The 55530-nt window shown below is 43.4% G+C and overlaps 2 protein-coding genes across 2 annotated transcripts; both read right to left on the bottom strand.

Annotated features, from left to right (window-relative positions):
- Nucleotides 1-11358: 11358 nt before the first annotated feature.
- On the bottom strand, nucleotides 11359-39481 carry NIPSNAP2 (nipsnap homolog 2). Its single transcript, XM_056137658.1, has 10 exons — nucleotides 39344-39481; nucleotides 29416-29555; nucleotides 29290-29335; nucleotides 26097-26191; nucleotides 25743-25813; nucleotides 24666-24806; nucleotides 22542-22573; nucleotides 15997-16091; nucleotides 14726-14809; nucleotides 11359-12492 (listed from the first exon to the last, which is right to left on the bottom strand). The coding sequence occupies exons 1-10, from the start codon at nucleotides 39427-39429 to the stop codon at nucleotides 12428-12430; spliced, it is 855 nt and encodes a 284-aa protein (XP_055993633.1). The 5' UTR covers nucleotides 39430-39481; the 3' UTR covers nucleotides 11359-12427.
- Nucleotides 39482-44518: 5037 nt separating this feature from the next.
- On the bottom strand, nucleotides 44519-49316 carry MRPS17 (mitochondrial ribosomal protein S17). The gene is made up of 3 exons (XM_056137664.1): nucleotides 49220-49316; nucleotides 47584-47723; nucleotides 44519-44907 (listed from the first exon to the last, which is right to left on the bottom strand). Exons 2-3 carry the CDS (start codon nucleotides 47704-47706, stop codon nucleotides 44644-44646), a joined length of 387 nt encoding a protein of 128 aa, XP_055993639.1. The 5' UTR covers nucleotides 47707-47723; nucleotides 49220-49316; the 3' UTR covers nucleotides 44519-44643.
- Between the last annotated feature and the right edge of the window lie 6214 nt (nucleotides 49317-55530).

A 55530-nucleotide genomic window follows, 5' to 3' on the forward strand; every position in this document is an offset into this window, starting at 1 on the left:
GTATCATTCTCTAGCCAAATGAAATGAATCGAATTTCCTTCAAAATCAGAGTTTCTATAGGAGAGACATGAAATAAATTTGGCAACACTTAAATGAGATCCCAGACAACGAAACGGTTGTTTCCTAACTGAGTGCTCACTGGCAGCGCTCCCAGAAGTCTTCTGTGGCATTTGCACTTTCAGCAGCGTCATGCTCTGAGCAGGACCAGGCATGCCAGCTCAGTGAAGCAAGCTGCAAACTGCTACCACCCCTTGTGGGTGAACCAGATCCAGTCTCGGATGGGGTTTCTAGAAGCTGCTTTAGCTTATGCCAGACACTGCCATCCGCAGGGCGATTGCCTGAACAGAAGATGCACACTGAATTTGACCCAGAAATTCTGTCCCATTGAGAGACTGAGTACTAACACAGAAACTTTTTTTTAAAAAAAAAGCAAAAAAAACCAAACCAATTACACAAACCCTCCTTTGGCCCGCGGGCTCCTCAGTGAGCTGCATAAAAGCTGCATCTACAATCCGTTCTTTGTTATGTCGGAGGGTGGGTTTGAAATGGTGCAAAAATTGTACCAACTCTTTTCATCCCTTTTCTAATTCTGGACTCATTGGGGGAAAAACTACAGATCTCCTCTCCCAGGAGTTATGCACCTGGTAATAATAGAATGGGATTTAGAAATCATGGCGGTGTTATGTGACTTCCTAACCTTGTAACATTATTTTCCACTTTGATTATGTGCACTGTGCTTACAGAAAAAGAAAAAGTGCAGAATTGTGGTCATAAAATTGAAGTTTTATCAGTGGAAATGGTATTCAGTGGAAACAATAGAAATTGGTCAGAGTTGGATTGCTGCTTTTCTCTCCTGCCGGAGACAAGTGATTTTTCCAGGACACTAACTCCAGTTCAGCTGCCGCTTCCAAGAACAGGGCCAGCATTACAGATTCAGAAATCTAGAAGAGTGAACTGATCACAGGTCACAGTAGTTATTTTCCACATTTGTGAAAGGTGGTTTCACATATTCTTTCAAGTGATTCTCACAGTTCTGCAGTCAGCAGAATAGCTATGACTCTCCTCTTTTTTTTTTTTTGTTCTTTTTGGGTCGCACCCGGTGATGCACAGGGGTTACTCCTGGCTCTACACTCAGGAGTTACTCCTGGCGGTGCTCAGGGGACCATATGGGATGCTGGGAATCAAACTTGGGTTGGCCGCATGCAAGGCAAACGCCCTACCCGCTGTGCTATCTCTCCAGCCTGACTCTCCTCTTTTAACAGATGGAAAATCTTTCATTTCACAAAAGTCAAAGACTGCTGCAAGATCAACATGGAACCCAGGCCAATAATCTCCTAGCATGTGCTATCTTACGCAGTATTAATCACTTAATCACTTAACTTCCCGTTAGTCGTCGATTTGCTTGAGTAGGCGCCAGTAACGTCTCCATTTGTCCCTGTCGCGTGCTAGTGTAGCCCAATGGCATCTGTTCGCTCCGGGAACATGAAGGGCCTCAAACCGATCGTTCATGATCTTCACGAAGAAGTCTGACCATCTGGTAGGCGGGCGGCCACGCGGTCTTTTGACATCCCGTGGAATCCAGTCGGTAACAGCTCTAGTCCAGCGGTCGTCTTTAAATCTCATTACGTGACCAGCCCATCTGATTTTTGACACCTTGGCAAACGAGACAGCGTCCCTGACTCTTGATCGTCGACGGATGTCAGAACTCCGGATTCTTTCTCTCATTTGAGTGAAACGTGATATTCCAAGCATAGCTCTTTCTATTCTTCTTTGGGAGACCTGAATAGCGTTCTCATCTTGTTTGCGTAGGGCCCAGGTCTCTGAGGCATATGTTAATGCAGGAAGAACAGTGGAATCAAAGAGATGTGCCCAGAGTCGGAGGTTCTTCGTCCTCTTAGCTATTTCTTCGACGTTCTTGAAGGCGTTCCAAGCCGCTCTCTTCCTCCTGCGCAGCTCGGGTGCCAGGTCATTTGTCGTGTTGACCTCTCGACCTAGGTACACATAGCTGTTGCATTCGGAGATGGTCGTTCCATTGAGAGCAAATGGGGCGTCAGGAACGAGGCTGTTTCTCATAAACATTGTCTTCGTAAGATTCAGCTGTAGTCCTAACTTTCCACACTCACGGTCAAAGTCGGCCAGCATTTGTGCCACTTGGCTGATGTTTGGTGTTATTAAAACAATGTCATCAGCAAAGCGGAGGTGTTGTAGTTGCCGACCATCTATCTTCACTCCCATTCCTTCCCATTCCAGTCGTCGCATGATGTTCTCGAGGGTGGCACTGAAGAGTTTCGGTGAAATGGTATCACCCTGCCGCACCCCTCTCTTGACATCAACGATCACTTCTTTGTAGAATGGTGAGATCCTGGTAGTGAATCCGCAATACAGCTCACGGAGGATCCTGATGTATTGGGCTTGAATACCCTGATTGGCTAGGGCTTCAATGACCGCTTCCGTCTCAACAGAATCAAAGGCCTTCTTTAAATCAATGAACGTTAAACAGAGCGGCATCTTGAACTCCCGAGAAACCTCAATGAGCTTGGTTATCGTGTGGATATGGTCGATGGTGCTGAATCCTTTGCGGAACCCGGCTTGCTCGCATGGTTGTCCTTCACCTAGTGTTCTGCCAATCCTATTTAGGATGACTCAAGTGAACAACTTGTAGATGACAGACAATAGGCAGATCGGGCGATAGTTGCCAATGTCATGGATGTCTCCCTTCTTGAACAGTAGTACGGTCCTGCTGGTTTTCCATTGGGACGGAACCTTGCATTCAGACAGGTAGCGAGTGAAGAGCCGAGCCAGTGTATTGATGAGTACTGACGGCAGGTTCTTCAGGTGTTCAGGTCTGACCTTGTCTGGGCCGGGTGCTGTTTGTTTCTTTACCGACGAAATGGTGTGTCGGATTTCGGAAGGGAGAACGTTGGGAACGACATATCCATCCTGTGGAATTTGGTATGTCGGCAAGTGGACATGGCTATCGAAGAGATTTGAGTAAAAGTCATGGATAATCTTCTCCATTGCCGTTCTGGAGGATGTGATGGATCCATCAGGACGTCGGAGGGCAGTCATCTTGGTCTTGTAGTTGGCGAAGGACAGGCGGGCGTTACGAATACTTTTCCTGGCTTCTGCTGCATCTACCAGTACTTCTGCTCTTCTCTCTTTGAGGTCTTCCTTGATCGCATCTCTGCACTGCTTTGCGAGCTCGGACGTTAGCTTGCGGTTGCCTGAGGCAACCCCTAATTTACTAGGGGTTGGAAGAATACACCTTGAGCTAATAATACTAATACTGTGACCACAAATGTTCACAAGTGTTGTGATCACAAGTACTGAGGTATTACATCCTAGAATGGAGACCTGTTTTGAAAAGAACTCATGAGTTTGTAGGGCCTGAGAGATAGTTCAGTGGACAAGGCACTTGCCTTGCTTGAGCCACCTATATATGGCCCCCCAAGGACTCAGCAACCAAACCTGAGCACCAGTGGGTGTGACCCAAAAAACCCCTACCCTCTGTGCTATTGCTCCAGCCCTGCATGTTTTATTTGTTTGTCCATTTCTGCCCTTTCCCTTGTGTTGATGCTTTTGTCATAGTCATCTGGTGTCATACACATGCTCGGTTATGGGAGCTTATCACCCCAGCCCCTGAGGGTTTGCGTGTCATGTCTGGTGCTTGCATACTTGCTGGGCTCACATTCTTTTGCTTAGAGTGTTGTGTACGTTGTGGTTGAAGTGCTCACTGTAGGCTGCTTGTGCTTATAGGGAGGTTGGGGAAGTCACACTCCCGGCTGTGATGCTTTCTGGGGGTTGCAACCTTTAGTTAGGTGTTCATACGCACTTGCTGTGGGTGGCTGTGGGAGAAATCCCTTGCAATAGCACAGCGGGTAGGGCTTTCGCCTTGCACGCAGCCGACCCGAGTTTGATTCCTCCGTTCCTCTCGGAAAGCCTGGCAAGCTACTGAGAGTATCCCCCCTCATGGCAGAACCTGGCAAACTCCCCGTGGCATATTCGATATGCCAAAAACAGTAACAACAAGTCTCACGGTGGAGATGGTACTGCTGCCTGCTCAAGCAAATCGATGAACTACAGGAATGCAGTGCTAGAGTGTGAGAATCACAGTAGAGAGGCCAGGCTCAAACAGTGGGAGCTGCCACGAGCTCACTCACTGCATGTGGTACACCAGGAATCAAATTCATGACCTCACTCCCGCAAGGCAGCTGCTTTAGCTGCAGCCATCTTCTGCCCCCACCCTTATTTTCTGATAAGAAATGTCTTCATGGGGGCTGGAGCAATAGCACAGCGGGTAGGGCGTTTGTCTTGCACGTGGCCAACCCAGGTTCGATTCCCAGTATCCCATATGGTCCCCTGAGCACTGCCAGGGGTAATTCCTGAGTGCAAAGCCAGGAGTAAACCCTGTGCATCGCCAGGTGTGACCCAAAAAAAGTAAAAAAAAAAAAAAGAAAGTCAGAATGTGTAACCCCAAGACAATAGTTTCTATAAACTGGCATTTAAACAACACATACCCAGGACAAGAACTTTCTTAATACTTAACTAACACAGGCTCCCAAAAGCAAGTAATGAAACAGAAGAGAGAAATTAAAAAAAAAAATTCCCATTCACAATTGTGCCTTAGAAAGTCAAATACCTAGAAATCAGCTTAACCAAAGAGGTGAAAAACCTATACAAAGAAAACTACAAAACACTATTAGAGAAATAATAGAGGACAGAGGATGTAAGGAAGTGGAAACATATCATGGATTGGGAGGTTTAACATAATCTAAATAGCAATACTACCCAAAGCATTAAACAGATTCATGCAATCCCTATAAGGATACCGTTGACATTTTTCAAAGATCAAACACTTCTCAAATCCATATGGAACAACAGCGCTCACCCCACCCATGATTACTATAAAGCAGTAGTAATTAAAACAGCATGGTACTGGAATAAAGACTTTCTGATCAATGAAATAGAACTGAAAACCCAGAGACAGACCTTCACATGTATGCCTGGTTACTCTTCGATGAAGAAACAAAAAAGTAGGGCAAGGAAAGCCTCTTTAACAAATAGTGCTGAGGAAACTTGTCAGCCACATGCATAAAAATGAACTTGGACCTCTTCCTAATACTATGCACAAAAGTCAAATCAAAATGGAGTAATGACCTTGCTATAAGGGGACCCGAAAACATACAGAACGCAGAGGAAAGCATAGGTAGATCTCTCCATGTCACTGAAACTAGAGGCATCTTTAAAGATGAACAGCCACTGACCATGCAAGTGGAAGCAAGCATAAATAAACGGGATTATATTACATTGAGAAGCTCTGGGCCTCAAAGGAAATGAAGACCAGAATACAAAGGCAACTCACAGACTGGGAGAAATTATTTGCCCACAACTCATTAGATAAAGGGTTAATATCCAAAGAGCATAAAGCACTGGTAGAACTTCACAAGAAAAAAACATCGAACCCCATCAAAACGTAGGGAGAAGAGATGAACAGAAACTGCCTCAAAGAAATACAAATGGGGGGCTGGAGCGATAGCACAGCGGGTAGGGCATTTGCCTTGCACGCGGCCAACCCGGGTTCGATTCCCAGCATCCCGTATGGTCCCCTGAGTACCACTAGGAGTAATTCCTGAGTGCAGAGCCAGGAGTAACCCCTGTGCATCACCAGGTGTGACCCAAAAAAAGCCAAAAAAAAATACAAATGGATATTTCCCTCTAAAAAAAAAAGAAAAAAAAAGAAATACAAATGGTCAAAGGCACATGAAAAAATGCTCTACATCACCAATCACCAGGGAAATGCAAATTAAAACACTGAGATTCTTTCGTCTATATCCCTGGTGGTTTTTAACTCTTCATTCCTGGTTTTCCTTACCATCATGCTCTTACTCCTCATATGCTCATATGATTTTATTTTTCATTTGGAGGAATCACACATGGCAGTACTCAAGATTTACTCTTGGCTCTGTGCTCAGGGACCCTCCTGGCTGTGCCTGGGGGATCATATGGGGTGTTGAGGATCAAACCAGGGTCGGCGTATGTAAGGAAAAAACCCTACCTGCTCATCTATTTCACTAGACTTATCTTCATATAATTTTTTAATAATTTATTTATTTATTGAATCACTGTAGGAAAAGTTACAAAGCTTTCAGGTTTTGGTCTCGGTCATGCAAATATCAATCACATTTCCCTTTACCAATACTTATTTTTCACCACGAAGAACCCCAATAAACCCCCACCCCCACCCCTCCCAATGCCTGTGAGGCTGATGAATTCATTGTTTCGATAAAAGATGCACCATTATTATTTAGAGTTTACCCCCCCAAATCAGGCATGCTGAAAAAGCATTGTGAAATGATTTGTTTTCTACAGCTGGGTTCAAGAATTAAATGATGTCACGCGGCCGTTTTGGATTTCTGCTATTTGACTTATTAGCCCTGGAAGTATTTCTACTGAGAGTCAGATAATTAAGAGATTGGTGTCTGTGCTCTGGAGCCATGGCCGTGCCGGAGAGTCGCTCATGGGGGGCAACTGGTGACCTCGGTAGGGCGTGAAGGACGAGCCCGGAGCGCCCCCCTTCCCATGAGGTTTTAGTCGCCCCTCTTCATATAATTTTAAACTCAGTGCAGATAATTTGCAAATGTCTATCTCCAGATGATATTGCTCTCCTGAATTACAGACATAACCACCTGTCTTACCTGGATATCTACGCATGATTTTTATTCTTCACATCTTCCTTTTAAATAATTTTAATTTTTGGGCCACACTGGTGGTGCTCAGGGCTTACTCCTGGTTCTGTGCTCAGACATCACTCCTGGAGGGGCTTGGGAGACCATATCTGGTACTAGGGTTTGAACCTACGTTGGCTGCTTGCAAGGCAAGTACCTTACCCACTGTACTATCTCTCTGGCCTGTTCTTCACATTTCTAAATCTGTTCCACCTACATCTTCCCTATCTTAATAGCTGCTGAAATGGACAACTTGACGGTTCTCTTTCACACTACACTATCATTCAAAATTGTCATGTTGACTCTGTCATTAAAATACAATCTGACCATTCTACCTCCAGGCTCAGGGCACTCAGGCTCTGTGCGCCAGAGATACCTGGAGAACATGCAGTATTGGGGATCAACCCAGGTGCACCCGAATGCAAAGGAATGTGCTACTTCTCTGCTCCTGAAGATTCCTGATCTCCATTACTGTTCTTCCTTTTTTTACCCTGTAGCCTTTCCATGTAATTTAAATTTTATTTATTTATGTAACTTAAATGTTAATTGCCAGTCCTGTTTCTTCCTAAAAGCAAAAGAGATTACTCCTCCCCCACCCTTGCCCCCTCAAAACTTCCTATTTGGCGAGGGAACAACGACCAAAGCGCAGAGTGCAGGAAGTTCTGTGAAACCCAATTACCCAATTAAAAGAAATTTCTCTTCTGAGTGTAAAATATGTGGCACTTTTTAAAATCTCAGGGCTAGGACGAAAGAGATGTTACTGGGGCCTGCTTGAGGCAATCGATGACCAACAGGATGACAGTGATACAGTGAAGAACTCCATCTTGGGCTAACGAGATAGCAGGTAGGGCACTTGCCTTGCATATGGCCAACCTGGGTTTGATCCCTGGCACCACCTTATTGTCTTTGAGACCCCCCAGGAGTGATCCCTGAATACAGAGCCAGGAGTAAAGTAAGCTACTGGATACAGCCGGGAGTGGTCCAACTCACAAACAAAAAAACCCCTCCATCTTAGCGTCATTTATATGCTTTTCTCAACAGAAAGGTCTTTTCAAGAAAGCAAGAGAAAAAGAAGCAACTATTTCTGAAAGAAAACATCTTACTTTAAGATTCTGTCTAGTACCTGGGTCCACTGGTGGTCAGTAGATACTAAATGGCTCTTCCGTGGGGAGTTTGGAGGATTTGTGGGACCTAGAGCCCAATTGTTACAGCTAATTTTGTATGTCAATGTGACTGGGATGCTCAGACAGCGAGTAAAACCTTAATTCTTGGTATGTCTGTGAACGTGTTTCTATGACAGATCAACCTTTGGCTCAGTAGACTAAGTTTGGGTAACCTTTATCTACCAGGGATTTTGCTAAAGATAAGAAAAGATGAAATATATTCTCTTTGTGGGCCAGGATATTCACCTTCTATTCTGGGAAACTGGGCTGATTCAGTTTTTTTTTTTTTTTAGTTTTTTTTTTATAATTCGAAGTTCAAACCTAGGGTCTCCCATGGAAAATCAAGGGCTATGCTGTTGAGAAACAACCCATAGTCTCCAACTATAGCTCCTGAGTTTTGGCTTTAACCTCACACTGTGACTTAGATTCTCAGACCTTTGGACTTGGACAGAGTTGGTTCTCTAGTTGGTGGTGGCTGATTATGGCACTTTTTGGCTTCTATCACTATGTGAGTAAACTCCTATAAACTCATACCAACTCCTTTTACAGGGTTCATTTCATTTACAAATTCATACAGTGTGTAAGTGAAAATTTCCTCTATTCAAACAATCTTTTTTTTTTACAGAAAACTTTATTTTTTTTATTAAAAATTTTTTTAAGGGGCTGGAGCGATAGCACAGCAAGTAAGGCGTTTGCCTTCCATGCAGCCAACATGGCCGACACAGGTTCGATTCTCAGCATCCCATATGGTTCCCCGAGCACCGCCAGGAGCAATTCCTGAGTGCATGAGCCAGGAGTAACCCCTGAGCATCGCTGGGTGTGACCCAAAAAGCAAAAAAAAAAAAAAATTTTAATAGTGAGACATCATGAGGTACAGTTGCAGACTTACACATTTTTGTGCTTGGGTTTCAATTATACAATGATCAAACACCCATCCCTCCACCAGTGCCCATTTCCCACCACCACGGATCCCAGTATCCCTCCCACCCCCCATCCCCCCATCCCACCCTGTCTCTGTGGCAGGGCATTCCCCTCTGTTCTCTCTCTCCTTTTGGGTGTTGTGGTTTGCAAAAGAAACATTGAGTGGCAATCATGTTTGGTCTATAGTCTACTTTCAGCATGCTTCTCCCATCCTGGGAGGATCCTCCCAACACCTCCCAACACCTCCCGACACTCCCCTCTTTATCTGAGCTCCCTTTTCCCCTCGTATGTGTGGTTGGCCTCCAAGCCATGGAGTAAAATTCCTGGTACTAATCTCGGCCATTCTTGGGTGTTAGTTTCTTATTTTGTTACTTTATGTTCCCCAGATGAATGCAGTCTTTCTGTGTCTATCCCTTTCTTTCTGAGTCATTTCGTTTAACATAATACTTTCCATGCAGTGCCACTTGTATGTAAATTTCGTGACTTCGTCTTTTCTAACAGCTACATAGTACTCCATTGTGTAAATGTACCTGTACCAAAGTTTCTTTAATCAGACATCTGTTCTCGGGCACTCAGGTTTTTTCCAGATTCTGGCTATTGTAAAGAGTGCTGCAATGAACAGACAATTGCAGATGTCACTTTGACTATACTTTTTTGCCTCTCTGGGATATATTCCCAGGAGTGGTATTGCTGGATCAAATGGGAGCTCAATTTCTAATTTTTTGAGAATCATCCATACTGTTTTCCAAAAGGGCTGAACCAGTCAGCATTCCCACCAACAGTGAAGGAGTGTCCCTTTCTCACCACATCCGTGCCAGCACCGGTTGCTTTTGTGCTTGTGGATATGGGTCAGTCTTTGTGGTGTGAAGTGATATCTCATTGTGGTTTTGATCTGCATCTCTCTGATGATTAATGATGTGGAACATTTTCTCATGTGCCTTTTAGCCATTCGGATTTCTTCTTTGTGAAAGTTTCTATTCATTTCATCTCCCCATTTTTTGATGGGGTTGACTGTTTTCTTTTTGTGGAGTTGAACCAGTACTTTGTATATCCTTGAAATTAACCCCTTATCAGATGTGTAGTTGGCGAATATCCTTTCCCATTCTGAAGACTGTCTTTGTATTTTGGTCACTGTTTCTTTTGAGGTGTAAAGCTTCTTAGTTTAAGATAGTCCCATTTATCTATCTCTGTTTTCACTTGCTTGACCAGCGGTGTGACATCTTTGAAGACACTATTAGCTTCTATGTCATGAAGGGTTTTGCCAACTTTTTCCTCAATGTACCTTATTGATTCCAGTCTGATGTTGAGGTCTTTAATCCACTTAGATCTTACTTTTGTACATGGAGTTAGGCAGAGATCTGAGCCCATTTTTTTGCATGTAGCCGTCCAGTTTTGCCAGCATAATTTGTTAAAGAGGCTTTCCCTGCTCCACTTCACAATCTTTTTTTAAAATTTTCAGTTAACAGGATTTCCTTTTCTAGTAACAGAAATATATTTTTTTTGCGAGGGAGGCAGTATTCAGGACTTACTCCTGGCTCTGTACTCTGGGATCATTCCTGGAGGTGCTTGTGTGCTGGGGATCAAACCTGGGTTCGGTGTGTAGATGACAGCCGCCTCAAACATTTTAAAAAGCAATTTCATAGAAATTCTATACATATGCATATCCACATATATAATTATTTAAAAAACCCAACCTGCAAACATGTGTTGCTGTTTGAGGAGGCAAAGATGACACAGTTCTTGATTTCAAGATGTTCTAGTGAGAAATTTTTCTCAGAGATAAGGAAAAATGAACAACTGTCACAAAAACTCATCGAGTAAGTCTGAACACGTGTACTTTTCTGTATTTTGTAGCTCAGAATATAGGCACAGAGAAATTAAGAGTTGTTTAAGGTTCCTTGGCAAGTCAATGGCTCTGCTGGTGCCTAAGCACGGGGCTTTTCTAGTGAGTGTCTCTAATTGCCACTGCTTCCCACAGCATCAAGATCCAGTTAAAGAAATGCAGGGCAAAGGGACCTTAAAGCTCAACCTCCACATTTTATAGAATAAGGCACAGAAACCAAAGAGTAAGTACTTTGCTAAGGAGAGAAACGGAACTTAAAAGAACCACTTCAACTAGCAGCCTCGATCCCCAAAGCCAGCGTACTGTGCACAGTCACCCTGCGAATGTCAGAGCAGAGGCCTATGGGCTGATTTAATTTTTCCAAACACCTACCTTATTTTTATTTCAGAAAGATAAAACCTGTTTTTTAATTAAAAAAAATTTTTTTTTTGTTTTTTGGGTCATACCTGGCAATGCACAGGGGTTACTCCTGACTCTGCACTCAAGAATTACTCCTGGCAGTGCTCGGGGGACAATATGGGAGGCTGGGAATCGAACCTGGGTTGTCTGTGTGCAAGGCAAATACCCTACCCACCATGCTATTGCTCCAGCCCCAAGGCCTACATTAATTTTTCAATTGAAAGACTACAGTTTATTTAATATGAACACTATAGACTTTCAAGAGTGTTACATTGATTCAACTTCATAAAAAATCACAAGCATTGAGTATGTGAAAATTAAGATTTTATTGACTTTTATATGTTCTTGGAGAAAACCATTCACATGTAAAAGTTCGACATTTGAAATGAGATTTATTCACACTATTATACACAAAAATTCTTTGTGTATTAGACATAATTTTTCATTTCAATGGGATTTTCACATGATTAAATCACAAACTTGGCATACTAATATTAAAAAAAAATCAAACAGAACTAAACAAAGTACAAAGCTTTAGGCCAATTTAAATCTCAACATGCATCACACATGATCTTGGAAGTATTTGCTGTGAGCTCACTGAAATATTCAATAGAAAATGAAGTCACAAATGATTGTTTACAAAATAAAACCTCTTTTTCTAGTGCGACATTTGTTAGAAAAATATTATAAATAAAAATTAGTGCTATTCAAGATATTCATTTCAAAATCACATATGATATACACTTTCAAGCCATTAATTTCCTCCCCTCTCAAATAGAGACATCACAATATATTATGTGAAAATTGAATTTCTGATTAAATGTATCTTGACAATCATTACTATCTTTAGTAATAACACATTGTTCACTTTGCCTACTGATAAAACATCAATGAGTGAACAAAAGCAATTTCAGGTATTGGTGGACTCTTTACTATTCCTAGTGTGAGATTCAGAAATATTTGAGAACATAACAAAATATGCATTTCTTCCTGGTTTAAGAAATTTGTCTAAAAATCTAATTATAAAACAGATTTTCTTCTTTTAAGTAACAGCTGACTTTTCCCCAGGGTTGGATTTTTGTCTGGAAATGAATCAGGTTTTAATTTGGGCCCTCTTTTCCTGGATGGTGGAAAGGGATGCCTCAATATTATAAGGTGAATTTGACAAACAGATGTTTTAAGGAGCACTACAAAGCACTGCCACAATAAACCTGCAATAGTTTTCTTTCTGGTGATTATGTAAATTTTAAAGAAAAAGAGGTCTTTTGTAAGCTATTTACAGCAGTTTACACTTGTTTTTCACTTGATATACAATTAAAATTAATTTATGAAAAATACTTGTCACATACATGTAGGCCGATCTAAATTCCGATGCTTTACTGGAGGGGGGAGGTCTTCAATGGGATCATGATTCTGGATTCCATTTCCTGAATAAGTGGGACTTAAAACAGGATCAAGATTACTATCTTTGTTCTTTTCCAAACGGATTAGGGTGAATATACAGTCATAAATAGTTTGCCGAACACATTAGTACTCGCTTATAGAAGGGCTTAATATGGCCCCTGGATGAAATACAACAATCTTCACACACTCTCCCCTAAGGAAAGTTTTTTGGAGCAGTTTCAGCGGTCCACTCATAACAAACAATACAAAATAAATGATTTTGGTTCTGCTTCGGGGCAGGAGTTGGGGGTCGGGATGGAAACATCCAAAATATGGTGGTGGGAAGGTATAATGGTGGTGGGATTGGTGTCCGAACATTAAATGTAATCAAATACTGTGAACTACTTTTTTTTTTTTTGCTTTTTGGGTCACACCCAGCAATGTTCAGGGGTTACTCCTGGCTCATGCACTCAGGAATTGCTCCTGGCGGTGCTCAGGGGACCATATGGGATGCTGGGAATCGAACCTGGGTCGGCCATGTTGGCTGCGTGCAAGGCAAACGCCCTACCTGCTGTGCTATCGCTCCAGCCCCACTGTGAACTACTTTATAAAAATAAAATAAAATAAATAAATAGTTTGCTGAGTCAGTTTAGAAGACCTGCAACTTGATACCAGAATAGGGTACTGGAAAATACAGGACTGATATCAGGAGAAGAAATATACAAGGTAATGAAAGATGTGCTAGTATCTTTTGGGTGTGTGTGCTCGTACCTCTAAAAAATAACATATTAGTAAATGAAAACAAATTCTGTTTGGAGATGTGTTTCATTTGTGGAAAATTAAGAAAGTTCCTAATGTGAGACTATGGTAGTTCTGGGGGGGAGGTGACTTTTTTCGGCCACCCTGGCAGTGTTCAGGGGCTATTCCTGGTTCTGTGCTCAAGGGTCATTCCTGCCAGTCAGTTCCCGTCTTCAGGGGAACACATGTGGTATCTGGGACTGAACTGGGGTCAGCCGTAAGCCAGGGAAGCACCTTAACCTCTGTACTAGCTCTCCGGACCTACAGGCCACTTTCTTAAATAGATCTTCATCTGACCTCATTCTGGACAAAGGGAATGGATACACGGCACTAGTGCAATTGTCACTGAGAAGAAAAACATTAAAGTTCCTCTGGGAACTGATGAAAGTATAAAAATACGGGCTGGAGCGATAGTACAGCGGGTAGGGCATTTGCCTTATGCAGTCGGCCTGGGTTCAATCCCCGGCATCCCAAATGGTCTCCTCAGCACTGCCAGGAGTAATTCCTAAGTGCAGAGCCAGGAGTAACCTCTGAGGATTGCTGGGTGTGACCCAAAAAAGAAAAAAAAAAAGCAGCAAAGTCACATAAAATTAAATAACTTAAAACGTGAAAAATGATAGTAACTGGGTTTTGGGTTTTTTGTTTTTTTGCTTGTGGGCCAGACCCAGCAGGGCTCAGGGCTTACTCTGGCTCTAACCTCAGGGCACAATTGGGGCCTGAGTATTGAACAAGGATCAGCTGCTTGCGAGGCAAGTGCCTCACCTTCTGTGCTACCTCTCCTGCCCCAGGTAATACTATTATCTGTATCAGTATTGTGTATTGTGGGGCTGTATTCAGCCCAACTATTATCCTTCTTTTTTTTTTTTTTTGCTTTGCATTACGATGCTCAGATGCTCAGGCGTTACTCCTGGCTCAGCGCTCAGAAAATTACTCCTGGTGGGGATCAGGGGACCATATGGGATGCTGGGAATCAAACCTGGGTCGGCTGCGTGCAAGGCAAATGCCCTACCTGCTGTGCTATTGCTCCAGCCCTTATTATCCTTTTTTAAAAAAATCATTTTTATTGAGGTGCCAGAGATCAAACTGGAGTCAGCTTATATGCAAGGCAAGCACTTTAACACCTTTACTATCTCTCTGGTCCTTAAACTGTAAGAACAGATCTTTTTTTTTTATACCATTTTGTTGTTGCTGTTTTGGGGTCACACCTGATGGTACTTAGGAGTCACGCCTGGTGATAGTTGGGTGACTAGAGCTTGAGCCTGATGCTCCTGATGGGCCTTGATAACTGAAAATTCTAATGAGAAAGGGAAGGCTCAGAAAAAAATATATTTGTTTAATACTTTCAGAGAATAGAGAAGTCTATAATTTACAAGGGCCTAAAATGAGGTTTGTTTTTCTTTTTTAGAATTTTTGTTTATTTTCCCATAAACCTTGTAATTCACCATACTATTAAAAAATGAGAATGAAAATATTTTATGTCTATTAACTATTACCTGTATAATATACTAATTCTTCCCAGCCATGTTTATGCCAAGCTGCATTCCGTATATCTTCCCTGGTCTGAAGATCCTTGTACGCTTAAAAATAAGCACACCGAAGAAGCAAGATTTAAACCAAACATAAACTTAATGACCTATATTTCACCAGTATATAAGTTTTTATACTGATGCTCATATAGTTTTCTCAAAAATTCTATTTGGAGAATTTAGTACTAAATACGACTGCTCAATCTGAACAAAATTATGTTAGAGATATAACTTTGTTCTCAAGTTATACTGTCTACTAGATCCAAGACAAACTCTTACAAACCAAATGAACTTCTTCACATGTTAAAGGCATTCCCAGATTAAAAAAATAAAAATTCAGAAGATATAGAACATTTAATGAAATACCTCCTAAAATAACACCTGTACTATATTTTGTTATTTTCAGATAAGAATGAAATAAATAATCTATGTCTACATGATTTATTTTAATAAATACCATGTTAAATATATTGTTTAACATATATGTAATAAAAATAAATACATTATTCATATCACACACAAAAATAAAAGCATACCCAGGAACTCTCAAACTACAGATGATAAGCATCATTAGAAGCGATTATGCTTGATATTTATAAAGCACTACAATGGTCTGGGTGAGAGACTGGATTCAGTGCAGTAGAGAAGGAAAGTTCAAGTAAAGGCAGGGTCAAACTCTGCTCTACAAGCACACACATTCGTTAATTTTTTTTTTTCTTTTCTTTTTGGGTAATACCCGGGAATGCACAGGGGTTACTTCTGACTCTGCACTCGGGAATCACTCCTGGTGTGCTCGGGGGACCATATAGGATGCTGGGAATCAAACCCAGGTCGGCCGTGTGCAAGGCAAACACCTTACCTGCTGTGCTATCACTCCAGCCCCACATTCATTAATTTTTATAGGTAATTTATAAGTAAGATTCAGCACTGTCACTGAGAAGTCACTCTAGATAGGGAAGCTGGGCAACTCTCTGAAAGGCACTCGTAGTGTTACCAGCTCTGCTTGCCAGTTCTCTATTTCACCAACATGACCTCCATCCCCACAACTCGCTAATTACAAATCTTTACAAAAGCCTTTCACCATTAACCTTGTACATTCTAGACAGACCAATCCTTATCTATGATGTTTGGATTTGTTGCAGTATTTCAGGTATGTGAGAGAAGGTATGCTTCGCTGCCTAGAAAGTCACTTAGTAATTAGTTCTGAAATCCTGGTAACATATCACACAAATACATACCCCAGAGATGATGCACCATATATAACTGTCCAATCTGAGAGAAAAATCCTCCAACCGCTTCATTATTATCCTGTCTGAAGCGAACTGCACGAGCCCTGCAAGAGAAAACAATGTTCAGGTATTAAATTAGGTATGTCAGAAACAGTAAATTTCCTCCATTTTCAGAGCAGGATATTCAGAATGAAAATGAATTTAAAAAAAGTACTATAGTTTAGGTTATGTGTATATGACACTGTTGACATTTATGGCACTTGGGAAAATAATTCATTTAAGTGTTGGATGCAAAAAAAAAAAAAGGAATTTAGGGGCTGGATTGATAGCACAGCGGGTAGGGCATTTATCTTGCATGCGGCTGACCCGGGCTCGATCCCCAGCATCCCATATGGTCCCCCGAGCACCGCCAGGAGTGATTCCTGAGTGCAGAGCCAGGAGTATCCCCTGTGTATTGTCAGGTGTGACCCAAAAAGCAAAGCAAAAAAAAAAAAAAAGAGTTGGAGGCCTGTCAACATGGATCTGAATCTTGCTGGTTCTATACCTACAGTGAAACACAGCTCTTGAAGAACAAGGTATCTGAACAGGCTTGCACCATAGTCCTCCTCCTGGAGGGGAGCTTCAGTGCGTGTGAATTAGAATGTGCGGGAGGGAGCATTGGAATCAGAGGATGGGGGAATCTATGGTGGAAGGGACCAAACCAGTGTCCTTGAGATCAATGCAAGTCTCTGCTCTCATCCTCAGAGTTCAATTCTGTGAAGGTAGGATGTCTCGCCACTGCCCCACTGGTTACCCCAAAGGATACTGAATTTTTTCCTTTTACATTTAGAATTGATTGATCAATATTTTCACAAAAATTACAAATCTGATTGGTAAAATGGTGAAATTACGTCAATCATTTTCATGTGCATGCCAGCTCAATTCAGGATAAAAAGTGTCTCTTATTGACAGTGATAACTATTTGAGATTACTCATTTCTAAATTAAAAAATTTTAGAAAATTAAAAAATTTCATTCTAAATTTACATAGGCAGAGAAAACATACTTGCCTTAGCCTGGTAATACTCAGAAGAATGTACTGTGGAGAAGATCAGCATCTTAAATAGTTACCTACATACCAAAATACAAATTGAATGCTGAACCAGTTTTATGTATAATCTTTAAAGTAACTGAATAACCCTGGAAGTTCACTGCAGATTCCATAGTGGGAAAGTCTTAGCTATTAACATGAAAAAATGTAACTGAGTAATCCTATTCTATGGACACTAAATTACTACATCTAAAAAAAGCACACCCTGGGGCTGGAGCGATAGAACTGCGAGTAGGGCGTCTGCCTTGAACATGGCCCATCCAGGCTTGATTCCCAGCACCCATATGGTCCCCTGAGCATGCCAGGAGTAATTCCTGAGTGCAGAGTCAGGAGTAACCCCTGTGCATTGCCGGATGTGACCCAAAAAGCAAGGAAACAAACAAACAGAAAACCCACCCTAAAATAAAAAAATCCCCTAGTAATTTTGTGCCTATGTAATTTTATAAGGTCCTGGGGATGTGGCTCAAAAGCCTGGGTCTGATCCCCATAACAGTCACACATCACCGAGTGTGATCCCACAACAACCACAAAATAGTATACATGAGGCAGGAGAGGCAGTACCGGGGTAAGGTAAGGTGCTTGCCTTGCATCCCTCCTACTTTGGTTCTAAATCCCAGCCCCGCCAACGGTCCCCCAGCACTGCCAATGTCAGTCACTTCTTAGCAGACAGTAAGAAATAGCCCCCGAGTAACCACCAGCTGCGGACCCAAACCCGAAAGAGAAAAACTAGAAACATACCAATACGTGTTTATTAATTTTCAAGTAAAAAGATATCTTCGTTTGGAGCTGGGGAGATAGTACTGCTAAGCATTGGGCATCGGGCCTTTGCGTTCAACCCGCTTTAGGGTTTTCAGCACAGTTTGCTCCTGGGCCCCTGAACAGTGCTTGTGAGCGGTGCCATATCCCTCCCCACCCCACAAAAACACCCCAAACTGGTATTGAACTTAAGCAGGCACTACACACCTGAGTTAGGCCCATGGCCCGTCCTTCTTTCCTTTTCATCCGTAGGTCCATCCGTCCGTCCGTCCGTCCCTCCCTCCTTTCCCTCCTTCTCTTCCTCCCTCCCTTCCTTCTTTTTTGTTTTGCTTTTTGGGTCACACCCAGCGATGCACAGGGGTTACTCCTGGTCCTGCACTCAGGAATTAATCCTGATGGTACTCAGGGGACCATATGGGATGCTGGGAATCGAACCTGGGTCGGCCGCATGCAAGGCAAACGCCCTACCCGCTGTGCTATCGCTCCAGCCCCCGGATGGCCCTACATTCTGTTATAGGGGGCAGTGAAGTTCCCTTCACATCCCTCTTGTCCCATCAATTACCTTTCTGTAGGCAGTTACCTTTCTTTTAAAGGCAATTTTTACTATTCAAGGTTTAATATTTCTCTCTTTTCTCAGGACCACATCTGGCTGTGCACAGGGATCGAACCTTGGTTGGCTGTGTACAAGGCAAGCACCTTACCCGCTGTACTCTCTCTCTGGCATAGTTCCCAGAGCCTTCTAGTTCTACTTCATATATAGATATATACCTATATATATCTATATAATATACACACATACATATCCATGAATAAGTCCTATACTTTTATATTACATATCTTTTTTTCTTTTCTTTTTGGGTCACACCCAGCAATGCTCAGGGGTTACTCCTGGCTCTGCACTCAGGAATTACTCCTGGCGGTACTTGGGGGACCATATGGGATGCTGGGAATCAAACCTGGGTTGGCTGTGTGCAAGGCAAATACCCTACACGCTATACTATTGCTCCAGCCCCTATATTGTGCATCTTACAAAACTTGTTATAGAATTAATTTGCTATATTTAATAAATTTAAATAAAATTTATTTTATAAAATTTACAGAGGTAAAGGTACTTGCCTTGCAAGCAACCAACCCAGGTTCAATCCCTGGTACTGCACCTGATCCCCTGAGCTGTCAGGGGTGATTCCCGAGTGCAGAGCCAGGGATCAAACCTGGGTTGGTTGCATGCAAGGCAAGTACCTTTACCTCTGTAGCCCTGTTAACTATCTTTTCCCCTTAACTTGGTGTTCTTAAGATGCATCTATGTGCAGATGTTTTACTTTAATCACCATATAAGATTATGTAGACTGATATATGGGTCTATCATATATCATATATATATGATATATTTGCTAAGGCAAATATACTGTAGACTTTTTTCCTAGCCCAGGTTGTCCCTTGAACATGCATATCTCACTCTGGCTCTCCTTTGCTCTTTCAAAGAGAAGCCATGTCTCTTTGTACCTCTCTGTCTTTCTGTCTTGTCTGTCTGTCTGTCTCTCTCCTCGCAGCTCTCTTAATTTCAGTAAAAATTTATTTTGCTTCATAGAAAACAAATTGTCTACTGCTGCCTTTTTGGCAGATCTGAGTGTTGGGGTAAAATCCCAAATAATAATGGTGGGTCTGGTGTTGAAATATTGAATGTAATCAAAGTAGAGAGAGAGTAATGTGGAAATCATCTGCCCCACGGGGCGGGGGGGCACGGGGAGGGTGTGGGATGGGGGTATACTGGGGTTTTTGGTGGTGGAAAATGGGCACTGGTGAAGGGATGGGTGTTTCATCATTGTATGACCGAGACTTAAACCCAAAAGCTTTGTAACTGCTCTCATGGTGATTCAATAAATGAATTTATAAAAAAGAAAAAAATTATTTTGCTTCACTATTGAAAAACCACAACAAAACAAAAACATTGCATTCTACTCCTCTAATCCACGGCATATATGTTACTTACAATTTTGGCAATTATAACTGACTTTTTATGTAACTATTACTTTTGCCATATAACATTTACTGCAACCAGGATATACTAAGACTCAGGAGAGTTGCAGAATGGGAATCTGGAAAGTGTTCTATTAGAGGCATGGTGAGGTACAGAGCTACAGGGCACCTTCAGAAAGCATGTATGCTGGACATCTATTCCAACTTGAATTGTGTTATTTAAACCAATTTCCTCCCAGACTCTGAATTTTGATACTTAGGAGCCAGGAATCAGACCCAGGACTTCATACGATTACCTCCTGATCGTATGAAGGCCTTTTAAAATGATGAACTTCATACGATCTTCAAAATGATGAACTCTGGATGATAAAAACTTAAACATTTTAATTATAATTTATCAATTTCTTTATTTTGTGAATCATGATTCTGGTGTTCTATATATTTAAAAACTGTATAATGCAAAGGTCACAAAGACAACACTTTTTTTTTCTTTTTGGGTCACACCTGGCTCTGCACTGGGGTTACTCCTGGCTCTGGACTCAGGAATTACTCCTGGAGGTGTTCAGGAGACCATCTGGGATGCCAGGAATCGAACCCGGGTCGGCTGTGTGCAAGGCAAATGCCCTTCCCACTGTGCTATTGCTCCAGCCCCAAAGACAACACTTTCTCCTTGTACCTTTACATTTCAGTTCTTATATTTAGGCCAGAAATTCATTTTTAAAGTTTTTATCATTAAAGTGTTTATATTTAATGTGAAGTAAGAGGTTCATTATACTTTATGTGAAATAATTTGACATAGGGGGCTCAATTTAATGAGGCAGGGGTGGATTCTAATTACAGCAGCAAGGAATCCTTCCATTCCAGAGAAATAGCCTTCGTGTATTCATCAAAATGCAACTGCTTGCGTTGGGGGGTGGGAGGGGGCGTGGCATAGCAGAAGAACACTGGCCTTGCCTGCATAAGGCAATGGGTTCAACCCACATACCAGAAGGGGGAAAATCAAATGCTCACATACATGAATTTATTTTTGTACTTCAATTCTGGGCTGGAGCAATAGCACAGCGTGTGGGGTGTTTGCCTTGCACGTGGCTGACCCGGGTTCAATTCCTCTGTCCCTCTCGGAGAGCCCGGCAAGCTACCAAGAGTATCCCGCCTTGCAGTGCCTGGCCAGCTCCCTGTGGCATATTCGATATGCCAAACACAGTAACAAGTCTCACAATGGAGATGTTACTGGTGCCCGCTCGAGCGAATCGATGATGAACCATGGGAGGACAGTGCTACCGAGCAGTGCTGCTTCAATTCTATTCCAAAGGACCAAACGTGATAGCCTCTCAGTATCTGTATTGCAAACCATAATGCCCCCAAATAGAGAGAAAGTTATGGGGGAAACTGCCTGCCATAGAGGCAGGGGGAGGGTTGGGATTTGGGGGTGGGGGGTACTGGGGACATTGGTGGAAAATGTACACTGGTGGAGGGATGGGTGTTCAATCATTGTATGACTGAAACTCAAACATGAAAGCTTTGTAACTGTATCTCACAGTGATTCAATAAAAAAATTATTTTTTTTGGAAAAATTAATGAAAAGAAAAACAAACTGAATGTGTGACTCCTCTAACTTAATTTTTCCTTTTTTAAGGTTATTCTTGTTATTTTGGGCCCTTTGCATTTCCAATGTTTGCTGGAACTTCAATTTGGATTGTGTTTAATCTAGATATCAGTTTGCAGGAAAATTGGTGTTTTGCTAATTAACATGAAGAACAAAATGTACCAGTATCAATGTGCCAAACTAAGAAGAAAGAAAAAGAATGGTACTATTGTGTTCCTCTGATAACGCATTAACAATACCATTTTATTTTTGTTTCTTGTGTCATACCTGGCGGTACCCAGGGCTTATTCCTGGCTCTGTGCTTAGGGATAACTCTTGGCGTTGTTCAGCGGACTGTATTGTGGTGCTGACCATGTGGGATCGAACCTGGGTCAGGTGTGTGCAAGGCAAGCCTGCTTGCTGTACTGTCTCTCTGGCCCTGAACCACAATTCTTCAGAGAAATAATATCTAAGAAATACTGAAATCAACTCATGCAGCACTGAGTGTTTGTTAAAAAACTAAAAGGTTCCTTACTTCTTAGAAATATAGACTAAAATACTTTAAAATGAAGTGCTATTTCCTTCCAAATAATCTGGGTCAGAGGAGATAGATCCAAGAATCTATCCCCTGGTCATGTATTTAAAAATTACTGAAAATAAATAAATAAAAATTACTGAAGCTGGGGCTAGAGTGATAGCACAGCAGGTAGGGCATTTGCCTCGCACATGGCCGACCCAGGTTCGATTCCCAGCATCCCATATGATCCCCTGAGCATTGCCAGGAGTAATTCCTGGTGCAAAAACCCATGTGCATTGCAGGGTGTGACTCAAAAAGAAAAAAATTAATTACTGAAGCTAAGTAATGAATAAAAAAAGCAGGCAAGGGAAGAATCCATAGTATTATTCTTTGTTTTTTGAATCACTGTAAGGTACAGTTAGAGAATCTATGGTTCTATTCTTTCTGTTACATGTGCTTGAAACATATATAACATGAAGGTCCAATAGAAAAAAACGTTTAGTATTAAATCATGGCACTGTTCCCAGACTTTATTCCTAAAGCTAACACTATAGCCTCATATAACCTTTCATCCCCAAACAAAAAATCTATAATAACACTCAAAAGCTTACCATTTGGTAATATACTCACCAGTAATTGCCCCATTCAATCATAGTTCCTGGCTGAAAAAAGGGAGGGATTTTTTTAGTTGTTCTGTGAAGAAATAGGAACTAGCAGTAAAAAAACAAACAAACAAACAATACTACAATAAAAATTAACTTTGGTTTGGAGAGATAGTACAGTGGGTAAGGATTTATTTGCTTTGCAACTGGTCAACCCAGATTCAATCCCTGGCACAGCCTATGTTCCCTTGAACCTGTCAGGAGTAATCACTGAGCACAGAGCCAGGAGGAAGCCCTGAGCACAGCCAATTTCCAAAACTGAAAAAAAAAAAAGAGAAAAGAAGGACAAAGCGATAGTACAGTGGGTAAGGCATTTGTATTGCATGCAGTGGACGTGGGTTGGATCCCTGATATCCCATATGGCTCCCTGTGCACCACCAAGAATAATTCCTGAGTGCAGAGCCAGGAGTAAGCCCCAAGCTCTGCCAGGTGTGGCAAACAAAACAAACACACAAAATGATTCAATATAAACACACTTGTTTTATTCCTTTATCTTTTTGTTTTGGAGACGCCCAGTGGTATTCAGAGACTACTATTGGCTCTGTGTGCAGGGGTTGTTCCTGGCGGAATGCAACAAACTATATGGTGCTGGGGACTGAACCTGGACCTCCTGCATGCAAAACATGTGCCCAGTCTACTGCCCCAGTTTAAGTCAACTTAACAAAGATATCACAATTTTTTTTTACAGTAAAATGAAATGGCATTTAGTTCATCAGGATCCTAGCAAATATCTAGCAACTCTTACAAATTGTTCCCTTTTATCTTAATAAAAAGGTAAAGGCCCTCCCGTTGATTTGCTCGAGCGGGCCCAGTAACGTCTCCACTGGAGACTTTGTTGTTACTGTGTCTGGCATATCGAATACTCTCAGTAGCTTGCCGGGCTCCGAGAGGGGCGGAGGAATCGAACTCGGGTCGGCCATGTTGGCCACGTGTAAGGCGAACGCCCTACCCGCTGTGCTATCGCTGGCATATCGATAGCACAGCGGGTAGGGCGTTCGCCTTACAAGCGGCCAACATGGCCGACCCGAGTTCGATTCCTCCGCCCCTCTCGGAGAGCCCGGCAAGCTACCGAGAGTATTCGATATGCCAGACACAGTAACAACAAAGTCTCCAGTGGAGACGTTACTGGGCCCGCTCGAGCAAATCGACGATCAACGGGAGGGCCTCGAGCAATCTGTAAGAATTTATCTTAATATAAAGTTAAATTTATTCAATAATCATACATGTATTAGTTGAGCTAGTCCAACTGCAACAGATGTTATTTATATGTACATTCTTAGTCCTGAAATATATATATATATGTATTATGCATACATACATATATACACATATATATGTTCATTCATATTCTTAACTGTGGCTGAAAAGAGCTATTCAATGAACTGAGCACACACTTTGCATGCAGGAGACCTGGGTTGGATCCCTGGCACTGCATGGTCCCCTGAACACAACTGGGTATAGGTCAAAACCAAAACCTAAAAATTATAAACACAGAAACCGTGGGAAAGACGATAAAAGATGGAAGAGGGGCTGGACAGTCTAGCAGGTAAGGTTCTTGCTTTGCATGGTTCCAACCCCCTGGCACCCTATTTAGTCGTCTGAGCTCCAGCAGGAATGCTTCATAGGCACAGATCCAAGAGCAAGTCCCAAGCACAATCAGGTGTGGCACAAAGATCCAGTTTTGTTTTTGTTTTTATTTTATTTTTCCTTTTTGGGTCACACCCAGAAATGATCTGGGGTTACTCCTATTTTTGCACTCAGGAATTACTCCTGGCAGTGCTCAGAGACCATATGGGATGCCAGGGATCGAACCCGGGTCTGCCGCGTGAAAGGCAAACGCCCTACCCACTGTGCTATCGCTCCGGCCCCTGTTTTTGTTTTTAAAGGAAGAACTTAGCAGAAGGGAATGAATGAGAAAGAAGAAAAAAATAAGAAGAGGTGGATTGGGCATGGGATAAAACAAGTTAACCAACTGTAACATCAAACACAGCATCACAGAATATACGTTTAATTTTGCTGTCAGTATTTGGGAGGGCTCTCATGCTTCTTCCCAGAAGACTGGGAGGACACGTATTTGTATTTCAGTACTTACTCGGAGTTGGTAAGATCGAAGTTCATAAATATTAGGTCCCGACCGTGGGACAGGCTCATTCCAGAAGCTGAACTCCAGCAGCAGCTGATTCTTCCTGGAGAGAAGCATACTGCTTCTTGCCTTCCGGAATTCCACAAATTCCTTGGAGTGAAAAATTTGCTCATGAAAATTTAAAAATTTTATATACATACCTTTAGTAATATTTTGTTTCTACTACAGGATATTATGTTTCCCTATAACATACGGAGCCCCAATTGGCCCAAGATAATCCCAGTCACATTCTACTGAACCTTAACTTTTAGATCCTTTCATACTTTCAAAAGTGTTTCAGATCATGTTTAGGGCTGGATAGATAGTACAGTGGGTATGGTCCTTGCCCGATGACTGACCTGGGTTTGATTCCCAGCATCACATGTGTTCCCGGAGCATAGCTGACAGTGATCCCTGAACACAGAGCCAATAATAAGCTCTGAACACCTCCAGGGGTGTCCTCAAAACCAAACTCAAAACCAAACCAAAAAAGTGTTCTTATTTCGATGAAAAAACTCTATGGTCATCCAAACTCAGTAACAATGAAAACAAATTTAATTTTGTACATTTATGGGTTCTCCTAACAGTGTCTGACAGCTATTAAGAGAGGTAATGTGGAGACCACAAAACATCGGAAGATCCAAAGCCATTTATATTTAAACTGGGAGTCTAACAGAAAAGGTTTTCATTCTTAATAACGTGCTATTAAAATTCTCTTCATTAACAAGCATAAAGAGGGGAATGAGAAAGTCAGCCAAAGGTAAAGGCTATAAATATGTGGTTGGCAGTTTCTAAAACTATACTAGGTAATTTAGGATTTATTGTGTCCATGGGGCTGACTTGTCAGTTTCAAAGTACCAGTTGACTTTTACAATAAAAACTGCTATTTCAATAATATTACAACAACTTTGTTTTATAACCTCAAATAATAAAATATTGTATATAAAACACTGACAAGAATTTTGACAGAAAATCTACTTAGTTGTACAAATATCTATTATCATTATCATCTAGTCTAAGTAAACAGTTTTCACACACAATCATTACCTGATTTTCTCTGAGTTTATTCATGACCTCTGTGAGAGCCGGATAGCCGCCCTCATACCTCCAGAGGTGAACTGAAATATATTTTAAAAGATAATATATACTTAAGAGTTTCATGATACTTTGAGCTTATCTATACTCTAGGTAGGTATACACGGCAGTGTTTCAGATGCTGGCCTATGGATTATACCACAAAGCTTCGAAAACAGATTAAAATATTACAATTTACAAAAGGAGTTTTTGCAATGAATTACAGGAAAACTTTGATAATAAAAAACAAGCAACAAATCAAATATTAAATTATTACAGAAAAGACTTAGGGAACAAGTGCTCATTCTAAACACTTCTGCTTCCTACCAGCTTGATCCTGTTCGCCATACCACGTGTTCCAGGTCCCCACCAAAGTACAAGGGTAATGTTTATCTTCATGAATCTTTGGCAATATCTCTTGACTTAAAGAGAAGAAATACCAACACTAATTAAACAAAAAAATTGACCAAGTGAAAAAAAAATTTAGCAGGTGGACAGCACATGATCAGTAACAGGAGAAAGGTCATCGTCCTATGTCCTGACAAGTGACAACAGCTTACTTTATGCTAAAACAATGTGAAGAACTAATCTTTGAACTGAATTCTGTTGTATCCTCACATCTCACATAATAGAATCTCATGTTGTCTTAACTCTCTACAACAGTTGTAAGCAGCTCAAGAATAGTCATTAAAAATGGTAAGGATGAGTCAAAGGTCCCAAGATTCCAGGAACTATATGCCAATTTTTCATTTCAGAAAACAAAAAAGAAGTACTTAGAAATGGCAGTGTTTATAAAAGCTAAGTTCTGCTGGTTTCAAATAGAGGACAAATGAAAGAGCTGGGAATAGCAGAGAAAGAATGCAAAGGAAATGAAAAAAAGAGAAGAATGTTTATGATAGGAGAGACAACAGAACTGGCGTGTGTGGGCAGAGATATAACAGGGCAGAAAATAAGTTGACTTCAGGAAGGGGGACGACAGAACACAACAGTTTGGAAACAGCCCAACCCCGACAGTCCCAAAGGGCATCAAAGTGGTAAAAGAAGACAAATTAAAGATACAACATGAAAAATAAATTAGGTTCTACTCAATTCAACCAGTTGAGGAGAAAGGCACCACATAATCCCACAATGAACACATAACCACTCAGTTCATTTCTACTGACTACACATGAGCGGGAGCAAAGCAGTGACCGGTCACAGCAGTGTCAGTTTATCAGAGGGGTCAGTTTCACTCCCTATAAATGTTCCTGTTGTAAAGACTTGAATGTATAGGGAAATGCAAAGGGAACAGGGATGACTATACTACACCAAGAGAATATCTGAAACCCACACAATTTTAAATAGAAAAATAATGATGAAAGAGCATAACAGATTCAGTAATGGGTGCAGAAGTATACAAAATGGGTCAGAGATGAAACCAGTTCCAATTATTTGCTGACAATGAATGATATTTGGCTAACCACCAGATGCTGGGGCATCAGGATGAGTGTATGTGATATGATATTAACAGAGAAAATCTCTGGTCCTCTGTCTGAATGAATACTTAAACATCTTTAAAACCCTGGGGCTGGAGAGACAGCACAGAGGGTAGGGTGTTTGCCTTGCATGCGGCCGACCCGGGTTCGATTCCCAGCATCCCATATGGTCCCCTGAGTACCACCAGGAGTGCAGAGCCAGGAGGAACCCCTGTGCATCGCCAGGTGTAACCCAAAAAGCAGAAAAAAAATAAACATCTTTAAAACCCAGTTACATGACCACACTGTATATATTTTGAAGTGTGACATTTATTTTAAAAATTAAGATGATATTAACTGAATTCTTAGAAATGACATGGGTTTGATAGAAATCAGGGGTGCAGAAAGATGTATTATGTTGAGAAAATGGAAATGAATCTCTCTTTCTCCTTGAATTAGAGTCACATGGAAGGTGGAAGCCTTTAAAGAGAACCCACACTGGTTCCAGAAAGGGGCCGGGGTTGAGCAATGAGGCCTAGGTTTTTCACCAATACAAAAATCAATAAAATCAATCCTTTTTTTTTAGGGCAGGGGGGCCAAATCTGCTCTTCGAAGCCTGGCCTTACCTGAACAGAGGTTGTAATGTAGATAGTACTTGTACCCAGAACTGGATGGGTTGGGAAGAACCTCATTATTTGGGTCCCTAAAAACCAGGCAGGAGTTAAGTCTTTATGTACTGGATACAGGTTGCTGCTGAAAGTTTCAGAGAAAAGAAAAAACATGATGAATGAGAAAATAGAACTCGAGCAGATCAATCTGACAGACTTTTGGGTAATGAATTTCAGGGTGGAGTAAAGATACAGGTACAGTTTCAAAGCAAGAAAGGCAGTTCAGAAAGGAGGCTACTTGGAAATAGGACTTCAACAGGCAAGTGAGATGGAGAGGGGGATGGAGGATGAAAAACAAAGAGAACCAAAACGCTTATCAAATAAAGGATACGTGATCCTTAGTGACTACTTAATAATAAACAACTAAGGGAAGAGTTAAAAAAAAACCATGGTGAGTGACATATATAGGAAGCTGAAAGAGCAAGGTGATTCTATATGCTGAGTTTGAAATGAGAGCAAGATATCCAAACAGAAATATGAATAGACAGAAATCTAAAGACAGGATGAAGTGACAAAAGCAAGACAGAAAAGAAAATCCAGGGAAACATCAGCACTGAGAAAAATTTCATTTTATAAGAAAAGACTTAGAAGCATTTAAAAAAAAAAAGAATAATCTCAGCATTAAAAGAATTGCTAAAAAATCTACACTACAGTTCCCCAAACTGCCTTAAAAAAACCCCAACACAATAAAAGATCTTTGATTCTGCAAATTATGCCAATTCTGGTGATGATTTATTTTATCACAAAAGCAGTTGTTATAGGTGAAAAAAATCACTTGACTTATGTTTGTTCATAATTGATCATTATATACCATTTTTGTTAATAAAGAATTGATGAGCTTAATTCTATTTTTGAGCTTAAAGTTAATTAATGCTCTAAGGATGCATGAATCTAATTGCACGTAATTTTCTAAAGAGACCTGGATCCTGGGGAATGAAAGATTTGAGAAGAAATGGCAACTATATTCAAATATACATAAGACTCCCAAGAGGCATTTTTATTTAGGAGTAAAATTGGGAACAACAGAAGACAGAGATATGAGCTCTAATTCTGACATTCAAAGCTGTCAACAGATGAAATGTCTGAATGTATTTAAGCACAGGCAGTCAGAAAGTCTATAGAAACACTGGATGAGTAGATGGACTAGACAGCTCCTTACATCTTAAGAAACAAGTAACATTCTAAGACCTTATTGTCTTTTCAATAGTTCAAGTAATGACTTAACTAAGTAGTGCTTAAAATCCCAATGCCCTTGATAATCCCACACAGAACTCAATTTAAACATTTGGGTTTAAGAAGAGGAATCAAAGATCTCACTGTGCTATCAAATGTTAGCTAAACCAACAAACATGAAAAGCACTAGCTTTTCCTAAGTAAAAGACAGTTTGGCATACACACCAAATTTTGTTGTAAGCTTCTAGGCATTCTGGTTTAACGTTGTGAACTGAAAAACAAAAAAATTCAAAGATAAATTTATAAACAAAGAAAAAAAACAAATATGCAAATATCAAACCTGTCACTCACACTGTAATTTGTATAAACTGCTTGTTTCCTTTTTGGCTAGGAGATTAGAGTGAGCATCTTTTCTTGGATCAACTTTCCGGACAAATAAGGATTTTAACCAGCTATCTTCTCGGCGTCTATGACTTGAAGATGTCAGTCCCCTATGGAACAATAATTATAAAAATTAGATTAATCAGTGATACAAATACTTCAGTGACCTTTGGCAGTATCACATGATATGTTATCTTATAAATTTATCAATTCATTGAACAAATTGAACATGCCATAAGCACCTAAGGCGTTGCTCTATCCATTCAAACAGCATATACTTTTGTGTGTGTGTGTGTGGGGGGGTGAGGTTTGGGGTCACACCCTATTGCTTGGAGGACCAGATTGCACTGTGAATCAAACCTGGGTCTCCTGAAAACAAAGTCCTTTCACCTGTCTCCCTGGCTCCAAGAAAACACTGGAAGTAGCAGAAGCAGAATCAAGTGCAAAAGGAGAAACTTGTGATTATAAGAATATGAAAAATCAGAATACTATTCATTAAAAGAGGTAGATCAACATGCATGGTTGATATGAGAAAGTCATATGGAAATAGTTATCACAGAATTGTACCATCAATACAAATACAAATCACATAAGCTCCTGAATATCTGAACTATTTCTCTATGCATCTAGTATTTCTTTTAGTGGGCTACTGGGGCCGAGCCCTGTTTCTGTGCTCAAGTGTGCTCTCTGGTGGTGGCATCACAAGATGCAAGACAAATGCCTTACCCTGTATACTATCTTTCTTGTCCCATACATCCATACTTAAACTGTAGCCCTGTAGCACTGTCCTGTTGTTCATCGATTTGCTCTAGCGGGCACCAGTAACGTCGCCATTGTGAGACTTGTTACTGTATTTGTCATATTGAATATGCCACGGGGAGCTTGCCAGGCTCTGCTGTGTGGGCAGGATACTCTTGGTAGCTTGCCTGCTCTCCGAGAGGGACGAAGAAATCTAACCCAAGTCGGCTGCGTGCAAGGCAAACGCCCTATTCGCTGTGCTGTCCTTAAATTAGTTAAAATATTTAAAAGTGGGCCAGGTTCAATCCCTGGCAGTCCATATGGTTGATCAAAGCCACCGGGAGTGATCCCTGAGTACAAAGGTAGGCATAAGCCCTGACCATGGTTGGGTTAGCCCCAAAACATAATAAAAGTGAATGCTAAGAAATCATAAAGGTAAACATGAAATTTAGAATTTTAAAACTTAGGGGGAGCCAAGGCAGTTGGGAAATTTTCTTGCACGCGACCAACCTGGGTTCGATCCTTGGCATCCCATATGGTCCCCCAAACATCACTAGGAGTAATTCCTGAGTGCAGAGCCAGGAGTAACTCCTGAATATTGCTGGGTGTGGCTCAAAAAGCCAAAAAATTTTTTAAAACTTGCTTAGACTCATTCTCTTCTTAACTGCACATCACAATAATCAAATAACAGCCATTTCACCATTTTAAAATGTTGACAGACCATTGGTCTATTCAAATACTCTATCAGTTTCAAGAATATAGCTTTTTTTTTTCATTTTGGGCTACACCCGGCAATGCTCAGGGTTACTCCTGGCTTTGCACTCAGGAATCACTCCTAGCGGTGCTCAGGGGACCATATGGGATGCTGGGAATCGAACCCGAGTCGGCTGCATGCAAGGTAAACACCCTACCTGCTGTGCTATTGCTCCAGTCCAAGAATATAGCTTCTTAACTGTATAGCATATACACTACACCACGCTGCATTCACCACTAAAGTTCTAGTTACCAGACCATCCAACCATTCATACTATTCCCCCTACTCATTTGTTTCATCTGCCTTTATCCTTCTCCTCTGCTAATCACCATTCTGTTGTCAAAGGGCGTATTTTTTTTTCATTTTAATTTAAACTTACATACAGTAAAATTCACTTTGGGGTGGTAGAACATTATCTAGACTAACATAAGATATGGAAGTTCCTTTACTCCCACCCAACTTCTTCCATTCATATTCACTTTTCGAGCAAGGTAGTATAGAGGGTAAAACCTTTGCCTTACATCCAGTCAAACCTGGTTTTCATCCGTGGTACTACATATGTATCCCAAACACGATGTCCTGAGTACCAACAGCTATATGGCCCCGCAGAACCAAAAACTCATAGTCACTCTTCTCCTTACTTCTAATTACCAACAAGCATAAATCTGTTGTATGCAGCTAAAGTTTCGCCCTCCCCAGAATGTCTTACATATGGAACTGCACACAACATAGCCTGCTGCCTGTGCCCAGACCTCTAAGCAATCCCCTTTGCAACTGATAGCTGTCATCTCCATCCAGGATTCTTAGAATGTGCTTTTTATAGATCTGATCTTTGCTCCACACACAAATGACCTTTTCTGACTTTTCCCAAGTAGCCACTATGAATGTGCAGAATCTTTTCAAAATAAGATCAGGATGCTGATATAGGAGGTCCATAGGAAACAGTTCCTGGTTATGGAAACACTGATAATTTTGCATGCTATTTCAAATCTGCTAATTAGGCCGACTCAAACACACGGAGCCAAGGAAAAGAACCACCTCTGGTATGCAAGAAGAGACTTGGAATTTAAATAAGAGGGAAGAAAAAAAGCCTCTCATATGACGCAAATTCCCAACTGTTCCACAAGATAAACATGAACTCTATAATAAAGTCCTAACTTTTTTTTTACTCCTTCCATCCCCCGCCCCCCTTCCTCTTTTTGTTGCTATTGACATGACTGGGTTATTTACACACAAGCAGGTTGAGGTGCTAATATATTTTTAGCTTTGGTGCTCAGTAGTGACTACACTTCATGGCCACAGTGCTCACTGGGATTATTGAGCCCTCCTCGAGGTGCAGTGCTAGCACATGTGACTACTGGAACTCTCCTCCCAGCTGAAACACACTTATGATTGTGGTGCTTGCTTGGAGTCCCTGCGGTAGATACAGAAGTGCTTCTCAGGTGCATTTCCTGGCCGTGTTCCTTATGCATCTGTTTAGTTATTTATGGTGCTCACCTTTTTGTGGTAGTTTCGAACACCTGGCTATGGAAATAGTGTGTGTTACCTCAAGAGTTGCCAGGATTGAGTTCTGTGCATGAGGAACACCAAGGATTTGAACTTGTGATCATTTGCTTACACAGAAGGTGCTCTAAGCCACTGTACTGTTCACAGTTGTCTTGACGAATGGAGAAATCTGGCTCAGCATCATTCCCAATGAATGGACCGTTAAACTCTAAAATCTGCTGAGTGTAAGTCATACGGCCGAAATCGCCTATTGTGCCAGATCCATCTAGCACGGTGATAAGATCCGGGAAGTGATTCTTGACAGATTCTGTTCAAATCATGATCAGACTGTATTTATGTTTTATGATACTTTGCAAAGGATGCATAAAATCACATTCCATTACTTTACAAGAGCAGAAGCATGGTTCCAGGCTCTATGAACATAAAGATGAGCCAGATGTCTAGTCTATTTAGTGTTATGGGAGAAAAAGGAATCAGTAATAAGAGGAGTCACAGATACTATGACATACACACAGTGGGGGATAAAGGGAAAGCCCCACTGGCCTGGCAGAAGGGACAAGACGGATTTCGGTGGGGACATTTTGATTCTGTTTTGGAAGAGAAGCAAGAAAGGTGGACAAGGCAGGTAATAATTCCAGTCAAGGGGTTGGAGCAATAGCACAGTGGGTAGGCAGTTTGTCTTGCATGCGGCTGGCCTGGGTTAGATTCCCAGCATCCCATACGGTCCTCCAAACACTGCCAGGAGTAATTTCTGAGTGCAGAGCCAGGAGTAACCCCTGAGCATCGCTGGGTGTGACCCCCCCCCCCAAAAAAATCCCAGTCAAAAGGAAAATATCCAGGGGCCTGGAGTCATGGAAATACATGGTACATTTCTGGAACAGCAAAGAATCCATTTAGGCAAGAGAACAGGGCACAGGAGAAAGAACAGAGAAGAGAAAACAGAACGCCAAGGGAGGCAGGGCAGTCAGGCTCTTGTGTATCAGGCTATCAGCTGCACTTTATCAGTACAGAGTGAAATGCTAACACATTTGGGGGGGCAGTGGGGGTGGGGCAGAGCGATAGTACGGCAGGTAGGGCACTTACCTTGCACTCAGTCAAGCCAGTGAGAGCCCCACCTGATAAGATTCCTGAAGTGATTCCCAAGTGCAGAGACAGAAGAACCCCTAAGCACCACCAGCTGTCCACCCTCGCACCTCCCAAATGAAAGACCTGAGTATAAAAAGAAGCCTGGCAGGGAGGTGAGTGGAGCACAGCAATAACCATCAGGGAGCACGGCTCTTGTTCCATGGCCAGCAGTAGCAGGCATGCAGAAGGCATTCATTACTCACTGGGTGAGTCTGGATTGTTCTGGGTTAGGAAGATGGCAGTGTGGATGAATTGGGGAAGAGGCATTAAAAAAACACTCCTGGGGCTGGAGTGACAGCACAGCGGGTAGGGCGTTTGTCTTGCACGCGGTCGACCTGGGTTCGATTCCCAGCATCTCATATGGTCCCCTGAGCACCACCAGGAGTAATTCCTGAGTGCAGAGCCAGGACTAACCCCTGTGTATTGCCAGGTGTGACCCAAAAAACAAAACAAAACAAAAAACAAAAACAAAAAAATAAAACACTCCTGAGGTGAAAAGATGACACAGATTCTGCATAGGGATGCAAGATGGTGGGGCTGGAACAGATTAAAGGCAAATGGAATCTACATTTAACCATGAGACCACAAATAGTAGTTGTGTAATAGGGAAAGCTGCATGCAAGGCAAAGTGCCTCAACTCCCGTATCTCTCTCCAGCTCCTGTGTAATGGACTTCATTCATTCTTTCATTCATTTTATTTATTTATTTTTGCTTTTTGGGTCACACCTGGCGACGCACAGGGGTTACTCCTGGCTCATGCACTCAGGAATTACTCCTGGTGGTGCTCGGGGATATGGGATGCTGGGAATCAAACCAGGGTTGGTGCGTGCAAGGCAAACGCCCTACCCACTGTGCTACACTCCAACCCCCATGGACTTCATTCAATCATCAAGGATCTACTAGCTGTGTGTTATGTGGGGCCACACTTCAGGGCTCTGTTTGCTGGTCGAAGGGGAAACACATCTCAGCCTGGAATCACAAGGTGGTGGCTGGGGTAGAGGAAGTGGAACCTAAGTTTGGAGAAGACATGGATCGACACTTTGAGGAAGCAACTGCAGTGCGGAAGACTTGAAAGAGGAGCAACTAACTTGCTAGTAAGTGCCCCTGGAGGAAGGGTACTCTAAGAAGCAGAACTATATTGGACAAGGCAAGGTGCAGGTGAATGTGGCAGAGCTGAGGGGGAGAAAGAAACTAAAAGGCCAGATCCAAAGAAGATTCTTTTGGGGCCAGAGTGATAGTACAGCGGGTAGGGAGTCTGCCCGCACACAGTCAACTTGGGTTTGATCCCGTATCCCATGTGGTCCCCTGAGCACTGCCAGGAATAACCCCTGAGCATTGCTTGTGTGGCCCCCAAACAAAACAAACTCTCCCAAAATGAAGAGTCTTGCATTAAAGTTCTCCCATTTCCTTCCTACTACCAAACGCACTGTTGATCATTATAAATCTGTGTTTCACATAGTTGCTATGGTGAGCTGTTACACAACATTTTATTCTGAAAAATTCCAAACAGATGAAATATATGAAATACAATGAAGTATTCTAATGAATTTTAACTTCATCTTAATTCAATGAATATGATGATCTACTGGCCCAGCAACTGATGAAAAAATTGATTATAATTTTTAATCATCTCTCTATATTGCTTTATTCTTTGATCAAATTATTTTTCTTTAATTGACTTTAAATTCATTTTTGTTTCTTGGGGTCATACCCAGTAGTGCCCAGGGGATCATGGGTGCTGGGGACTGAACCTGGAACTCTTGTATGCCAAATACGTGGCTCAACCATTTGAGTCATCCTTGGGCCTGACCAAACCATTTCTTAATGGAGAAGGACATATGTGGTTGTGCTCAGGGGTCACTCCTGATGGTGCTTGGGGGACCATATGGTGCTGGGGATTGAACTGGGGTTGGCCACATGTGTGGCAAGTACGATAATTCCTATACTATCTCTTTTTTTTTTTCCTATACTATCTCTTTGGCCCCCCAGCCCCCACCAAACCATTTAAAAGTAGAATGCGGACATCATTTACTTCAATAAACAGTTGAGCATGCGTTTCCTAAAAACAAAGACAAAACCATGATACCATTATTACTGCCACTGTCACTGTCCTCCTGTTGTTCATCGATTTGCTAGAGTGAGCCCAGTAACGTCTCCATTGGAGACTTTGTTGTTACTGTGTTTGGCATATCGAATTATTACATCGAAGAAAAATAATTTTACAATATCTAATTGTTACTCCACATTAGAATGTCCCACACTGTAATCAAATTTTATAGGGCCCATGGATAGCTTAGAAGTAGAGTACCTGCCTCACAAGCATATGGTTGAGAGTTCAATCCTTAGTACTGCCTCAATGCTAAAATACAATCCTGTTTGGTATCCAGAGGCTACAGCTAAGCCTGCTACCTCTGGTGTACCATAATGAAGAGTACAAACCTTGGTTATTGCAAAAAACAAAGGTAAGGGGAAAATAAAAAAGAAAAACAAATTTCTTTTGTACATTTTATTTTTCTGAAGAGGGTAGTATCAAAGAAAAGAGACCAGGGCTAGTCACAGAGGATCTTTCTAATACAGAAGCTGGGGCTGGAGAGAGAGTACAGGAATGAAGGCGCTTGCCCTAAGTGTAGCAGATCAGTTATTCCCAGTATCACAGTCCCCCAGCACTGCTGGAAATGCCCTCCTTCCCCAGCAGAGAGCCCAGGAGTGGCCTAAACCCCTCCCACAAAATCACTGTCACTGTCACTGTCCTCCCGTTGTTCATCGATTTACTCGAGCGGGTCCAGTAATGTCTCCATAATTGTAAGACTTGTTGTTACTGTGTTTGACATATTAAATACGTCACAGGTAGCTTGCCAGGCTTTGCCATGCGGGCGAGATACTCTCGGTAGCTTGCCGGGCTCTCTGAGAGGGGCGGAGGAATCGAACTCGGGTCGGTCATGTTGGCTGCTTGCAAGGCAAATGCCCTACCCGCTGTGCTTATCGCTCCAGCTCCCTCCCACAAAATAAATTAAAAATACTGCTCAGAGGTTTTTTTTTGTGTGTTTGTTTGTTGTTTATGTTTTTTTGCTTTCTGGGTCAAGCCGGCGATGCACAGGGGTTACTCCTGGCTCTACACTCAGGAATTACTCCGGGCGGTGCTCAGGACACCATATTGGATGCTGGGAATCGAACCCGGGTCGGCCTCATGCAAGGCAAACGCCCCAGCCGCTGTAGTATCACTCCAGCCCCTCACCAATGAGTTTCAGTCCACTCTCTTCATAGGAATCCCGATGTGATGCCAGTGGCAATGGAGAAGGGAGAGTCAAGACCTGCTAGAGACGGAACTAACAGATCTGGCAACAGACCAGAAGGGAGAAAGCTGGGGGGGGGCGGGCGGGGGGCACTTGGGAAAAGCCCCTGTTTCTGGCTGGTGCCACTGAATGTGAGATGTGTACCGGAGGGAGAGGTGCCAGCAGGAGTAAGCAACTTAAAGGTAAAGGGGAGCTAAATTCTAGATACAGAGTACCTCAAGGACACAGTGCAGCTCAACAACTGTCCCTGGCGCAGAGTGCTAAGGGAGAAATTCTGGTGAGTAGTCTCCCAGGAAGAGTTCCCACTTCTCTGAAAACACTCTTGCAAGGTCACTTGCAAGCCCCCTACTGGCAAGTTCGGGTTTTCCCACCATCTGGCACAGCTGACCAGTCTTTCTCTGCAATACCCACTCCCCCAGGCAGTGACACCGACCTCACGGGCTCGTCCCCAGTCACTGTGCCACCTCTCGGTCCTATACAGTGTGCAAATGTTCACACATCGCAGGTCTGTTTTCCAGCCTCTTCTTTTTCTATAGTCCCTTTTAAGCAATCGCATATATTTCTATAGTTTAAAAAGTTTTATCATGAAAGCTCTCAACCAAATACAATAATTCAAGAAATTTATGTTTCTGCCAACAGTTAACATTTAGCATTCCCATCTGCTGGTATAACTTGCCGTGTTACCTGGAATTCAGATATCTGGTTTAAGGTAGGAAGTAACCGGTCAAGCAGGACAATTGCCTGTTTGGCATTCCTATTTAAATAGTTCATAGCCACCAGATTTTACCAGATTTCACCTAACTTTACCAGATTCATAACAGCTCAGTGGTAGACTGAGATATTGTGCTCTATTCTACAGATTTTCTAAGACATTATTTACATGCAATATTTGACCAAATTAGTGAATACACTAGGTCTGCATCATGCCTTAGAGAATATCTACTGTTTTTTTGGTTTTTTTTTTTTTCTTTTTGGGTCATACCCAGCGATGCTCAGGGGTTGCTCCTGGCTCATGCACTCAGGAATTACTCCTGGCAGTGCTCAGGGAACCATATGGGATGCTGGGAATCGAACCTAGGTTGGCCGTTGCAAGGCAAATGCCCTACCCTCTGTGCTATTGCTCCAGCCCCGAGAATATCTACTGTTAAGGCAGACTAGGGTGCAGGAGGAAGTAGTCAAAAGGTAGAGGGGACTGCATGAGTGAGTTAAGACCCCATAGGTTGAAAAGAGATACAGTCTCCTGTGTCAGGAGTATTTGAGCTCAGCCAGCCCAAACCTCCAATCAACCAGCTTTCCTGACCTTGGGCAATTTAGTTGAACATGTTAGCTCATGTTCATAATCTTCAATTCAGCTTTCTTGGAAAGAAGAAAATATAAATTTGATGAGTTTGTTTTTCATGCCTAGAAAAAATTGACCTGCAGAATTCAACAGAATTTTAAAAAATGAAGATAATTTATTAGTGAACTTGGAAACAGATATGAAATTCGTTAATAACAAAACGTATAGATAGTAGGAAGGGCACTGGGCCTGAAGCCTTCAAACTGGTTGAAAAGTCTGTGTGGCTCCTGTTCCTCTTCAGAAGGTTCCATCTCATCTCTCTGCGGATCCCATTACTTAAGATCCCGTCTGGATTGCATTCAATAAGCCATGTCATAACACAAGGCCTGGGCCATCTTAGTAGTTTCACAAACAGGGAGGTTGCGGGCTGGATCCTTGCACTATTACCACTGCCACTTGACTTCTTTCACTGTCAAGCCCCACCTGCATTTCTTACAGGGCTAATTATTTCACCGAAAATAAGCTAGCATTAAAAAAAAAAAAACATTTCAATGAGTGGCTGGAGCGATAGCACAGCGGGCAGGGCGTTTGCCTTGCACGCGGCAGACCGGGGTTCGATCCCCGGCATCCCATATGGTCCCCGAGCACCGACAGGGAGTGCAGAGCCAGGAGTAACCCCTGAGCATCGCTGCTGTGACCCTCCCCGCCCCCCACAAAAAAGGGGGGAGGGGGAAACCACTGCAATGACCCTCCTGTTAGGAAAACCGCTGTGTATTTGCCAAGTGACAAAATCAGGGAATCGAACCCGGAACCCAAAGCGATCTAAAACACTGCGGCCCCGGACCCGCGCGGAGCCCGACCCACGAGCCCGAGAGTGCGGCGCGCACTCACGCGCCCCCCAACGCCCCCCGCTGCGGCGGCCGGTGGCACCCACCAGACGGAGGAACCGCTCCGTGCGCGCCGGGAGTCCCGGTCCCCGCTCCGGGCCGCGGCGGCTCCGCAAGGTCAAGGTCCGCGGGCCCCGGGGCGCCGTCCTCCCCGCGACCTTGGGCCGCGCCCGCCCGAAGCGCCGCCGCCGCCGCGCCGCCGCCGCCTCAGCGCGGCCCCTCAACCGCCCCGCGGGCCCGGCCTTGACGGGACACAGCCCCGCGCCCCGCGCCCGTCGCCGCCGCCGCCGCGCCCGGGAAGGGCGGCGCTGCTCACCGGAGCCCGGCCGGGGGGCTGCAGGGCCCGGCTCGCTGCAGGAGGCCGCGGGCCGCTCGGCGGCCGCACCGCACCAGCGCCGCCATCTTGCTCCGCCGCCGCCGCTATCGCCGCTGCCGCCGCCGCCGCCGCCGCCGCCGCCGCGCCCCCCTCCCCGACCCGGGCGGCCGCGGGCCTGGGGCGGGGCTCGGGGCCTGCAGACGGGGGCGTCGCCGCCAGGGGGAGCGGGGCGCGCGGCCGCCGCGGGCACCGGGGCCCGGAACCGAGGAGCGGCCTGGCAGCGCGGGGCACTTAGCGGGGAACAGACGCTTCCGAAAAGCGTCGTGCTGGATGGAGCGCGGGGACCCGGGGCCAGCGGGGAAGGCTTCTGGAAGGAGACCCTTGGCATCTGTCATGCAAATGCCATGCAAATGCCATGCTACTGTCTCTATCGCATTGAAGCAGCTGGCAGCAGATAGAGACTTCCAGGGCCATGGGTTCTTAGGAAGAAATGAATGAAACCCGCTGGCCCGAAGGCTGCCAGGACCCATCTGTGGACCCGGGAACTGATGAGACCTTGAGCTGGCTCACTGCGGGCCCCCAGAAGGAGGGACCCCCCCCCCTTCTGAGAGAAGCTCCACCTGGAAAAAGACCAGGAAAGGACCATCAGCTGCTCCCAGGCTGCCCTCGTGGGGCGCGTGCTTGCGAAACCCTCCAAAAGCCGACTTGAGCAGGGCAGGCACCCAGTAGCTGCCAGAGTCCACGTGCTGCTCTCGTGCCCTTGTGTTACTGCTGTGCGCATGTGTCACCTGCATACAGGTGTTGCCAGACCGTGCATCTGGTCCTCCCCTCCTGAGATGCGTCCTGGGTGCTTTCTACTCCAGGGAACCCAGTCCTAGATCTCACACCCTCTGTGAGGTCTCGGACTGGGGAAGGTCTAGGTACTGGCTGACCTGCAAAGAGCAAGGCCCGCTGCAGATTCTTTCCAGCCGTTTCTGGGGCGCCAAAAGTGAATAGAGAGAAAGCAGTCAGGTCAGTGGGGTCCGCAGGTGACTTCCGTGAAGTGAGAGAGACGGCCGCCTCAAGAAGGTAATCTGCAACTTTCTACCGAGTTCACCTCTGCCACCCCGATAATGGCTGAAAATTCTAAGACTGATCAAGTCTGTGATCAGCCTCTACACTGCACGTCCCACCACCCTCCATAGGCAGCCGCCAAGTCACACCTAACGTCTACTTGCTCTTTGAGTCACCGGAGTTCATTCCCACCATCCCACCACCTGATTCCCTGGGGAGCCGCGGACTCAGGCTGGAGCGAGGATCACTCTTTGCAAGACAGGCCAGTCAGTCCTCACCCTACCCAGGCCTTTGTGGTCCTCATCTATCTCTGAGAAAAGAATTTCAGGAGGAGACAAGCAGTAAAGTTAAAAACAAACATATAACCAAAGCACCAGATTTTGGGGGGCTGGAGCGAGAGCACAGCAGGTAGGGCATTTGCCTTGCATGCAGCTGACCCAGGTTCGATTCCCAGCATCCCATCTGGTCTCCTGAGCACCGCCAGGAGTAATTCCTGAGTGCAGAGCCAGGAGTAATCCCCATGCATCGCCAGGTGTGACCCAAAAGCAAAAACAAACAAAACACCAGATTTTATTTGGAGGTTTTGAGGGGGATGGAGGTTGGAGAGAGAGAGAGAGAGAGAGAGAGAGAGAGAGAGAGAGAGAGAGAGAGAGAGAGAGAGAGGAGAGAGGTGCTCAAGAGAGAACAAAGGCTTCTCCAAAGGCTGAAATCCCAGATTCCAGTGTTAGATATGATATGAAAGTATCAAAGTCCACATCTCAAGAGGTGAGGCAAGTGACACATGTTTTAGGTCAGGCACCACATGCACTCAGCAGCAACATATGGGCACAGGCAGCACACGGGCTGGGGGAAGCACATGCATAATTCTTTCTGGTCTTTCCAGCTGGAGCTTTCCTCTGATGGTGGTGGGGGTCCAGCCTTTCTCTGGGTCTGTGTTGCTGCAGGTAAACATCTCATCAGGCCTTAGTTCCAGCACTCACAAGGTGAGTTTTCACAGCCTTGGCGCTATTGGTTTTCTTACTTCCCAGGAATTTACTGCCATGGTGGGGTGGGTGGGATGGGGTGTGGGGCTTCCTTGTCTCCCTGCCTTATCCGTGTAGTCTCTTCTCCAGGCTGCCACCTCGCTCCTCCCTACTTCACCCAGGTAAACTGGGAACCCCATGACATCATATATACTTACGTTTTTCTGGAAAAATAAAACTCATTAATAAAAGCATTTATGGTGAGAGCAAAGGCATTCTCTAGTGGTCTTGCGCTGCACGGTTCCTGTTCATTTTAACACGGTGGCATTAGCTGGCCCCTCTCTTGCCTTCAAGCTGCCCCAGTCTCGTGGGGGCAGAATGTGAAACTGTTGGAGTCACGAGTAGTGATGTGAGGCTATGGTTGCTGGTCACAAGATGGGAGGGGGACAGGGCAACAGAGCAAGTAACTGGTGGCGACTGTGAAGTGATGCTCAGTCCAAGGAGAGTGGAAGAAAGGAAGAAGGAAGGACATTTCTGGCCAAGGCAACGGAGGTCTGGGGCAGGATGATATTCTTCAAAGAGGTTTCTGAGGGGCTAGAGAGATAGCACAGTGGGTAGGGCGTTTGCCTTGCACGCGGCCAACCCGGGTTCGATCCCCAGCATCCCATACAGTCCCCCAAGCACCGCCAGAAGTAATTCCTGAGTACAGAGCCAGGAGTAACCCCTGTGCATCACCGGGAGTGACCCCCCCCCCCAAAAAAAGGCAAAGAGGTTCCTAAAAGCTAGAAATTAACCATTAAAACTCTGACCAAAACCAAGCAGAAAGAGAGCCAGAAAATGAGAAATGGAAGAAAGGAAGGCAGACGCCAGGAGGAAAATGCCATCCGGTGGGTGTCCTGGCCATCGGCCAAGGAGGGGTGGGGTCAGGAACTTAAGTTTGTGGGCTGAGGTTCTTTGAAGCTGGTTTACCTAAGTGATCTTTAGGCAGAGGAAGCCTGGGGCAGAAGTTTCCACTACCTCAGTTTCCACTGGGGCAATACTTAAATATGGACAGATTACAGGGGATGGCAGAAGTGGATCCTACAGAGGTCTGAGAGAATGTAAAGTGGCAATTTTTGGAGGCCAGTGGGAAGGAGCACAAGAAGCACAAGGACAGGAGATTGGAGGCTGTGGGAGTTTCTGATTGCAGTTTGCTATAGACCGGAGAAGCTGGTAGACCTAAAGGGAGACTCTGCCCCAAAGGAAAGTAGGGTCCTTGTTCTGCATAGCTGAGGGCTTCTTGCCAGTTGTAACAATGAACCCTCTGAATTTCTTACAGTCTAAGGATTTCTCAGCCCTAGTTCTGGAACAGATGCTTTAAAATCTGTTCTGAAATGTAACATTTATCAACATCTTTGCTGACAATGCTTTTTATTTATTCTGCATTTCTCTTCCCCTGCTATCACCTTGCTCTGGAGTTCCATTAGCTCAGTGCTTTTTACTGAGGGGGAGAAGGGAATAGAAGTTGAGGGGAGTTATTTCACAGCGTGGCTTAGAATACTCAGTGCCTTAGAATGAATGTGGGGTATCTTCCAGGAGTTATTATTTTTTTAGGCCACATCTGGGGGTGCACAGGGATCACTGCTGGTGGGCTCTGGGGACATGTGGTAACAGAAATTGATCAAGGTTGGCCCCACGCAAGTGCTATACTACCTGGACTGCATTTTTACATTTTAAAACATTTTATTTATTTACTTTTATGTAGGAGTTCTAAAACATTTTAAAATAGCCAATGCTTTCCCAAAGTAGGTGATGAAATGATGGGGGGATGGAGGAAGTAAAAACCTCCTCAGGTGTAACTGGTGAGGGTGCTTTCTGATCCCTTAAGAAGGTAGCCTCCAGGCAGGGTTTGGGGGAGTTTTGCTGCAATGGGGTGGAAGGCCAAATAGTTTCGGAACCTCTGGTCTACTATAACTTATCACCACTTCATGCTTTTTTTTTTTTTTTTTTTTTTTGGTTTATGGGTCACAGCTTGTGGTGCTCAGAGAACCATGCAGTACCAGGGATCAACACGGGTGAGCTCCATATACGGCAAGGCTCACTCCTGCTTATCTTAGAGCCTAAGATAAAAGAAAAGCAAAACAAATTCAAAGTTCTATTTCCTATGTATCAACATTCATATTATTAGACAATTATGTGGCCATAGAGATGTCTCAAAGGGTTGAAAGCAGGCTTTGCAAGCAGGATTTGATGCACAACATGCATGCCTGGTTTGATCCCAAGCACCATGCAGTTCCCCAAGCAAGCGTGTGGCTTTCCCAAGATAAAAGAAAGACAAATTGTGCTCTCTTCGGCAGCACATATACTAAAATTGGCCCCATACGCAAGGATGAAATGCAAATTCATGAAGCGTTTCATATTTAAAAAAAAATTAAAGACAAATCTGGTAAGGTCTTTATTTTTGGTAAGGTAAAATCCCAAATATGTGGATTATTTGTCTGGCACTGGTTAAATTTTTTTAAAAGAAATTGGGGCTGGAGTGATAGCACAGTGGGTAGGGCTTTAGCCTTGCACACGGGGGACCCAGGCTCGATTCCCAGCAACCCTTATGGTCCTCTGAGCACCGCCAGAAGTAATTTGAGTGCATGAGCCAGGAGTAACCCCTGTGAATTGCTGGGTGTGACCCAAAAAGAAAAGAAAAGAAAAGAAAAGAAAATTACCTTTAGGCAGGAATGTATTAATGTGGTTTGGTCTGTTTGATCTAAAAAGGTTTTTTTCCTCAAGTAAAGGTTTTAAGGTAACACACAATTCTTTGAATGATAACAAACCAACAAAGCTAAATCTCTGATATTCCTAATATTGTAAATTCTATTTTTTTTTTTTTTTTTTGCTTTTTGTGTCACTCCTGGCGATGCTCAGGGGTTACTCCTGGCTTTGCACTCAGGAATTACTCCTGGCAGTGCTCAGGGGACCATATGGGATGCTGGGAATCGAACCCAGGTCGGCCATGTGCAAGGCAAACGCCCTACCCGCTGTGCTATCACTCCAGCCCCAGTATTGCAAATTCTTAAAATTGAAATGAAGTATACAGATACAGTGAATGGTCAAAATGTAGGAGACTGTGAGGAATACAACAAAACAGGAATGTTCACTGAGAAATTCGTAAAGATGACCAGAGACCTTTATGAAAAATTATAACAAGTATTTAATCATATCCTTTTATCTCTCTCATAAATAACAGAAGAAATAGCTGGTAATGAAACTTTTTCTCTTAAAAAACAAAAACACCTGTCTCCTTCTACTCCTTTATTGTGAAGAGATGGAACGTTCTTTCACATCTTTGGTTGGGGTGGTTTCCAAGCTGACTGGATTTTCCAAGTAGGTAGTGCCTGCACAGGGTTTTCCAGTCACTGGATCTATGACTTGTCCGACTTTGAAAATAATCTCAGCTAGTTCATGTTTCACATGCTTTGTGCGAGGAACAGGTAAAGCTTTGAGTAGCACAATATCTCCAACGGTGCACTGCTGAAGAGCATCATGGGCAAAGTAGGTTTTTCGTTTATTAAAATACTGTGGGGGGAAAAATACAGCGTTGAGAGGAGAAACAAACCAGTTGGTACCATCCATGATCTGGCATGGCGGTACAAAATATTCAAAAAAGTAATGCATGGAAAAAAGCCAAGTCTTGAGAAATGGCAATAAATTTAAGAGTTAGCTATTCTAGTTTTGGTATATAGCTATGGCTTTTCCAGAGCTGCTCCTGTCCCCAAGCTCTCTTGGCATTTATTTATTTATTGGTTGGTGTTTTGGGGGCCACACCCAGTGGTGCTCAGGGCTTACTCCTGGCTCTGCTGCAGGGCTCAGGGGACCATATGGGATGTGGGGAATTGTGCATGCAAACACCTGACCTGCTGCACTATCTCCCCAGCCCCTCACTAGCTTATAAAAGTGAATCATGGCCCCAGATAGGGTTATAGAATTGAATGTGAGATAACAAAAATTTGCTAACAGCAAGTGGTTTCTAGATGTACAATTACCAAAAGTTAATTCTAAATCAACTGCATGATGAATCTGAGGTATTTCTGGCAACACCTGCCAACACTGCATTTTTTGAGTGAAAAAGGGCTGTGATTGGGAACAGTTTTAAAAGCCCTGCTATAGCCTATTTCCTTCAGTACCCTTGCCTTTGTTGATCAACCCTTCCCTAGGCTATTTAAATATTTTCTTAATTGAAAAACATTATTTTATTATAGTTTGGAAAGTTACAATAGTGTCAAAATTTATGACACTGATATACAAACTTACTACATCTCCCCCCCCCCCCCCCCCCACACACACACACTAAGTACCCACAGTCCTTCATCACTATCCTGGTATATTTATTTATTTATATTGTAACTGATCATTGTGAGAGAGACAGTTTCAAAGTTGTTCATGATTGAGTTTCAATCATACAATGCTCCTTCACCAGTGCACATTTCCCACCATCAGTGTCCCCAGTTTCCTTTCTGCCCCTCTGTCCCTCTTCCCTGCCCCCCACCCCTTTTGGGTATTATGGTTTGCAACATAGGTACTGGAAGGTTACTATGTTTGTCCATTTACCTACATTTCCTTCCCATTGGCTTTTTTTTAATAGCCTACAGATGCCACTCCCACCATGAGCTGTATGACTGGACACTTAACCATTTCAAGCCCAATTTTTCAGTAACATAAAACCAGGCATCAACACCGGCACCTCAAAGTTTTATATATACATATACATGCATGTATACGTATATAGAGACACACACATATATATCTTTTTACAATGTAAATAAAGCAGATAGATATTCTGCTCAAGTTTTGCAAGTAAATCATAGATAATAGCCAGAATCCCCTAATCTTTATGATAACCTGCTAAATCAGGTATTTTCATTTTACAGAAATAAACAGACTCAGGCAAGTTACCTAATGTTTACACTAGTGAACAGAGTCAGTGTTCAAAGTAAAGTCTAAAATCATGCTGTCACTTTTCAGGGTGTGCCTGTGTTTTTGACCTTCGATGACAGAAGGTATTCTACTTTGCTAAACACCCAATCCTGAATGCAGAAACATCCCTGGTACACATCCTTCTCCTTAACACATTATTTCTTTAAAAAATCTTGCCGGGGCTGGAGTGATAGCACAGCGGGTAGAGCGTCTGCCTTGCACGCGGCCAACCCGGGTGCGATTCCCAGCAACTCATATGGTTCCCTGAGCACCGCCAGCGGTAATTCTTGAGTACAGAGCCAGGAGTAACTCCTGTGCATCGCTGGGTGTGACCCAAAAGAAAAAGAAAAAAATATTTCCTCATCCATTAACACCGCACAAAGAACTGCTTATTTCCCTATCATTAAAAACTTTTGCAATAATATCCTTTACCAGTTTCTTACATCCATTCCTACACTTATGTCTTCAAATTTGTCTTTCCTTTGATTCTAGGAAGAAATCTAAAATGATCAAAGACCCTTCTTAGTCCATCTGATCCTGTAATCATTCAATAAAAGTCCCTACTAAGTGGTAAACTCTGGGTTCAATTCCCCTAAACTACTCAGGGCTAGAATAACTTCTCACCACTCATGCCTCTGGATAAAATTCTTTTAGGTATTCAACTCAAATCTCTCTTAATTTGACTGGAGAGATAGTACAGTGGGTAGGGGGCGTGCCATGCGGGTGACCTACCTGGGCTCAATCCCTGCATCCCATATGGTGCCCAAGCACTGCTAGGAGTGATCCCTGAGCTAGAAAAAACCCCTGAGCATCGCTGGGTATGCCCCCCAAACCTAAATAAACTAATAAATAGAATCTCTTTTAATCTATAATGCTGTTTTTCATGACTGGGAAAATGCACAGAGAAACACTTGTTAAGGCTATTACATGGAACAGAAATCAATTGTATTTGCACACTATGATTATTTTACTTTGCTATATACCTTTGTACCTAGTTCACAACAGCTCTTCAAAACATGTTTTTTTTTTTGTTTGTTTTTTGCTTTTTGGGTCCTACCCATCAATGCAAAGGGGTTACTCCTGGCGGTGCTTGGGGAACCATATGGGATGCTGTGAATCAAACTCAGGTGAGCTGCGTGCAAGGCAAATGCCTTACCTGCTGTGCTATTGCTCCAGCCCCTCAAAATATCTTCACAGACAGTAAAGTGTTTTTATGCTCATGAAATAGAACATGTTGATTTATCAAGGCCATTTGAAAATACAGGAGACATTCCTTACCTTTAATAAATAGGGATCCAGAACAAGCCTGGTCACTCTCACTTTCGCCGTTCTTTGCATTGCTGTCCCAATCACCTTCCCTACTATCCATTTGGCATGGACAGATGAACGCGCTATTGACATAATGTGGCTTTGAAAATCTGAGAAACAAATTTCGAAGTTTAATGCAGTTATGTCTCAATAAATAAATGTCACTAGGGCTCCTTTTTGTTGGCTTTCTGGAAATAACTTTTTTTTTGGGGGGGCTATTTTTATAGTGTAGGTACTATGTTTATAATACTATCAATATTTATGGCAGAGCCTGGCAAGCTACCCGTGACGTATTCGATATGCCAAAAACAGCAACAATAACGGATGCTCTTCCTATTCCTAGAGCGGGCAGATACCATTGGGCTACACTAGCACTTGACAGGGATGTATGGAGATGTTACTGGTGCCCGGCTAGAGCAAATGGATGAACGGGGCGACAAGTGAAGTGAAGTGATTAACATTTATGGTTCTGATGTACATGTTTACTTCACTGGCACCAAAGTAGTGTCCTTAAGTTGCTTCTCTTTCTTATTTCTCCTACCTTTCCTCACGCTGTTCAGTAATCTGAGTTTTATAATTCAGTGGTTTGTCATTATTTGATACTATTCCCTTGTTTTGTTTCTATATATCTCACAGATGAATGAGAACATTTTTTTTTTCTGGGTCACACCCAGCGATACACAGGGGTTACTCCTGGCTCCACACTCAGGAATTACTCCTGGCGGTGCTCGGGAAACCATATAGGATGCTGGGAATCAAACCCGGGTTGGCCGCATGCAAGGCAAAAGCCCTACCCACTGTACTATCGCTCCAGCCCCGAGAACATCTTTTATTTGTCCTCTTTCCTTCACTTATTCCAGCCAACACGTTATCCACCAGTTCTATTCATGTCACTGCAAACTACAAGACTTCATCTTTTTTTCTTTTTCCTAGAGGTGGGCACAACCAGTGGTGCTCCGGGCTATTCCCGGCTCAGAGCCCACTTTCATAGCTCACAAAGCTCTAGTTTTAACTTCTCTAAATTTCATTTTCTTTTTTTCCAAACGGGAAGAAGCCATACCCCAAAGCAGTGTTTTCAGGAATAAATTTTTAAGGGATCATAAAAGACCCCGAAGAGCAAAAACCATACCGAAAGACAGGAAACTGGGAGGTATCTCATTGAAACCATGCTACAAAACCATACTACAAAACTCTAGGGATCAAAATAGTATATTCCAGCAAAAAATAAGGATAAACTCTCTGACCAATAGGTCAGAATCAAATCTCCAAGGACAAACCTCTGCATATACGGTCAGTTGATTTTTTTTACGGAGAAGCTGAGAGCACGAAAAGAAATGAAATAAAAAGTGTCTTCAGCAAATGGTGCTGGGAAAATTGGAAAATGACGTATAAAAATTAAAGTTGGGTCCATATCTCACTTACACAAGTCAATTCAAAGTGGGTCAGAGACAAACCACGAGTCCCCGGTGCTGGCCCTGCCGGCGCTTGAATTCACAGCGCCGGCCCGGAGAGTCGCTTTGCCCCAGAAGCGATTCGCTTCGCCTCGTCCATTTGCAACTCTCATTTATCGCCGGGCCCCGAACCCTGAGCCCCCAACCCCGCTCACCTCCAGCGCCCCTTCTCTCTCGCAGCCGGTCGGAGCGTGATGGCGTCACGCCGCACGCAGGTCGCGCCGCCCGCACCGCGGCTCCCAGCGTTTTCCTCGCCTGGGCGGGGCTAACGTGCAGGCCACGCCCCTTCCCCTTGAAAGGTGCCGGGGCGGGGACGGGCTCCTTTGCCTGGGTGGAGCTAACGTGCAGGCCCCGCCCCCTCCGCCTTGAAAGGCACCTTTAAGGCGGGGACCGGCTCCTCTTAGTCGAGGGCGGTCTCCTCCAAGGCCCGGCAGCGGTGTCCTTTCTCCCGGGGAGCCCAGGTTTGGGACGGCGCCGCCTTCCCTGTGTCTTTACGCTTGGTTTCGTTTTCTTCATTGAATATCCCTAGTCTAGGCACTGAGCTTTCCAAGTTAAAAGAACCTTATCTCTTCAAATGTTGAAACATCAATTCTGCAGCTTAACCCAAAGGGAAGCACTGGAAGCATTGTTATTCTCATGGGGGGGGGGGGGGATATAAAATTAATTCCTGTAGATTTTAAAAATTTAGAATGATTTTGATATCGGAGCTCTGCCACCTTGTGTCCTGAAGCTAATTGCAGCATAAAAGTTTTTGGAGCATGGGGAAGGGTATAATTGTTCTATAGCAAATAGTACCAAGGGGGAGATTGGGGGGGAGGGTAATGGGAGGACAACTGGGGACACTGGTGCTGGGAAATGTACACTGGTGGAGGGATGGGTGTTGGAACACTGTATGACCGAAACCCAGTCATGAACAGCTTTGTAAGGGTTTATCTCACAGTGATTAAATTAACATTTTTAAAAAAATAAATAAAATGTCCAATCTGTTCGCTCTTTAAGGGGCTATTCTCACTTGCTTGTCTCCTATCTCACTAGCTTTGTGTTTGCTTGCTTGATCTTTCAAGCTCCAGTTCAAGAGGGAACATAAATTTCTTCCCTTCACCTGCAACTCTTCCCACCATCCCCCTCCTCCCCATCTTGCTAAGTAGCACTGTAGCACTGTCCTCCTGTTGTTCATCGATTTGCTCCAGTGGCCCAGTACTGTCTCCAAGCATAAAATCTGCTTACTCACAGTTTTGGAGACTACAAACCTTAGATGAAATTAATATATGGGTCAGCTACTGATGATGACTTGTAATTTTTTGTTTGGTTTTGGGCCACACCTATTGGTGTTAAGGACTTACTACTGACTTTATGCTCATCTGCCTCTCTGTTTTTGAGCTGTGTCTTGTTCATTTCCTCTTCCTATCTTTTTTTTTCTTTTTGGGTCACACCCGGCGATGCACAGGGGTTACTCCTGGCTCTGCACTCAGGAGTTACTCCTGGCGGTGTTCAGGGGACCATATGGGATGCTGGGAATCGAACCCGGGTCAGCCGCGTGCAAGGCAAACGCCCTACCCGCTGTGCTGTCTCTCCAGCCCTTCTCTTCCTATTTTTAAATCCCTCTCCCTACTTTTTGATAGGGATTTTGAACTTTTAGGGGGTTGATCTTTGTTTTTGATTTTTTTTTCTTTTTGGGTCACATCCAGCGATGCACAGGGCTTCCTCCTGACTCTGCACTCAGGAATTAGTCCTGGCAGTGCTCGGGGGACCGTATGGGATGCTGGGAATCGAACCTGGGTTGGCTGCGTGCAAGGCAAACACCCTACCCGCAGGGCTATCGTTCCAGGGTTGATCTTTATGAGTACTTTATATGTCCTGGATTTCAACACTTTATCTGATGTGTTGAATGTTCCCTTAACCAATAAGTAGTGGTTATAGTCCATACCTATCACAACTACTTACTTTATACCCAGTCCTAGCTGAGACCTCTGGGGTGATCTGGGGTGAGGGGTGGGGCAATTTATCTTCCTACCAAAGCCAGCTGCACTCATATCCCAACAGCCATGGCCATGCCTCTGGCTGAACTGTCCAGATAAATATTCTATATGTGTTGAATGTGAATATTTTCTTCCCATTTAGTTAATTGTCTTCTAGTTTTAGCTAGCATTTCTTTTGCCATGTAGGAACTCTTTAATTGGATGTAGTCCCATTTGTTTAATTTTTTGATTCTGTCACCTTTGTCAATGGCACCGTATCACTGGATACACTTTTGAGGTCCAAATCTTGAAACATTCTGCCTTTATTATGCCTATCAGTGTACTTTATTGATATTTGCCTGATCTCAAGATCTTTGACCCACTTTGAATTGACTTTTGTGTAAGTGAGATGTGGACCCAACTTTAATTTTTACACGTCATTTTCCAATTTTCCCAGCACCATTTGCTGAAGACACTGTTTTTATTTCATTTCTTTTCATGCTTTCAGTTTCTCTGTAAAAAATTAGCTGACCGTATATGCAGAGGTTTGTCCTTGGAGATTTGATTCTGACCCATTGATCAGAGAGTCTATCCTTATTCTAGTACCACGCTATTTTTATTCCTAAAGCTTTGTAGTATAGTTTCAAGTTGCATAATGAGATACCTCCCAATTTCCCACTTTTCGGTACGGTTTTTGCTATCCGGGGTCTTTTATGAGTCCACAAAACTTTATTATTGACTGTTCTAAGTCCTTGGAGAATGCCATTTGAATTTGGCTGGGGATTGCACTGAATCTATATAATAGTTTAGGTAGGATAGTCATTTCGACAATATTGATTCTTCTAATCCGTGAACAAGAAATAATTTTTTATTTCTTAAGGTCTTCAATCTCTATCTTAAGTGTTTTTGTTTATGTGCCACACCCAACAGTCTTCAGGGGCTACTCCTGGTTCTGCACTCAGAAATCACTCCTGGTGGTGCTCGGGGTACCATATGGGATGCCAGGGATTGAACACAGGTTGGCTGCGTGTAAGACAAGCATCGAACCCATTGTACTATTGCTCTGGCCCCTATCTTAAGTGTTTTAAAGTTCTCATGGCATAGATATCCAAACTTTTTTGGTAAATTGATTCCGAGGTACTTGATGTTTTTGGGCATTATTTTGAATGGATTGGAAGAATCAATGTTGTTAAAATAACCATCTTATCTAAATTACTATACAAATTCAAAGCAATATCTATCCAAATTTAGACAGATTAAAACAAAAAGTTTTAAGCTTCTTTTTCTTTAAGAACCTAGAACAGGGGCTCTGCACCAAGATGGCACCCGGTGGAAGCTTGTGGGTGTGACAACAAGGCCTCGGGGCACTCGGAGAGCCAGGATGGGATGGCCAGGCACCTCTGCCTCCAGGCTTCATCCATGCAGCCTGGAGATATAGTCCTGCTACACGCATACCTGGGCCTTGCTTGTGGGAACTCTTGGACACTGGGATTCCATCTGGAGTAGGCAAGGAGACTGCACCTGCTCTATCTGTGGTGCCCTGGCAAAAATGACTTGTATGGGGGCCCTGAGGAATCTCTGGTGCTGTGGTGCTGTTTGGGACTGGTTGCTATGTCTCTGGACCAGGGCTGCTGGTGAGCCAAAATGGCGCCCGGAGGAAGCTTGTGGGCATGACTCCATCCACTATTAAATTTAATCTTGCACTTCCTCTAGTGGAGGCTCATAGTGGCCTGATTTCTTTTTCTGCCATAGGGAGGAATGCCGCACAGGTTTGACCAATGATGTTTATCCCTTCCTACATGTTGGACACACTCCAGTAGGTTCTTTCTTTAAAAGATGTGTGCCCACATTCTGATTTACAACATCCTACTTTTCTATAGCCAAAACAGTTTGGTCTCTCTTTCCTTTATTTTGTTCTTGCTAGCATCCAGGTCTTTTGAGTTCCAGTTCCCACACTTTGACAAATCTTAATGAAATCCAACAACATCCGCTTATCTTCTAGGCAGGGGCAGATTCCTCCCAGGATGGTTTTATAATCTTCATTGGCAATTTCTATAGCACAACAGCTGCCTCCTAGCTCTCTGTCTCTTCATAGCCTCTTGTTATTTGTTAATAAGGGTCCATAGGTCCCTGTTTGGTGGTAGCAAATGAGGTGAGAGTCTTTCCCAGTGGTTACTTGGGGTGGACTCAGAATTAGATAGCCTTATTTACTATAGACTGCAGTTGGCAGAGTGGCCTGCTCTTTGGGCAGCTGTCATTGTCCTATCCCAATGAGCTGGTCATAGGTGATCTGCAATCCTGCTTGAATACCAAGACCAACGTGTTGAATGCAGGATCCCTTTAATCGGGTGCATAAATGTCATACTAAACTGATGCCAAGATCATTTTTATAAGGGTATTCCAATAAAAGACTCAGAGACTATAAAAATCAGCTCCCGGAAGAAGAACAGTGCAGTTTCCTGCCCCCGTGCCTGACTGTCCTTGCCACCAGGGCCCCTTGGAGGGGAGCGGGTTGAGCTTTCCTCCCCGCCCCGACCAGGGCTCCAGCAGTCAAAGACCTCCAGGACCAGCCACCACCATGCTGAGACCACTCTCTGCACATATGAAGGTACTGGCAGAGGGACAAAGTCACACGGGTCCCAGGGCCGAGATCTCCAAGCCTGCTCGGATCTGGGCCAAGCATCCTCCACCCAAATCCTCCAAAATCCAGTAGGCGGGGGTCACACCCACCAACTGGCCCCCTGGCGCCGTATAATCCCATCAATGGTCAAGACTCAGAGACTATAAAAACCAGCTCCCGGAACCGTGTGGCCGCATTTGCGGCTGCGCGACATCCTATTATGACATCTTATTATCTCATTCCTACTTTGGACAAACTGGCAGGCTACCGAATGTACCCTGCCCACACAGCAGAGTCTGGCAAACTTCCTGTGTCGTACCCAATATGCCAAATACCAGTAACAATGATGGGTCTCATTCTCCTAAAGAGCCTTGAATATAATATCAGGGCTAGGATGAAGGAGATGTTACTGGAGCCTGCTTGAGGCAATCGATGATTAACAGGATGATTTGTGATTTGTGATTTTGTGTGATTCCAATAAAAAATGTAGAGATGATATGTGATCAGATAGAGTCTGCAAAACACCTTGGACATAAAGGCTATGCAATGTAAGATTAGATTTTTTTTTAAATCATGTGAAAAGAAATCTCTTCATAGAGCCATTGACCATCAGGGGCTTGTATGACTGGGTACCAAGAGGGGAAATAAGTTAAATCCTCAGCTTGCTTGCTTGCAGTTTTTTGCATAGGTGCTTCAGATTTGGTGGCGGGGAGCAGCAGTACAAGATGAGTTGAATTGGTCCTGGCAATAAGCCCTGGCATAAGTTTCACACAAACTGGTCTTTCACCCTGGGGATTTGTCTATCAAAGACTCTCTTTTCCTCTCAGTATATTTATTCTTTATCATTCTCAATCACTAGTATAAAAAATTTGCAGACTCACCTGCAGCAATCGCATCATATTTATGATCTTGGAGGCTCTCATGATCATGGCTTCCTCACTTTTACCTGTTTGACCCATCGATTGAGAATACTATGGACCAAATTAGTACAACTTCAGGGGAAACTTCTCCTGTGTGGTCATGTCTTTCATTTAAAACACACCCTATTCTTGCCCATATTTGAATATCAAAATTTCCATATCTGAAGAACAAGGGAAGTGCTGTCGAACAGGTGATGGTAATTTTAGTATATCTATAGTCTGAATATTGGCACTGGCATTAGTGCTGAGAATCTGATGCACAAAAATATAATTGTTTTGTTTTAGGCTCAATGATTTTCCCATTTCTTGTTACCTTCCTAATTTCTTATTCCCATAGCTACAAATTTTGTATTAAGTAGTTTTGCTTTCTCATCAATATATATCTTCATGAGGTGGTTAGACTTGAACTTTGCCCTTTTAAGCAATTTCATGGGTTGCTTCTCTGTGGCATTTTCTTCATGTTCTTTGATGATGTTGAAGTCATTATTTACTACTGATTGCTACCAAATACAGCCCCAAACATAAGGTAGTCACAGAGAATAAATCGAAACAACACACAAGGATTGTCCAAGTTTTAGGGTCGCCTGAACATCAGGAGTGAGATAACAGGCTGGCCAATATAATATAGCTTCCCACCCAGGCTCCTGGTATGTGTGCCTATCTTGAAGTTGATAGGTATATTAAAGCCAATTTAAACTTACATCAATTGATCCTGGCACCAAAATATTCCCCTGAGCCTGACCCCTGAGCATAGAGCCAGGAGTAAGCCGTGTGCACAGTCAGATATAGCAAAGTGAATAAATAAAATAAGATTTTAATGGGACTTCGCCTCAGGCTGTTTTCACTCGGAGCATCCGAGAGTGGGGCAGGCGAGAGCCCTCCCCACCCCAAGGGACCCAGCCCCAGCAGCCGACCTCCACTACCCAACAGCTGCCAAGCTCCAGGGCGCTTTCCGGACACATTATAAG

This window comes from Sorex fumeus, unplaced genomic scaffold (genome assembly GCF_029834395.1).
Source record: "Sorex fumeus unplaced genomic scaffold, SorFum_2.1 ptg000126l, whole genome shotgun sequence".
Lineage (NCBI taxonomy): Eukaryota > Metazoa > Chordata > Mammalia > Eulipotyphla > Soricidae > Sorex > Sorex fumeus.

Excerpts from the sequence above, each read along its gene's own strand:
- MRPS17 (XM_056137664.1), bottom strand. The coding sequence starts at position 47,706 with ATGTCAATAGCGCGTTCATCTGTCCATGCCAAATGGATAGTAGGGAAG. Across the intron at positions 44,908-47,583 it reads TGGATCCCTATTTATTAAAG|TATTTTAATAAACGAAAAAC; the intron begins GTAAGGAATGTC and ends TTCCCCCCACAG.
- NIPSNAP2 (XM_056137658.1), bottom strand. The coding sequence starts at position 39,429 with ATGGCGGCGCTGGTGCGGTGCGGCCGCCGAGCGGCCCGCGGCCTCCTG. Across the intron at positions 29,556-39,343 it reads AGCCCCCCGGCCGGGCTCCG|GGGACTGACATCTTCAAGTC; the intron begins GTGAGCAGCGCC and ends ATTGTTCCATAG. Across the intron at positions 14,810-15,996 it reads TATGGTGCATCATCTCTGGG|CGTACAAGGATCTTCAGACC; the intron begins GTATGTATTTGT and ends CTTATTTTTAAG.